Raw genomic sequence first — 68,368 nt, forward strand, 5'->3', positions numbered from 1 at the left:
TGTTTTTGTTCCTATTATTACAATCAACTATAGGGAAATACCACAAACAGAATGAATCCAATGCAGAAATGTGTTGACACCTTTAATTCAAAGCTTCAATCAGTTTGAATCTCATGAAGAACATTTCAAAAATCCACATTTGGATCAGGCGTCTTCATCAGAGCACAACTCATGTTTCCAGGACTGTGACTCACCAATAGATCCTCATTTCCTTTACACAATCTGTTTCCATCATTTGGATTTTTCCTAAAAACTTGAGTTAGAAAAGAATTGTTGCCCCAAAATGTCCAGTTTGAATAGTCTCCAGTTTGTTGTGTTTGGTTGCTAGGTAACAGGGTCTTTAATGTCTATGATGTCATGGTGGCTTTCAGAGTTGAACTCCTGAATATGACGGTAAACATTTGGATTGAACAAAAATGGGATTGAAGCTCATGCTAAATCCTGATCTCAATGCTGAAAAAACCTCCTCCTAGATTCTGGTTGTTTGGAGAAGTCCTCCTCTTCCAAGAATTCCTGAAAAAAGCCCTCATTTCTCCTGACCATCTTCAAAGCCACTTTCTGCTTTAGTTTAGTCCAAACTTGCTTTATGCTGACAACATTTCCAGCTTGAATCCATCTGAAGAATCCAAGGAAACAAACCAATCTAAGTCTGCATTCATGCCACTTCAGAACCAACAAAGCATGTTTCCAGGACGCTGACTTACCAATAGAACTTGGGATTTCCTTTGCAGAATCCTTCTCCGTGTGTTTTCCTTTGTTTTTCTCCCCAAAACCTAAAGCAGAGATTTTTGCTGAGCTGCAGAACAAACGTCTGACTGCTTTAACCGCCGTTGATGGTTTGTTGTGTTTCCCTCTATAGCTGATATGGTCTTGGTATGGTTGCTAGGTAACGCTGTCTTTGATGATGATGACGTCAGAGTGGCCTCTAGAAAGGACTTTTTTCTTGTGGAACCAGGAGCTGTAACCTTTAGGGCACTAGGACCCAGAAAGAGGTCCAGGCAGTGACGGTCTTCAGTGACGTCACTCCTCAGTGCCGGACATGCTGTACACAGCAGACTGCAGACCAGCCCACACCAGCAACACCATAGTGAAGTTTGCAGACGACACTACTGTGGTGGGGCTGATCTCTGAGGACGACGAGACGGCCCACAGAGACAAAGTCCTGAAACTGTCCAGGTGGTGTCAGGCTAACAACCTCATCCTGAACACCACCAAGACCAAGGAGATCATCCTGGACTACAGGAAGAACAGAGCAGATCCACCCCCACTCTACATCGATGGAAACTGTGTGGAGAGGGTCCACAGCTTCACCCTCCTGGGCACCACCATCTCTGCTGACCTCACAGGGTCTAACATCACCATCAGGAAGGCTCAGCAGCGCCTGCACTTCCTGAGAAGACTCAGGAAGAACAATGTGAACCAGGAGCTGCTGGTAACCTTCTACCGCTCAACCATTGAGAGCATCCTGTCCTCCTGCATCACAGTGTGGTTCTCCCACTGCACTGAAGCAGAACAGCAGAGCCTCCAGAGAGTGGTAAAGACAGAAGAGGATCATCAGCTGCCCCCTCCCCTCACTGAAGGACATCTACCAGTCATGCTGCCTCAGCAGAGTGACTGACATCATCACTGACTCCACCCATCCTGCTTTCTCTCTGTTTGAACTGCTGTCCTCTGGAAGGAGGTTCAGGTCCATCAGAACCAGGACAAACAGACTAAGGAACAGCTTTTTTCCACAGGAAATCACCATACGGAATACACACACTTCCACCAACCACACCCACTCTGACTTTTTACAAATGCTAAATCTCTGACTACACATGTGTGCAATATCTTGACTTCTGTGCAATAACACAATATCTACTATGCTGCGCTGACAGCAACTCGACTCATTCCATTCTATTTTGTCCATACATATTTAATATTTAACAGTTTCTGTACATATTGTTCATTTTTTGTTAGAGATGTAAATACAGTTATTCTATTTTATTTTATTTAACTTCATCACTTCAAGGCTGCTGCAATTTCATTGTATCACCATCTACAATGACAATAAAGACTCTGATTCTGATTTATTTCTGGAAGACGCCATTTTTGTCCCTAAATGTTGGATTCAGTCTGAATTCCAGTCCCACTCCCAGCATTCCTGCTCCTCTTTAGCTCCTCCTCTTCCTCCTGATCAAAGTTTGAAGCCCAGAGCCAAAAGTGCGTCTGCAGCTGCTTCTGCTCCAGCAGCCGCTCCCTCTGCTCCTCCTGCCTCTCCTCCTCTGGGAGCTCCTGCATCCTCCTGCGCTCCTCCCTGTCCTCCAGCATCATCAGGAGGCTTTCAAAAGGCTTTCTGGAATGTTCCAAAGCAGAAACCTTCATCATTTGAAGATGGAGGAAGACTCCAACACTGACAGACAGCTGGACAGGAAGTCTCCTGGTTTTTCTGCTTCAGAAGGTTTTTGGGAAACTGCAGAGTTTTCTTTGTGGAGCTAAAGAGCTGCTGTCAGTCTGCTTTGGTCCATCAGGAATGAAGGTCAGGACTGAGAGGAACCTGAAGAAAGTGACTCTTCATCATCTGCTGCTGAAGAAGACAGAGGAAGATCCACTGTGAGAGCAGCTGCAGAAAGCTTTCTGCTGTTTTTCTCCTCTGAGAGAGTTTGGAGTTCCCAGCAGTTTGAGTGGAGCTGAAGCAGCAGAGCTGAAACAGACGTTCTTCTGCTCCCATTCAGCATGAACGGACAGATCCACTGAAGGCCGGCCTGAAGCTCTGGCTTCCAACACGTCTGCATGGATCCAAGCGTGTGCAGTGTGTGCTGACATGCTGTTCTCTGAGGAACATGTTGGTGTCTGACTGAATCTGAGGACACAAACAACTGCTGACATCTGAGAGGGTCAAGCTGCAGAGTGGCTCCTCAAAGCTCACGTCTCTGTGACAAACATGATGCTGCTTCTGTCTGTGCTCCACCACTAAAAGGACTGTCCAGAGTTGGTCCTGATCCGGTTCTAGTCTTTCTGGCTCCAACTTCTCTTTCCTGTCAGGAACCCTTCATGTTCTCTGCCTTCCTCACATTTCTGTCTTCTCTCTGGGCTTGAAGCCCAAAAGGAGCTGAAAGCTGCTGACTTCAGTCTGATCCCATGTTCTGGATCATCCGTGTTCCTGAAACACGCTGCTGGACCCGTGATCAGAGGAACCCAGGAACCCAGGAACTTCCCAGAACATGCAGACACATGTGGAACTGTTCTGATCATCTGTGTGTGTTGACAGTGAAGGAGAGCTTTGTCCTTCAAGAACTTCATCTTTGAAAAAACTTTATTGACTCTGACAGAGTTTCAGTTTGAATCCATGTGGTTTTCATTCTTCCATTGAAGTCGTCTCCAGAAACTAAAGATCTGCTGAATCAATGCTCCTCTGAGAACTTTGGAGCTTTTCTCTGCATCTGTTCCACACTTGAATGTGCAGAAGATCAAAGCGCCGGACGCTCTGAGCTTCAGCGTTCCAGTCAGCAGCTGCTGAACCAAAGCCAGCAGCAGGTGAGGATCTGGGCCTCAAAGCAAACGGACAGAAAGATGAATGGAAGAAGGGATGGAGTCCCAGTGTTGAAGACATCAGCTGGAGAAGCTCTGAGGCTCTTTCAGGTGGGCGTGGCAGCGCTGCTGCTTTCCAGCAAACCAAGCAAACTGCAGCATCTGTGATCTGAGAGGCTGTTGGTGAAGAAGAGCATCATCAGCATAGAACTGTGGGCCGTTTGGGTTCAGAAGAACAGCTTCATGATGTGGAAAGAATCTGTGTCCTTCAACAGGTCCAGAAGATCCCAAACATGGAAACTGGAAGCAGTTTGGATTCCGGTTTCTTCCTGAACTTTGAGGATCCAAATGCTGAAAATGGAAGCTGACAGATAATGCAGCAGACTTTACCAATGTGCTCAGAACACTAGAACATCCACAGAAGAAGAAAACACTGTTCTAGTGGAACATCTACAACTTCTGTCCATGATTCAGAGGAACTGCAGAAAGATGACTCCTCCCACTTTGGGTTTGGTCAAATGTAAAAAAAAAAGTATTCAGCACAGCTCAGGGATCTGGAGCTCCATTCATGCATGGAGTTGGGGATAACTCATCTTTGAGCAACAAGCTGGTCTAGTTTCTCCAGCAATCCTCAATCTGAAAAAAAGACAATGATAAACTTTAAAAGGAAATCTCTTTTTCTTTCATTCTAGGATGGAAAGTCCAGAAAGAATATTGTGGACCTGAAGATGCTTTGATCTAAACGCTTTAGACTCGTAAGAGGATTGTCCCACTTGAGTGATGGTCGCCCACAAAAAGCAGTTTTTAATCTCATCTCAGACTTACTTTAATTTCAGGTTACTTTCCTGGAGAAAAAACACTTTTCTTCCTGGTTTCATTGACAGCAAATGTTCCTAAAGATCTGACCCCCTAAAAGCTCCAATAGCAGCTCAGCAGAAACTCTGATCTTTCTTGATGTGGAGGGGCGGAGCCTGAAGAGGAAGCATCTTTCTGCAGGTGGTGCTGCAGCTTTGGGCATGTTTTCCAACTCTTTAGCTTCTGCTGTTCATGGAGTCGTGTCCCTCTGTTCTTGGAAAGGAGAAACGTGCAGAGAACTTTTCCCATTTCCACTCCCTCCTTTCAGCTGCTGCCCACTGTTCCCCTCTGAATCAGGAGGGAGGAGCTCTCATCTGTTCTGCCCACCCCCATCTAGAAAGACATCAGCACCACCTGAACATTCCAAAGCTCTTTTCCAACCCATTTCTACTGAGAAGGAACCAAACACATGAAGATTATAACAGCTGGAACAGGATGAGGGGGAAGGCTAAAGATTCAAGTCTGTCTGTGAGTCAAAGATAGAATGAAGACAGACATCAATAGAAAACACAGAGTTGATTCAAAAGAGCATTTATTAGATCCAAACAGGCTGCAGGAATTTATTACCTTATTTATAAACTTTATTAACCAAATATCAAATCCACTTTTCTGTCTGGTTAGTCTTTCCAAGAAAACTAGAAAGTTTCTGACTTCAGGATCAAATAGTCAGTAGCGTGAAGGGTTTTGTTTAGGAACCCACACTGGATGAAGCTCATTGCGCCTTAATGTGGCGTGTGTGTTTACTATGAACATTACTGTGTTGGCCTCCCGTCCGGCCTTCACAGATTCAGATGGTTCAGGACGTCCAACAATGAAATGTGCAGAAATGAAAAGACACACAAGAGTCTGCATGAATCTTCAAACCTTTTCCAAAAGGGGAAAGGTGGAGAAACACGACCTGTTAGGCTCTGTGGCTGTCCTCTCTCTCTGTCCTCAAGGCTAAAAGGCTTTTTTATTATTCAGTAAGGGAAGATGTAAACATACTAGATACGGCATCAAACAAATGTCTGCAGTACAATACACACACATTCATAAATAGAATCCATCAAATGCATAATAAAAAGAACACAGGAAATATAAGGTAACCCCTGTACACCCCCACAACTGCAAATACTTCTATTTATGATTATGTGTAATAATACTGTTTAGTAGATGGATTCTTCTTATTTCATCATTTATTTTTCTTCATTTTCTAAACAATGTTTGAGTTAACATCTGAAATTAGTTTGATATATTTGTAATTGTTAGAATTGTATTATTCCATTATTTTAATGCTTTAAATAAACCAATCAAAACAATTACTACAGCATCACTAACTGTGTTTGTGTTGATGTTTCCTGTCTAAACACTCTGCTGTTGTGTCTTCTGAGGATCAGCATAAATAAGAAAACCTGTCTGACTGGATCTGAGGACAAAGTGTCCTTTTTGTGATGCAGAGTTGAAGTTTCTGTTCAACACATGGGTTCATGTCAGAGTGACACCAGAAAGAAAAGTTAAAGTGGATAGAAGATTTTCTAATGTGTATAGTTCATGTGTTTGTTTTGTATTAGTTTCTTCCCACAGGGGACAAGATATCTATTAGATAACTAATATATGTCTGTAGATCTACTGGGTGTGTCAGAAAACTCTACTTTCTTATTCTACTAAAGGTCTACCATTATTGTAGTGTTCTGAAGGAGCTCAGCATTAAAGTCTCCTACACATCTACCTGTTGTCCACCAATCTTTGGATAGTTTTAGATTTTTATCTGCTATTTGAATTGTTATTTTAGGGGAAGGAATCTGCATCCATAAACTATAAAATAGATGTTTGAGTTAGTTTCTGACCAACTAAAAATCTAGTGAGAGCCATGCTTTAATGAAATTATGTAAAAATATTTACTGATTAGAAGTAATAAGATAGCAATTTACTTTATTGATCAGCAATGTGGAGCAATGATTACTGTATTAATGTGATAATGTGTTCTGAAGATTATCATTGAGAACTATATATTTGTTACATGAAGTGTAGCAAAAAAAATATTTCCTAAAATGATGTGTGAATGTTTCTTATGATAATCAAAAAACCCTATTTTCTTAGTTGATAAAGAATCTGAATTTGATCTGATATGGACTGGATTATAAAAACTATGCAAAAGTATTTTATATATATGCATATACATATAAAACACAACAGTGGCGGGATTATAGACATTTCCTTCTTCACATTCCCGTTCCGTATCAATTTAGACTATTTGACTTTGTTTGATAATCATTATATGAAATGAATGTAATGTGTCATAAGTGTTTACATCACTGGAAGTACCCCTATTTCTGATTGTGATTAATAACACTGTTCAGAAGACCGATTCATCTTATTTAATTTTTTTGATTTATTACTATTTTTTCATTTTTTTAAAATTAAGATATGAATATTGTTCATGCTTGAAATAAACCATTAAAAATTTTGAAATTCTCTGTTCACACAATTCATGTTAAAGCAGCAAACAGAGGAAGTCTCTGGTTCTGCTGGTGATGGTTGTTCCCATGTTGTGTTGTTGTGGGTCTTTAACAATCAGTGACCTTACAGAACATTTGGAGGCACACACACTTGTTTATTCACACAACATGGAAGGAGATTTGATTCACCAGATAGCACATACGTGACATGGAGACAATTCATTTGCAGTTTGATGAAGAACTTTACTGTTTACTTTACCTGGAATTTACTCAAATTCTTCTGCTATTTATCAAGTCTCTGTTTTTCACCTTCAAAGTTCTGAAGTTTCCCGACTTGGTCAATAAACAAGAACACACAGTGATGTCATTTCCTGTAATGCAGAGACTTTTCCGCAGAGACAGCAGGTGAACTAAAACAAACACACACATACAGACACAGTTCACTGCTTGTTGCAGCTAAACAGCATTGAGAGCCACCGTGGGCTAAGCTCCGGCTTGTCTGTCTGACAGGCGTTCCAATAAAACTCCAAACTTCTGCCTCACTGCAAAGTATTTCTGTCTTTCATCTGCAGGTTTCCAAGCCATACAGTCCAAAACAAAGGATAAATCAAATACTCTTGCAGTGACAAACTTCCAATTCCACACAAAAAACGTTGTCAACAAATTATATGACCACCGCTAGCTCACCCCATTTCCTCATCCATACATTTTTTGTCACCAGTGAGTCAATGAGCACCTTTCAAACTTTCAAACATTTAGTGTGATCAAGGTTCACTCTAAGAGGCACACATTCATTCAACCCACCTGCTTGTTCAGTTCTGCACAAATATGGGCACGGGTATTTTTTACCCCCCCTCTTCAAGAATATTGGTAATGTGAATCTTGTGTGTATCTGTCTGTGTGTAGAAGTCAGTGAGATAAATCTTAAAATAAAGATTTCATCATGAATCTATGAATATACTTCTAACCTGTAAATAGTTGTGTACATGTGTGAATTACGTTGTGAAATTTACTCATGACACTCTCATGTTTTGACTTTGTATTATACAATGACCCCCCCCCCCCCCCCCCATCTCCCCCCTCTGACCCCTCATCCCCCATCTCTAACATTCCACTCCATCTTTCTCTCTCTCCTTTTCTTTCGTCCGGTCCGACAAGGAATGCATACAAACATAATTATCATAAATAAAGTTTAGCCTCAAATACAAAAGGTGTTTATATACTTTGTCTGAAGATCCATAAAAACCCCATTGTAACAATAAAATCTGTTCAACACAAGACGCCTTCAGCTCTGATCTGAGTCCTTGGCTGTTGGACGGGACAAGTTAAAAGAAAAAGGACCTGGTGCCAGTCCAAGCCTGATTTCTCTCTCCACCTGGGTTCTAGTTAGTCCTCCCCTCACAGGTCCAGGGGGCGGAGCTTTGTTCAGGTGTTCCTGAATCAGGAAATGAGAAACTTGGGAGTTTTTCTCCATGCCAGACCAGGACGAGACGTGGACCAACTTTCTTCTTCACGGTGAGTCTTTGTCTTCTAAGTTTTTTTTTTTTTTGTCCACTTACGAGGAAAGCAGTGACGTGTCTGTGTTCTCCTGCGAGGAAGAGGAGCAGGAGAGGAAGAGCCAAGACTGAAGTTTATCTTTAACTTGTTCTTCAGTTCAAAAACCGGCAGCTAAAGGTCACTGCAGGTCACCTGAGAGGCAAATGAGGAAACCAGTGGGATGTTTGTGTGTATAAGGGGGTGTTATTTAATTATTGAAATTAAAAAATAATTTTTGAAAGAAAAAAAGTTTTCAATTATAAGGAATATTTCATTGCAATGTCTTTGGTGAGAACATTTTTTTCTTTCATAACAGCATCTTCACATTTTGAAACTTTTCTTCTGACTTGATATTAGGACAAAGTATTTTAGAAAAATAAACACTTAAACACCAACAGCTCAGTGAAACACTGTCTTTGCATGACGTAAACAACAACAAACGTACAAACGTAGTGACACACGATCGGAACGAACCGATAACATGCACAACCATCAGATAAACAATCGGTATAACCACCTATCTCCATCAGAAAGAAATTTTGATCCGAACGAGTCTGATCGGGGCAGATTATTCTAAACGGCGTGTTTACATGACGCATTTTCCTTCCGATCAGGCGTTCTTTCTGATTACTTTTGCCCATGTAAACGCAGCTAGTGAGAGTAACAGTCTGTCGATCAGCTTGAAGCTCCGCCCCTCCTCTCAGCTGCTGTCAGGTGGTGTCAGGTTTCTTCTTGATCCTGTTCTCTGTCTTTAGTTCAGGAAATCTCAGATTTCTGATTCTCTCTGTCTGGAGGTTCTTCTCAGGTCTGATCTCAGCATCTTCATCAGTGATCCAGAGGTCTTCATCAAATCACTGAATCCAGAGCTGCTCAGTCTGGAACTCTCTGCTCGTTTCTGCATCTCAGAGGAAGAATTCCTGTCTTTCTTTCTTTTCTCCTCATTCTTTGATTTCTGTCTGTTTTTCTTGATGCTTCATTTTTCCTGAAGTGTAGAAACAGGAAATTTGTTGTTTCTTTGTCAAAGTGACTGAATGGAAATGTTGCTGCTGCAGCTCCATGTCTCCACCTGGTGGAGGGAGAGCAGAAGTGCAGCAGCTGATGGCAGCTTCCTCTGCCTCCCACTGCTGTCTGACTGCATTCACCTGAACCTGAGAGGAAACACAAGAGAAGAGCCAATCAGTGGAGGAGCAGCTGATCTGTTGGTGAAGGAGGATCAGAGCTGATGATGAGGAGGGTTTCCTCTGCAGGTGAAGGAGGAAGGTGTGTGTGAGCTGAAGTGGATCCAGTGAATCCAGCAGCATGGATCAGTGGGAGGAGCCACAGGAGGGAGCTCCTCCCACTGAAAGCAGAGATGGTAACCATGACAACCAGAGCAAAGCTCAGAGGTGAGATGAACATCTCCAACTGTCCATGATCTTCTCCATGTCAGAGCTCAGGACTCACACCAGCAACCTTCATTCTTCACAGGAACCAACCTGGACCTGGATCCAGCTGGGGGTCCAGCAGGAGTGACAAGTCAAAGAATAATAATCCAGACTTCAAGGACATCCATTCAGGAGTGGAACAGTGAGTGTTTGTCAGAGTTTTTGGAGGCTGGATTCTAGTCCAGATGATCAACAGTTTTCAGATGAAGGACTTGAGGTCTGGTTCAGTTCTGGATCTCTCTGATCAGACTCACTTGGAGCATCATGTGTGCGATGAGATCTTTTCAGTTGAGTCTTCTGAGAGTCTCTGAGAGACATCAGAGATGTTGGAGAAGAAAACATGTTGACTGCTGACTCTGACTGACAGCAGCTCCAGTCTAATGAGAAGAATCACTGCAGACTCCTAGGATTCAGATTTTCATGCTTTCCAAACATCACATTGTTCTAGTTTGACTTTCTGCTCTCAGAATTTCTCCATTTCTACATGGAGAATTGGAATCAGCTTTTCTAGAAAAAAGTCTGGATTGACTGACAGAAAATGCTGAAAGCTGGAAACTGTTGATCCAAACATGTCATGTTATTCCAGACTAAACAGCTCAGTCTGTGTTCATGTCAAAGTCCATCAGCTGTTCATGAAGAAGCAGATCCTCCAACACTCTGATGGTTTGGTGTTTGCAGAGGTCAACAGGTCACACAGAGAGTCCAGTCTGCAGCCTCCAGCTGTGGCTCCATGAAGAGTGACCGGTCCAGATGGGAACCTCCAGACTTCAGAACTGAACCAGGACCTTCAGACTCACAGTAAGAAGCAGTTTCTTTTTTTTATTTTAAGTTGTCTTGTCAAACAGCTGAGCAAAAAGAACTCTTGAGTTTGACATATTTTACTTTTATGACTTGGGGTTGTGAATCTTCTGACACACAAGGTGTATACTTGACTGAACCTATTTTTCAGAATCAAAAGGAGAATAACTTTATTGATCCCACACGTGGGAAATTGGTTCGTTGCCGTAGCAAATGACAGCCTAATCCACCAAATTAGGGAATTTTGAAATTTTGAACTAACCGATTCAAACTATTTTCTAGATTGCATAAGAGTTTGAATGCATGTGCATGCCCATGTGCGCTTCTGTGCATACGTGCCCATTCTGTGCATAAATAAATACTTACTGGGCTGCTGCAAGCAAAAGTATCATTTCTGCTTTCCTGGAGACAAGTCTTTTGCAAGCAACGTTTGTATAGACACACATTGCACCAAATATGATCACACAAAGTTCAAAAGGTCATTCGTCTAATGATCTAGGTTAGAGTGAAAAGCAAAGCAAAGATATTATAACGATAAATATAATAAAACAGTTTCAATAGAGAGGAGGGGGGAATATGGTTTTCCCGAGATGGAGGTGTGGATTATTGATGATCTGACATTTCATTCATTTAAATAAGTTTAGCAGGTGTCACCTGGACAGCGCAGATGTTCTTAGCACTCATCTGGAAGTCTTCAGCACATCCAGGGGGTGATCTGTGGGTCCCTGAATAGCCGGCCGTCTGTTACAGCTTGTCTACGGCGACCTCAGCTCAGGATCCGGCAGTGAGGTGCTTCCTTCTCAGCGTGAAGAGGATTTTCCTATGGCAGAGGATCTCAACCGGGAATTGATTGTTAACGCTGAAGTGGGTTCCATTTAGCTCCCGGCTGTGGTTTTTCACCAGCTCCTTTTGCTTAAAATGCTCATTTTTAGCAACAATCAGTCACTGACGCTGGTTGTCTGGCTTCTTCCCTCTGAGCCGATGAACCCTACGGAAAATGATCTTCTGCACTTCCTCTTTTGGAAGCTTCAGCTGGGCCTCCATGAAGGTTTCACTGAGGCCTCCAGGTCTTCTCCTTACTCCTCTGGAATACCAGATGAGGAACATTCACCAGATTGATTGAGGCACCACAGCTGAAGATCCATCCTTGATGGAGCGTTTCTCCTCAGAGAGACGAGCAGTGTTGCTGCTCAGGGTCTTAACATTGTGAAAAAATACATACAAAATTAAAGAAAGATTGAATTCCCACATGGATTGCATGGTGGCGCAGTGGTTAGCACTCTTGCCTCACAGCAAGAAGGCCCCCGGTTCAAGTCCTGGCTGGGGGACATGAAAAACACAACATCAATGGGGGACATTTCTGTGTTGAGTTTGCATGTTCTCCCCATGCATGCGTGGGTTTTCTCTGGGATCTCCAGCTTCCTCCCACCGTCCAAAAACATGCTTCACAGGTTGATTGGCAACTCTAAATTGTCCCTAGGTTTGAGTGTGAGAGTGAATGGATGTGTGATTGAGGATATTCTACCCTGCGACAGACTGGCGACAAGTCCAGGGCATCCCTTGCCTACGCCCACAAGTGGCTGGGATAGGCTCCAGCAACCCAGTGACCCCGAAAGGGGAAAACGGTTAAGAAAATGGATGAAAGGATGAATGAATTCCCACAAAATATTTATTCTAGCTTGAAATGCTGACAAGTTTTCATTACCAGCTCATATAAATGTTGACATTTATTCATTTTTGAGAGATTATTGATTTTTACAGAAGCTTGCAGTTTGTTGATGGTCCCTTGGCAGCTGTGTTGCTAATGTGTCTGCATGTATAGCTCTAAGAGAACAATTCTCATTAAAAGGAAGAAAAAAACAATCTTTTTTCTTTTGAATTGCATTTGTAGTTCGCTCTGTGTTCATACAAAAGGTTTGAGATACTTACTATCCCATTTGAACATTTATCAGGGGAGTTACTGAGGTCGGAGGTCCAAATCTGTAAAGATCTTTCTAACTTCTAACCCCCCCCCCCCCCCCCCCGTTCCAATATCGAAAACAGATCAGTTTTGACACAAATGGCTCGCAAGGAATGTGTCAAAAGTCCGAGCGCAGTTGTAGTGCCCTCACGATTCGCGGCAGCAGATTTAAGCAGCTGTAATCACATATTTGATGTTGTAACTCTAAATTAACACATGCGAATGGCTTGTGATTTTGTTTGTCAAACTTACAACAGATGACTTTCACACAGATAACGATTTTGGGTGTTCAAGTTCTCACATTCTATTTTACAAGTTCTTACATCAAATCTACAAGCTCGTCCATTCGGACACATTTTTGTGACCTGGCTCTAGTTAGTTCGGTTTAAACCTATGAAAATGGATCTGATTGTTGCTGATTGTCCACAGACTGGACCAGCAGAGCTCAGAGACTCCCAGTGGTCCGTCTGTCCAGCAGCATCAAACACAGCTGGACTCCATCTTTCTGGTCTGTACATGAACAACAACTGCTTTCCCATCATTCTGTCCACAGTCGTCTCCATGCTGCACTTTGGACACCAGTGGACTGTCAGTGTGTCCAACATGGAGCTGATGTTTGGCTCCATGACTTCACTCTGATTGGCTCATTCATCTGGAATTCTGTTGCAGCTGCTGGAGGACAACATTGTCACTTTTGTCAAGAAGGAGCTGAAGAAGATCCAGAAGCTTCTGAGTCACAGGGAGGATGAGGAGGAGCTGGAGGATGAAGATGAAGAGCAGAGGAGCAGCAGAGAGTCACTGATGAAGATCACAGTGAACTTCCTGAGGAGAATGAAGCAGGAGGAGCTGGCTGATGGACTGCAGAGCAGTAAGAGGATTTCTCTGAAGGTTTCAGCTGCTGAGAAATGAAGATTTACTGATGTCTGAACACATGGAACCACAGGGATTCAAACCCTCGTCATTCAGGGCTGCAGAGAGTTGATTTACTGTTTGTTGTCTTCATTCAGGATCTGCTGCTGCAGTTTGTCGACATAAAGTCCAATCTGGTCTGAAGAAGAAATTCCAGTGTTTGTTTGAGGGGATGGCTAAAGCAGGAAACCCAACCCTTCTGAATGAGATCTACACAGAGCTCTTCATCACAGAGGGAGGAAGAGGAGAGCTGAATGAAGAACATGAGGTCAGACAGATTGAAGCAGCATCCAGGAAAGCAGACAGAGCAGAAACAAGCATCAGACAGGAAGAGCTCTTCCAACTCCCAGCTGGAAGACCAGAACCAATCAGAACCGTGATGACTAAGGGAGTGGCTGGCATCGGGAAAACAGTCTTAACACAGAAGTTCACTCTGGACTGGGCTGAAGGCAAAGCCCACCAGAACCTCCACTTCACATTTCCATTCACTTTCAGAGAGCTGAATGTGCTGAAAGAGGAGAAGTTCAGCTTGGTGGAACTTGTTCATCACTTCTTCCCTGAAACCAAACAAGCAGGAATCTGCAGCTTTGAAGACTTCCAGGTCCTCTTCATCTTTGATGGTCTGGATGAGTGTCGACTTCCTCTGGACTTCCACAAGACTCAGATCCTGTATGACCCTAGAAAGTCCACCTCAGTGGCTGATCTGCTGACAAACCTCATCAGGGGGAACCTGCTTCCCTCTGCTCTCCTCTGGATAACCACACGACCTGCAGCAGCCAATCAGATCCCTGCTGAGTGTGTTGACATGGTGACAGAGGTCAGAGGGTTCAATGATCCACAGAAGGAGGAGTACTTCAGGAAGAGGTTCAGAGATGAAGAGCAGGCCAGTAGGATCATCTCCCACATCCAGAGATCCAGAAGCCTCCACATCATGTGCCACATCCCAGTCTTCTGCTGGATCACTGCTACAGTTCTGGAGGATCTGCTGAAGAGCAGAGGAAGAGGAGAGCTGCCCAAGAGCCTGACTGAGATGTACATCCACTTCCTGGTGGTTCAGGCCAAAGTCAAGAAGGTCAAGTATGATGGAGGAGCTGAGACAGATCCTCACTGGAGTCCAGAGAGCAGGAAGATGATGAAGTCTCTAGGAAAACTGGCTTTTGAGCAGCTGCAGAAAGGAAACCTGATCTTCTATGAATCCGACCTGACAGAGTGTGGCATCGATATCAGAGCAGCCTCAGTGTACTCAGGAGTGTTCACACAGATCTTTAGAGAGGAGAGAGGCCTGTACCAGGACAAGGTCTTCTGCTTCATCCATCTGAGTGTTCAGGAGTTTCTGGCTGCTCTTCATGTCCACCTGACCTTCATCGCCTCTGGACTCAACCTCATGGAGGAAGAACAATCACAAATCTCTCAGCCTGAACAGAGCAGTCCACTCCAGTTCTACCAGAGTGCTGTGGAGAAGGCCTTACAGAGTCCAAACGGACACCTGGACTTGTTCCTCCGCTTCCTCCTGGGTTTTTCACTGCAGACCAATCAGAATCACCTACGAGCTCTGCTGACTCAGACAGGAAGTAGCTCACAGACCAATCAGGAAACAGTCCAGTTCATCAAGGAGAAGATCAGTGAGGATCTGTCAGCAGAGAAAAGCATCAACCTGTTCCACTGTCTGAATGAACTAAATGATTTTTCTCTAGTGGAGGAGATCCAATGGTTCCTGGGGTCAGAACGTGTCTCCACAGAGAAACTGTCTCCTGCTCAGTGGTCTGCTCTGGTCTTCTTCTTACTGTCATCAGAAGAAGATCTGGAAGTTTTTGACCTGCAGAAATACTCTGGTTCAGAGGAAGCTCTTCTGAGGCTGCTGCCAGTGATCAAAGCCTCCAACAAAGCTCTGTAAGAACTCTCAGGAAAATCACCTTCAGTCAACAAATGAATCTGATGGAAACATGAAAGATTTAATAACTGCTGTCTGTCTTTGTTTTCTTCAGGTTGTATAGCTGTAATCTGTCAGAGAGAAGCTGTGCAGCTCTGTCCTCAGTTCTCAGCTCTCAGTCCTCCAGACTCAGAGGTCTGGACCTGAGTTCCAACTTCCTGAAGGATTCAGAAGTGAAGCTGCTGTCTGCTGGACTGGAGAGTCCAGACTGTAAACTGGAGACTCTCAGGTCAGGTTTCATCCCAATGTTAATTCTCTACAACAAGTTCTGTCTGTTTTTCTCTGCTTCATCATGTATCATCATGCAGAGGAAACAGCAGAGGACTGTTGCATGGAAGTAAAAAGAAAACAACATTCTGCTTGAGTTAAAAATCCTGAAATCTCCCTATCTGATTGTGACAAATGTTATCCTGTATTTTTTTTAACTAGACTAAACAGGAGAACCTAGATCCACCCAGGTGTTGATATCTGGGAAAAGTTCAAGTTCTGTGTTCTTTCAAAGAAAACATGAATCAATCCCAGAACTGCAGATTTCAATGGACAAGTAGTTACAGCAGATTTCTGACCCACAGAGCAGCAGCTCTTTATAAAGAGATATGAGGAGATCAAACTGCACCAGACTGACAGGTCTTTCCCACAGACCTGGTTCTAGTGATTATTCAGAACAGAGCTTATTAATTTACGTAATGACACATAAACAATGAAATTAGTAATAACTGACTTGGACCTGGATATGTGTAAAAGCACACTGGTTCTTTGGAAGTTCCAGAACGGAACCAGTAGAAACCTTTAGACTACCAGCATAACCAGCTGAGACCCTTAGACCAACAGCAGAGCCAGAACCAGCTCCTCAAAGCCACATTCAGACATTTTGGGACCAGAGGATCCGCATGTTTTTCAAGGCTACTCTATAGTTTAGATATGTTAGGAAATGCTTTCAGAAGAGAACTAAAGACCCTTTCAGCCGTTTTTCTGTATGACCTGAATTTTCCAGTTAGGATGAAGAGAGAAAGGAAAGTTTAGCTCTGCTTCATTCTTTTATTGTGGTGAACATCTTTGAGTTTCTGCAGAGAAATTTCATGCCAACCTGAATTTCTCTGCACTTCTACATTAAAAATTATTCAATGTCTCTTTTCCAAGTTTTCATGAATCAGCAACTTTTGTTTTCATGGATTTTCATCCTCTTTAAAATATCTGCAGACTTTCTTTGTTCTCATGATTTTGTATCAGATCCATTATAATGTGATAAAGATTTTCCAATGGAAATTTGTTTTTACCCATAATTCAAAGTGATCTTCAATTCTCAATGAATAATTCACTTTGGAGTGTGATGATGTCATTTGAAAATGCATTTTACTATTTAGGATTCAAGATGAAGAAATACTATTTCATCTGAAATTTCTGAAATAAAAGGTTTAAATAGAAGAAAAATCTATTGGATTTTAAATTGTCATGATTTTTGGTTCCATAGTTCAAACGATAATTAAATTTCTAACTGTCAGTTCGATCTGCATTTCTGCCATGCTTTTTAAAAATGTATATAGTATTTAATAATCCATGATGATGAATGAAATTTCAATTCCTCATCTGTTTTGACTTCATTTTAAAGTAATTTGTAATCTTTGGAATGTATTTTCATTATCAGGTCGTGACAATTTTTCAGTCCATAATTTCAAAATGTCGTCTGTCATCAGGGCGGGTCCCGCCTGACTGAATGGACCAAGTTCCTGGACCTCCAGCTGCATCACTGCTCCTGACACACTTTTCTGTCTGACTTCAGGTTGATGAACTGCAGTTTGTCAAAGATCAGCTGTGAAGCTCTGGTCTCAGCTCTGAAGAATAACCCGTCTAATCTGACAGAACTGGACCTGAGCTGGAACAACCTGCAGGATTCAGGAGTTCGTCATCTGTGTGGTTTTCTGGAGAGTCCAGACTGCAGACTGCAGACTCTGAGGTCAGACTCCATGTTTCAGTTGTATTCCGATCAATTTGATGAGTACAGATGATTGACTGATGACATCACTACAGAACGACAATGTTACATTAATGTGATTTGCTTGTTCTTGTTGTTTTGAATTTACTTTGGTGAAAATTGTTTTATAATCTTGCTCATTTGCCAAAGTGTTTAGTTCCTATGCTGGTGATAAAGAGGGTGGAATACACTTTGTTATCTTTAAATTGATTGGATGATGCATAAGGAAGAGTGAGAGAGAGGAGAAATTATAACGACACAAGGAGAAGACTGTACACTCAGTGTAGCAGAGATTAAACGTTAAGTATAAGGAAATCCTCAGTGTGTTAAGAAGAGGAAAATGAGTTTAGAATTATATGGTTTTGAAAGTTGTTGAGGACTTTAAGGATGTGAGCATGCTCTAGCTAGATTGGCATAGCCTTCATGGGACTGTGGAGTTGGAGTCACTGATGCAGTGACTGAAAACACCGGGACAGCATGAAGAAGACGGGAGTCTAGTGAGTGCAACACACATGTCAAAGCCTTTCAGTTGGACTCTGACAGGACCGTCAGTTTATTGTCTGGCTGCTACCAGCTTGCATCTGGACCTCATGACATTCATATTAGGAAAAAACCTAATATGAACATCCAAACCTTATCCTTTGATTAACAGCAGAACCATCACCAGCTCCTCTGCATGGCCACATTCCGACATTTCGAGTCCCATATATCCTCATGTTCTTCAAGGCCCCTCTACAGTTTAGAGATGTCAGGAAATGCTTTCAAAGGAGAACTAAATACTTTTTCAGCTGTTTTTCTGCACAACCTGTTTTTTCCAGTCAGGATGAAGAGAGAAAGGAAAGTTTAGCTCTGCTTCATTCTTTTCTTGTGGTGAACATTCAGTTCACTTTGAGTTTCTGCAGAGAAACTTCATGCTGACCTGAATTTTTCTACACTTCCAATAGCTTGTTTCCAAAACTCTAACATTAAAATTAACATTTAAACAAGTTTACAAATGTGTTTTTTGTTACTCTGATTTGAAAAGAACCCGAAAGTTTAGTGTCTTCAGACCTTTGTTGTGTCTGTGACCTTCAGACACACTCAAATATTGCATTGCTCTGTCATTTCTCTCCTATCAACTGTGCCATTAACTATCTGAACTAGTTTAGTAGCAGTCCTGGTCATGAGTTCTTCTGGACAAAACTGGTAATGCAGTTCTTTTTAAATGTGGACTAATGGTGTATTTCTCTTTAACACAAAGTAGAATTTTTTGTCCTAAATGTTCTTAACAGGACAGGGTGGGTCCCACCTGACTGAATTTAGCAAATTCCTGGACCTCCAGCTCCATCACTGCTCCTGAACACACTTTTGTGTCTGATTGCAGATTGTGGAGATGCAGTTTGTCAGAGATCAGCTGTGAAGCTCTGGTCTTAGCACTGAAGAAAAACCCGTCCAACCTGACAGAACTGGACCTGAGCGTAAACTGGAAACTGCAGGATTCAGGAGTTTTTCATCTGTGTGGTTTTCTGGAGAGTCCAGACTGTAGACTGCAGACTCTGAGGTCAGACTCTATGTTTCAGTTGTGTTCAGATAAATATGATGACAAAGTTGTGTTGACCCACAGTTAGAAGAAATGTCCAGATTCTGATCTGCAGCAGCATCTTCCTGCAGCTGCTTGTTCTCTTCAAAGATTTGCAGAAGAACTTCTTCTTTTCTTCCTGCAGCTGCTTGTTTAAAAGCTGTCTGCTGACATTTGTGCTCCACACAGTTATGCTTGCAGCAATCAGTTCTTCTTTGTGTCTTTGCTCCAACAGACTCCTTTAGAGAGCATGTAGAAGAAGCAGCTGTGCACGCTCACATGCACTCTAGTCCTACTGTGTTTTAGCAGATGCAGCTGAGAGTCCAGCGGCTGATGTTTGTGAGCAGACAGTGACAGAGTCACGCTGCAGCTGGATGCTGCTCTCACAGATACATCCTCCACAAACATCCTCACCTTTTCATCCACAAACTTAATTTCATTCAGACAACTCTTGCAGAAAAATGTTTATTTCACAACATCTTTAGGTTCTCACAACATCTTTAGGTAGGCATTCACAACTTGATTCACAACTTCATTTTGGCGTAAAGCTCCGTTCAATTCCTTGAGATAATTCTTTTTTTCTTACACTTTCGGGTAACAAAAACCCGTAGCGGAGCCCACAGGTGGAAGCCGGGGAGGAGGGAGGGGCAAAGAATGAGCCCTGAAGGTAAGAGATAATGAAGGACGCTGAGCAGGTGAGTTAAATGACTGACCCGCCCTATGGGAGTAACCTGTAACTCTGCAGAGTGTGCCTGCCCAAAAATGCGACGAGTCGCTATTTCAGTCAGACAACTCTTTCAGAAGAATATTTATTTCACAACATCTTTAGGTAGGCATTCACAACTTGATTCACAACTTCGTTTTGGCATAAAGTTCCATTCAATTCCTTAAAATAATTATCTTTTCCTTACACTTTCGGGTAACAAAAACCACCAACACCAAGATCATACAGAAGAAGAAAATGTAAATGTATAATCAGTGTGTAAATAAGATGAGGTGTTTTCGGCGGCATTCCATTTTCACTTCATTTCATTTCATTTTCCAGTATGACTGCTATGTGTTTACCCGGCACCATTGACCATTGGGCCGCTCCCATTCGAGAACCGCTCCATGAAGGGAACATGCTATCTAGTGGATCTGCTATGTGTTTACCCCGGCATCATTTACCGTTGGGCCGCTCCCGTTCAAGAACCGCTCCACGAAGGGAACATGCTATCTAGTGTATCTGCTATGTGTTTACCCGGCACCATTGGGCCGCTCCCGTTCACCAGGGGAACATACTTTCTGAAAAGAGAGGGAAGAATGAAGGGGAACCAGATAAGATTACACAATCTGATTCAATTTAAACACCAATGCATTTAATACCCATCATTCGCGGCTTCCACCTGGCTTAACATATTCATCATTCAAACCAGACTTCTCTTGAGATAATTCTTTTTTCCTTAGACTTTTTGGGTAACAAAACCCCCAACCCCAAGATCATCCAGAAGAAGAAAATGTGAATGTATAATCAGTGTGTAAATAAGATGAGGTGTGTTTTCGGCTTCATTCCATTTTTTTCCAGTATGACTGCTATGATTACCCGGCATCATTAATAATAATGATAATAATAAACTTTATTTATATAGCACTTTTCAAAAACAAGATTACAAAGTGCTGTACAAAGAAATGGGAGAAAATCAATATTAAAAACAGTTTCCAATATGGAAAAAATAAAACCCAGCATACACATGAAACGGTGATAGTGGTTAGAATCAATAAAATCGATAAATCAGTAAAATCAATTGTGAAGGAAATTGTTTTATTATTATCATTGCCTAAATGTATTTGGTTCAATGTATGTTAACTCAGATTGACCTTTTTACCTCTTCTGAAAACAGTTGTGTGTTTGTTCATCTGCTTCTCATCTCCCACCCAGGATGAGGGGTTTACGACACACTGTCCGGAGCTGATAAGGGATACTGTTTGAAGTTAGAATCCAACCAAAAGGGTCATTTGACGACACCCCCTAATGAACTTTTTGTCTTTGTCTTGAATTGTTACCTCCCACTTGTGTTCTTAATAAAAGGTGCACAGGGAGAGGCAGACCTTTGAGAAGAGCAGTGTGTTGGTTGTCTTCTGTCACACTGGCTTCTTCTCCCTCGTGCATGAGAAACTTGATTCTTGTTGTGGTTTGTTGTTTATAATTGTGTTTTTCTTTAATGTCTAGATGCATTTATCTGACATTCTTTGGTCCTTCGAGCCGGATGACAACATATCTGCGTCCTTGGGGGAGGACCATGCCGATTGAAGTCTGTGCACAGCCCGTGAGACTAGCTCTCCGGAGGAAAGTCCGTCGTAGTGAATTCTACGCCGGCCAATCGACTGGTCTGATCCCTGGGTCCGGATTGACGTTATTCGTTAACCAGTCAGACCACAACGACAAGGCAAGTACAGCGCTTTTTCAGGGGTTCAAGTCCCCGAAGTGGCCCAGAATTCTGAGGGACAAGTTCAAGTCCTGTTGCCTAAAACACGTGTGGGTTTGGAGTCCCGGAAAAGTCCAGAATTCTAAATAAAGGTGTAGGTTCGAGTCCTGCAGCCTAAAACGCGTAAGAGGGTTCAAGTCCCTAAAAGGCCTAGAATAACAACAAAAATAAAATAAAAAAAGTTTTTTTTTGGTGTGAATGTGTGTGCATGTGTGAAAGGAGTGAACTTGTTCGGAGCAGTGAGCAGCTGGAAACCTTGCGGTGTTAACACAAGGCTGCTTGTTGGAGTAGAACAAGATTTCATCTCATTAGGTTTTAGGTGAAAAGAACCCAGAGTCTAAAACGGGTTTTGCTCCTGGGAGGACCCTAAACGTGTGACCGGATCAGACAATAGGTCTGACCTAGAAGCTTGTTGCACGGGGAGTGAAATTCGGTCCTGAGAGAAATTCTCTGTTGGTTCTGATCACACTCTGTGACTAACGTAAATGTAAAAAAATAGAAAAAATATAAAAAATGGGGGAATTCAAATAAAAAAGTTGAATTACCATGAGATTAAAAATATATAGAAAGAGGTTCATCCAGGTTCAACTACATTCTTGGTAAAATGGGATAAAAACTACAATTTTAAGGGGAATGTACTGAATTAGTTCAATGGTTACCAATTAAAAACAGAATAAAAACTAAAAAAGAAACAAAAAAAAATAGTGAAGAATTAATTTGTGCAAAACTGTGCTTAAATGAAGCAACGAAAAATAAAGAATGGCATTCAGAAAAGTAAAACTAGAGAAGCATGTCTGATTGCTAAAAAAAGGAGGATAAATCAGTTGTGAGACTCAGACCCCTGCAACAGCATGCTGCAGCAGGCTGCAGACCGAGCAGGAGCAGGATGAAAGGGGGGGAGAGCAGAAACCAGCTGATTTCTCACCTCCTCCCTACCAGGGGACAAATGCTCCTCTGTTGATGGGTTTTTACCCACCACTGACTGATTTAAATAAACCAGAAAAAGAAAAAATAATGTTAGGAGGAAAAGGGAAAAAACTTGAATGGAGTAAAACTATGGGGGTTGGTTTGGAAGAAGCTGGAGAGTCATCTAAAGTTGCAGCGACATTTCCAATGATTGAAGTGCCCAATCCCAGAGCTGAAGAAGATGGACAGAGGCCTACACTTCTTTTGTTTAGCACCTGGACATTAGAGGATGTTAGGAAGGCAGTGAGGGGAGTTATCTCTCATGGGCACATGATGGAAGTTCAGAAAGTTTATCATCTGAATGGCATTGAATGTCAGCAAGCATGTATGACTGCTATGAAAGCAGACTGGGCAAAAGTAAAGGGAAAAAGGAATCCTATGGATGATGACGATCCACCCAGACCTCTTCCGCATAACAGTTAAGAGTTGATTCAAAGTCTTACACTTTTAGGACAAAGAATTAGAGAAGCCTTTCCAATGAGACCTGATTTTGGAAAGATTGGTCAAACTAAGCAAAAAGATGGAGAATTAGTGTTTGATTTTAGAGTCAGATTTGAAGAAGTTTTAAAGCTAATTGTGGACTCAGAGATAATGATGATGATCCCTATAGACAGCAGCTGAAACAAGTTTTACTGCAAGCTATGAGACCAGAGATTGCAGACTAGATAAGGACACTTTACATAGATCTACCAACAGGAGCACTACAACAGTTTGTGAATTTTGCTGTTCATGCAGAAAAAGTGATGGTGAATAAAAAGAAATTTAGGAATCAAAGTGCAGTTACATTTTGGCAGGAGGAAAGTAGTGATGTGTTTTTTGGAAGGAACATGAACAGAGGAAGAAATCGTGGACGTGGCCAAGGGCGTGGTCGTGGAAAAGGAAATTTTAAAGAAAATTTTAGAAGAAGGTTTAGAGAAAGTAGCAACAGAGGGTCAGAGCAAGTTGATGATGGATGTTGGATTTGTGGACAGAGAGATCATTGGGGGAGAGAGATTGTCCTGAAAGGAAGAAATCAGATTGATTAGATGGTAAGAGAAATGACAAGATAAAAGATGAATCAGAACTAGAAATTCAACCAATTGGTGATGAATTTTTAGATCTCACTGAAAGAGAAATAGTTTTTGTTGATGGGTCAGCAAAGAAAGATGAAACAGGCAGAAACAAAGTGGGTTTTGCTGTTGTAACTCAAGACAAGGTTCTGAAGGTAGGACCCCTGTGTGGAAATTACTCAGCACAATCAGCAGAGTTGACAGCCTTAATTGAAGCATGCAAACTGTTTAAAGATAAGCCAGTTACAATCTACACTGATAGCCAATATGTGTTTGCTACAGTGCATTTTATTTTGTCAACAGTGGAAGAACAGAGGGTTTAAAACGTCAACAGGAAAACCAATAATGCATGTAGACTTACTGAAAGAATTATTGACTGATGTAATGTTACCATCTAAAGTGGCAATATGTAAATGCGAGGGAGACACAGGAAGAACAGATCCTATTTCTGAAGAAAATGCCTTTGCAGATGCAACAGAAAAGCAAGCTGCAACAAAAGATGTAGAAATATGCACAAATGAGGATGTGACTGCAGATGCAACCGCTGATTTTTTAAAAAGAAATGTCACCCAGTGCACCACAACAACAAAAAAGATATATGGTTAAAAAAAAAAAGGAGCAAAGTTAGAACAAGGTTTTTATGTCAGCACAGAAGGAAAACCTATTTTACCAAAATCTATGTACAAATGGGCAGCAATTTTGAGTCATGGGCTTTGCCATGATTCAACAGGGGGGAGGATGAATTTATTAGAGAAGTATTATACAACTTATGGATTTATGCTCTATAAACTCTATAAAAAAAATTTTTTGTAAACAATGTGTTACATGTATGCGTCATAATCACCAAGGCAATGTTAGACCTAAGAGAGGAAAATTTCCTGAACCAACTTTTCCTTTCCATACAATCCATATGGATTTTATTGAATTGAATAAAAGCAAAGGATTGAAATATTGTTTAGTGATTATTAATGCATTTTCCAAATGGGTTGAAATTTTTCCATGTGCAACACAAGATGCTATTACAGTAGCTAAAGCTATTTGTAAAGGAATGATCCCAACTTTTGGCTTTTGTGATAATGGTACACATTTTGTAAATCAAGTGATAGATCTAAAGAGACATTGTAGTTATCACCCACAGAGTGCAGGATTAGTTAAGAAAACTAATGGCACTATCAAATCAAAGTTAAAGAAATGCATGGAAGAGACAAACAGACAGTGGCCTGACTGCATAGACTTAGTTCAGCTAAGTATGCGTATCACACGCACAGCAGGTCAACCTTTAACGCCTTTTGAAATGTTGTATGGACGTTCTTATAGGTTACCAGACCTTGATCCTACACAGCAACATTCTCCAGATGATGATGCAAATTTAGTGGATTACTTGAGAAAAATGTTTACCACTAAAGATGTGCAAAGGACAAATCAAGTGCCAGATTCCTTCTTATCTCCACAGGACACTTCCCCAGTGCAGGTTGGTGACTGGGTGTTTGTGAAGGCCATAAAAAGGAAGTGTTGGTCCAGCCCACGGTGGGAAGGGGCCATTCCAAGTCCTGCTGACTACACCAACAGCTGTAAAGATTGCTGAAAGGACGTTTTGGATCCACCTGTCACACTGCAAGAAAAAGCATCTGGGTGAGGCTAATTCCAACTGCTAGGTGGGGAAGTCTGACTACAAAGGGAGGCAGCTGTATAGAAGCTGCTTGTCTCAACGTCAGCGAAGCCGAGACATCCACCTAGTCTTAGGGAAGAAAGCACACCAGAACTCTTTTGCACTACACGGATCCTACACTGTTAGAGGACTTGAGGAGGTGATGTGCTAGTAACCTCTCCCTCCCGAAGATAGGTACATATCCACCATGGCGTGTCCAACTGGGCTAAGAGACAGTTTATTTTGTTTACTGTTCCTGCTATTCCTGACAGGAGCCACCACATGGATTTGATTCTTTTGGAATCATTATCCACCTACAAGAAGAATCACCAGCGAGGAAAGACTAAACATTTCTCGACGATGGCTGAGTATTGATGAACATGATGTTTTGAATAGTCCAAAAAAGAACATAACTCACCTGTATATGACAAATTCTTGGTATAGGTATGTTATGTTACTGGCTAAGGAAAAGAATAGATCGGATTGCTATGTTTGTTCTGTAATTGAAGCTTCATCCCTACATCCTAATTTGCAGGCAAAGCAATTTTCTGAGTGGAAAAGCGACTGTGTTATTGAATATAGTACCAGAGGGTATATTAGTACTGGAGCCGTCACCACTTCAAATGGTACTCTTGTAAGACCGAGTTGCAAGAGTTTGTATTCAGTTTAAAAAACTGAAATTGACAAAATCATTAGCTCCATATGCTAGTGTGGAACCAGGAACTGTGTTTCCACATTGCGTAACTAACAATGGCACAGAGTTTTTAGGAACTTTGCCGACGAAGATGTGTCATGAACTTCTTGTTCCCTTCACAGTCCAGATAATCAATGACAGAGTTTCCCATGGTTATGCTGTTCCCTGCCCAGGAGGACGTTGTGTTGAATCTAATCCAGATTTAATTCCAGGTAACAATGGTACTTATGTGGTTGATCAAATGTTTTGGTTATGTGGGCAGGCCCTCTACCTCAGTCTGCCTAGAGACTGGAGTGGGATTTGTGTTTCTGTAAAGGTCACAGGTCACACTTTCATAGTTTCTGCAGTCCATGAGCCTCACCTGCGCCACAGACGTAACCTTATTGATGTCAAGCCACATGATTCCATTTGGGGATCAGATGTACCTGAAGACCATAAACTCTGGAATACGGGGGAAAAGGTAACTATGGCATTGTTTCCCTGGGTAGGAATCTACTAAAACGCTCTCAGAATTGAGACCATTGATTATTGATTAGGTTTATTTTTGAACGCTACAATTAAAGCATTTAAAGGCTTTAATGAAGAAATGTCAAACATGAGATTTATGGTTCTACAGAACAGATTGGTTTTGGACTTATTGGTTGCTCAGGAGGGAGGTGTTTGTAAAATGTTAAATGATACCTGTTGTACATTTATTCCTGACAACACCGATGAAGGTCACAGCATCACCGAAGCATTACATCAACTTGAAAAGGTTCAGCAGGCAATTCAGGATGACAGGAAACCCCAATCTTGGGATTTCTTCTCCTGGTTTGCTTTTGGTTCCTGGTGGCAACTTTTGTTAAAAATAGTGACACCTATTCTTATGGTACTGATCATATGTTGTGTGTTCACTATGTGCATTTTTCCTTGTATTCAATCTATGATTTCCAGAGCAGTGAATGGTGGAGTAAAAAGTGTTCTTATGAGTCAAGAATACAACTTGTTATTAAAGGGAGAACAAGATGACTGTAATGAATTTGAAATTGAAATGACTTAAAAAAAAAAAAAAAAGAACTTCTCATCTGAGTGTAAATTGAAAGTTTTATAAAAATGAAGATGTCACAGAAAACTGAAAAGAGATGGTATATTGGATGTGAGATTTTAACATTTATCAATGATAAAAAGGAGGGACTATGTGAAGGAAATTGTTTTATTATTATCATTGTTTAAATGTATTTGTTTAAACGTGTCTTTAAATGTTAACTCAGATTGACCTTTTCTGAAAACAGTTGTGTGTTTGTTCATCTGCTTCTCATCCCCCACCCAGGATGAGGGGTTTACGACACACTATCCTGAGCTGATAAGGGATACTGTTTGAAGTTAGAATCCAACCAAATGGGTCATTATACGACACCCCCTAATGAACTTTTCCTCATTGTCTTGAAAATGTTACCTCCTTCTTGTGTTCTTAATAAAAGCATCACGAGGAGAGGCAGACCTTTGAGAAGAGAAACGTGGTGGACCTTTTCCAACACATTTGCTCCTCTCCCTCGTGCATGAGAAACTTGATTCTTGTTGTGGTTTGTTGTTTATAATTGTGTTTTTCTTTAATGTCTAGATGCATTTATCTGACAGCTTCGTAATTGAAAAAGTCTATCTATATCTATATACCCAGGCTGTGTCTCACCAAAGTGGGGTAGCCTAGACAGGGCACACATTCTTACCTCCCTCCTTCTCTTCCCCAAACCCTCCTCCTTCAGTGTGCATGTGTGCACTATTGTGTGCGTGTGTGACTGGTCTAAGGCCTGGTCTAAGCCACACCACACTGCACCAGGGTCAGCTGCACAGTCCAGTGTGGGCACCTCCACAGCAGGGCCTCAGCCAGGTTTCCCCTTGCCGCTTCATACCAAGACCAGACCTCTACCACACCCATCCATTCGGAATTGAAAAAGTAAAATATAAAAACATCCAATCAAGGGGACTGTATTGGCAAGAGTCTGGCGATACGCTATGTATATGCGCCCCGCGATACGACATGTATCCTGATATTTTAACGAAACATGTTCTTTTTATGTTTTTTTTTAAATAGGACTTATAAAAACCTCTACCTGAATTTCAATGTCTTCCATTGTAATAAAATGGTCAAATTGAGTTTATTTAATGATCACAATGTTAAGCACTGAAAATGTATCTCATATATATAAGTTGTGTTTAAGTTAAAATATAGAAAAGGAACAGTCAACATTGTCTGATTTCCACAACAAAATAATATTCAGTGTAAGAAAAAACAAAGAATGAGTGTGTCTTAACCAATAAGTTTCTATTGGGGAAATAAAATGCTGTTTAATTTCAGGATTGCTTAATGTAGCTTCTCCAGTACTTTTTTTTTTTTAAACTTGTCCTGTCCAACAGCTGGGCAGACAGATGAGAGCTGAAGGCCTCTTGTGTTGGACATATTTTACTTTTACAATAGGGGTTATTAATCTTATGACAAACCAGAGGTATGTCTGGATAAACCCCTTTGGTAATTGAGGCCAGACTTTATTCATTTTAATTATTTTTGAAATTCTTTTGTGTTGGACCGGACGGAAAAGGAAAAAAAGGGAGAAGAGAGAGGGATGTTAGAAAGAGGGGGATAGGAGGGTGATCATAGGAGGGGGGAGGGGGTAAAACCATGAAGCAGCATAAAGCAACAAGCTACTGGATGTTTATCATTACGGTAAGGTACAGATAGAATACAAATCTCAAAGGGGCGGGGCCTGTCCAAACACACTCAAATGTTATAAACACACCTGCTAGCTGCAAAAATGTCCACATGTCAACATGTACACAATACAGAAAGTGTTCACACACGCACACTTATGCCTTCAAGCCAACTAGTGTGAGATATTTCATTCATTCACGCAATTTGTTAGTGCAAAGGTGAGCAAACACCTGTGCTCAGTTGAGTGTTTATGTTCTTCTAAAATGGATGATGGAATGTGAAAAGAAGGAGGGGGAGCAACCAGCCACACCCAGACCCCCGCCGCAGCAGCCGCAGCAGCCAGAAGCCCCCAACGTCACGCGGCAGCAGGCAGAGAACAACTGCCCCCCGGGTGACCATGCCCGCCACCAAGGCCAGGGCCAGCAGGGTCGCCACGGGGCCCCCAGAGCCAGAGAGCAGGGAGGCATGGGGGGAAAGAAAGTGCCACCCCAGCCAAACCAGGAGAGCAGCCCCTCCGCAGCGCCAGGAGGGCCCAACGCCGGGCCCCACCCGAGAGGGGTGCCCACAGCCTCAGACGAGCACCCCACCACCACCCAGGGGGTCCGGGCATCCCCCCACCCCAACCCCAGGTACGATCCAGGACCCCCAAGGGAGACCCGCTCCGCCCTCCAGGCAGCCATCCACCGGGCCCAGCTTCTCCAGTACTTTAAAATGGCTTAGGAGCCTGAATGGTGCTTCAAAAATAAGAGGGGGGGGGGGGGGGGGGGGCACTGATTCTTTCCAGAAACAATAAAGTGTGATGATGAGGCAGCATTACAGAATAAAGGAAATTTGCTTTAATGTGACAAAGAAGGTGCTTTGTTTACATATCTGCTCTGCTTGCTGCACCAGTTTGCAGCCACACTTCTCACACACAGAAGTAACTGGTAACGCTCCTCGCCATGATCTGATGATTTCAGCCTTTTTTCAGAGCGTTCTACACATACATTTTATTCCATCAGGTCGCTAAACTAAAATCTGTTGCTAAGAGATTCTGGATAACTTCGGCCCGCTTTGCCGATAGCATTTTAGCATTGGCCTATTAGCCGCTGCCATGCTTCGCTCGTATTTTTCTGAGCCGCTAAAAAGCACAGCAATCCTCGTTTTTATATGTTACCGGCAGCAATACGGCACAGAGTTTCTGTTTGGTATCCATTCCAAGTAAAAATGAAGTAGTTCATGTCTAATAACAACAGAACAAGCTGCCTCTGGTTTCAGTCTTCCTGTTGTCCTGTGTGGTGCTACTCAAAGGGGCTCCATGTGCTCTGCTGCCAATTAGCGGTCGGAGGGTGAAGTGGACAACAAGAGTAAATCGCTAATGTACACTCAGAAATAGTTAAATAAATATCGTCAATAGGATAGTACTAAACTTTAACTAAACAGACTAAACTAAACTGGCATCCCCGCCCTTAGACCCTCCTTCGCGGTAAGGAAAAACTCCTAATAAAAGAAGAAACTTCAGGGGTGTCCACATAAAGGAGTGATCCTCCCCCAGGCGATTTAGGCGATTTACCAGAACTCATATAGAAAAAATTAACTTATCTAACTCTACAACTACATATTTGAAGTCCAGCAGACAAAGCTTCATATAAAGTTGGGGGACGTCTGAGGCCACAAGTCTAGCAGGAGACAGGATCCACAGCCAAGTGTAGGAGCAGGAGCAGAGACGAGGTACATGGCCAGGTACAGGAGCATGGATGAGCTAACTGGAATCTGGAAGCACTCATCCGGAGGGGAGTGGGAAAGAGGGAGAGTACATGAATCACACTGCACCAAACAGACTCAATAGTTAACTGGAGTGCAGTGAGAGGACTGTCCATTTACATTAACGAACTGATACCTATCAGATAAATAGGATTTAAACCACTGGAGGGTGGTGGGATCGAAATCCACCGGTCGATCTTCAAGGAAATGAGGGTAGATCGCGGGACGGAGAAGATTAAAAAAAAAGTGCTTCTTAAAAATCCACTAGCCAATCAAAATCCTCACGAGAAGTACGGGACTTGATTGATATTCAGAACGGCCAATCGGACATCCTCTGTTGCATATGTCACTGCAGACGTGTGTTTGAAGTCACTGAGCGCAAACTCTTTCTGCCCCGAGGCAGATCATGTCCCCGGCAGGAGACCACCACGGACAACCGGAGTGTTTATTGAAGCAGCTTCGTCCTGCTATCAGCTCTGCAGTTCTCGCCCGAAAAATATGAGCTCATTTAGGAAGCTGTTTTTTCCGAGGCACGCGCTTCGTACGGAGCCTGCAGCGCCATTGAAATGCTCCCCCCATTGCACGGTTTACAGCAGAGCATGACATACGATGATTGCTGCTTTCTGTCTTTGTAATAAAACGCCTCATCTGTTAATAAAAAAGTATCTTTGTGTAATCTAACTGTGTAGTTTTTAATCATCAGTACATAAACAATAATGTTCTACTAAACATAACTAACAAACATTTACTAATAGTATTTAATATATATATATACATACATATTTCATAGGTAGATCTTCAAGACATTGTCGATTCAAAAGTAGCTCACTCGCCAAAAAAGTGTGAGCACCCCTGCTCTAATCTATGGAGTACAATACTGTGGTCGAAAGTGTCAAAGGCTGCACTAAGGTTTAACAGGACCAGAATTGAAAGTAGTCCCTTTTCTGAGGCCAATAACAAGTCATTACAGACTAACTACTGCAGTTTCCGTACTGTGGTGGGGTCAAACCCCGACTGAAAGTCTTCAAAGTGGCTGTTGTCCTGTAGGTGGCTGTAAAACTGCTTAACTACAACTCTTTCTAGGATTTTAGAAATAAAGGGCAGGTTTGATATTGGTCTATAGTTGGCCAAGATGCTAGGATCCAAACTGGGCTTTTTCAGAAGAGGTTTAATAACTGCATATTTAAAAGACTGTGGCACGTAACCCGTTTCCAGAGAGTTATTTCTCATTGTTAATATGGAATCATTAATTAGGGGAAAAGTTTCTTTAAAAAGTCTAGTGGGAATTGGGTCTAACAGACACGTTGAGGATTTGGAGGACGTAATAATTTATGTTATTTCCGCTTGATCCACAGCAGTGAAGCAGTCCAATGTTACAGAGGTTTCTATGGATGCCTCCACTTCTACCGCTTCAGCCTGTTCTGGGCTGATAGTAGGAATAACTTGATTTAACTTATGTCTAATATTTGAGATTTTACTATCGAAAAATGTAAGAAAATCATCAGAGCTGAGAGAAACAGGAACATGTGGTTCTACTGAGCTCTGACTGCGAGTTAATTTAGCTATAGTGCTAAAAAGAAATCTTGGATTGTTTCCATTCTCTGATATTAATGTTGAATAGTACTGGCTTCTAGCTCTACTCAGAGCTTTTTTGTAATTTATGAGGCTAAGTTTCCAGGTATCCAGAGACTGCTCTGAACCGGAGCGGCGCCATTCTCTTTCCAACTTACGGGTTTCTTGTTTAAGAGAACGAGTTTCAGCGTTAAACCACGGTGCTACTCGGTTTTGTCTGACGAACTTAGGTTTCAAGGGGGCAACAACATGGAGTGTACTCCTGAGGGCTTGTAAGGCATCATTAACAAAGCGGTCATTTATACTAGGACTGATGCTATGGGAGCTGGTCTCAGAGTATTTTCTCAGAATATCACTAAGTACTGGCTGAACTGTGTGTTTAAACTCAGACACAGAACGGTCAGTTAAGGTTCTTCTAAGCTGTTTCTTATTCACTGGGGCAGAAAGGATGTTCTAATGTAAACTGGAAGGTAATCATAAAGTGATCAGAAAGGATGGGGTTAAGAGGAAGGACACTCAGCTGGCTGATCTCTATACCATGGGTTAGAACAAGGTCCAGGGTGTGCTTATGACAGTGAGTGGGTTCATTCACACTTTGGGTGAAACCAACATCATCTAATAAAGCTGCAAAAGCCTTTCCTGGACAGTCACTGGGGTCATCAACATCAATATGAATATCCCTTATTTTTATTAGGGGTGTGCCAAAATATCTATAATAAGATATATTGCAGCATTTAATCCCATGACTGATTCTTGATCCGTGTTCATCAAGTATTAATCTTTTATTTACGTTTAAAGACCCTGTAAAACGTTACATTAACCATCCTTTGGTAAGACCATTCTTCGGAGGGTAGATAGGGGGCGCTCGTTGTGAGATTGGCTGTAGCGGAAGGACAAAGAAGAATACACAGTCAAACAAAGATGGCCGAGGGGAAAACAAGGAGAATAGCGAGAGCAGCAGGTCAAAAGACGCGCCGGCAGCGTGGAAGCTGCATCACCCGGAGATGTGTGAGAAAGCCGTGGCTGTTGCTGGCCTGAAGCTGACACAGCCTGGCATGGATCCCTATTTCCAGGTGAAGCTACCACTGTCTTCTGCAAGAGCAGGGACAGCAACAAACGGGATTGCTGTTTAAATTGGCAAGGGCCACCGTCCCTGCAGCGAGGTGGAGAACGAGGGTTTTATGTTTTTATTGAACGGAGCCACGCTTTGAAATTCCCTCTCAGAAATACTGAAAAAAGGATCCCTGCACTGTATGCCCAGACCAGAGCTATGGTTGAGATGGAAACAGCAGAAAGAGTGGCATCCCTGCCCTTAGACCACCCTTCTTCTCGAGCAGCGTCTTGACGCTAAAAAGCCTGTGGTTGTCCAGAAAAACATGAACATATAAACATACATCACATGCAGCTTTACCCAAACGTGTTGTTCACAGAGATGTTTACTTTTAGATGCAATTTAAGTTCATGTATTTTATCCCTGGTCTTTTATTTTGAAAGAAGCTTATGTCATAAATAACTTAAAGGAAAGTTCATAGCTACTTGATTTTTATTTTTCTGGGAGAATTTTATTTTTGTTTACACCACATTTGCACTAAATGTTGTCATTTATTTTTAGCAAAGACAATATAATTTGTTCACAGAATTAATATCTGATTCACAGCTATTTCTTTTAAATTAAGCAATGGCTATGGTTTTGTTTTTCAAAAGTTAATACCAAAATGTCTGGCAGCTACTTGACTTATTCATTTTTGACCCTGTTTACAGTAAACCCTTGTTTTTCGCGGGGGTTACGTTCCAAAAAGAACCTGTGATAGGCAAAATCCGTGAAGTAGAAACCTCTTTTTTTTTTTACAATTATTATACAATTAAATACTCTATTATACATTGAAAAGAAAGAACAAACCATTTTACAGGCTAAAGCATTTGTTTCACAAATAAAGGTACTTTAGAAACTCTTTTTCAACAAATAACTTCTGTAGTATACTGTCAAATAATAATTTGAATCATTGATGTAAACAGAAGGCTTCAAATCGCGGAGATTAGCCCCGCCCACCGCGACCCGAGTATTGGATTAAACGGGAGAAAATTTAAAATGATTATGAAAAAAATACAAAGTACAGTCGGACAAACAGTGACACAGGTGTATTTCACTGCTTTTCAGACTGAGCCGCTGCACCCTGAATCCACTCTGCAGTGTTTTACTTCTTTTGAAGCCCGCGGTGCAGCTGTGTTTGTTCGGGAGAGGAACATAGTGATTGGCAGTTCTTGTCACTCTTTTTTCTATGGGTTTTAGAAAAAATTGAAATTGCAAGATGATTTGCACGTACGTGTTGTAAATTTGGCAAGCGGTTTCACGTACGTGTACATATTAAACTGCTACGTTATTGATGCACAGGTAGAGAAGAAGCGGAGTGACTTTTTAGCCAATCAGAATGCAGAACACAATGCATGATGCAAATCCGTGAAGTAGCGAAACCGTGAAAAGTAAACCGCGTTATAGCAAGGGATCACTGTACAGCAATTTTGTACTAAATAATGACAGTGCTGTTCATGTTCACCATTGTTTAAACCGAATTTTACAGATTCTCCGAATAAAACAAGAACAACCACCTAAAAAGGCTATTCTTTTAATAATACATCTTTTCTAAGGGTATTATAATACTTAGCATTTCTAGCCTGGTGCACACCCACTCTCTGCTCAACCCCCTTGGCCAGTTGTTGTTTTCTTTTAACCAGGTTGTAGGTTGCTTGTTGTTGGGGAGATGGCGGTTTATAAATCAGTCTCTGCAGAGGGCCATAGAGACCACGTCCCAGAGCCAGCTCGGCTGGGGTCCTTCCTGTGGTTGGATGCAATCATGGTCTTCAACGTTCTGTTTACACGTTCTGTTTCGGTGAGGTTGGTTTGTGGATGATAACTAGTTATTAACTTCTGCACAACCCCACATGTCTTACAAAGGTCAATTAAGAGACTACTAGTAAACTAAGGACCTCGGTCAGACACCAGATATTGCGAAACACCCCATCTAGTGAATATTTCCTCTATCAGAATCTTGATCATTCATGTTTTACTGTCACTTAAGGGGAACAAGTCAACCCACTTTGAATAGTAGTCAACCACCACAAGAAGAAATATGTTTGACTTCTTGCTTCTGGGGAAGGGCCCCATGAGATTTCGGTAACGCTTTCTTTAACAGTACAGTACCTACAGTGTACTTAAGTGGTATTTACATGGTACTTATAGTGTAACTACTGGGTACTTTCAGGGTACTTACATGGTACTTTTTATGGAATTTACTGGGTACTTACAGTGTGTTTACATGGTACTTTCTATGGGACTTTACTGGGTACTTACATGGTACTTTTTGTGTCCACTCTGTACTTACATGGTACTTACTGTATATTTATATGGTCCTATTTGGTACCTATGTGGTACACACTGGGTATTTATAATATTCTTACTGGGTATTTACATGTTGTGCAAAGGTGTCTTTTATGGTACTTACCACATGTAAGAACAAGGTAAGTACAAATAAAGTACCTTGACCTTTAGGTCTGCACTCGCTGCACGTTTCATGGTATTTACCATTAATTTACCACAGAAACTACCCCTTAAGTACACTGAAACTGTAACTGTAAAAGAAAGTCAGCCCTATTTCCACTCAACTACATGGTACTTTCATTACTAAATACCGGGTATGTTCACTTGAATAGTACTTGGTACTTACCCCTTAAGTACACTGAAACTGTAACTGTAAAAGAAAGTCAGCCCTATTTCCACTCTATTACATGGTACTTTCAGTAGTAAATGCTGGTTATGTACACGTATTACCTTCCCGTACAGTGTACATACACACTTGGTCTTCTGACCTCACCACATGAGACAATGCTAACCTGTTGGTAAGGGTAAAGTAACTACATTGTAAACAAAATATACTGGCCTGATTACTTCTTGTAACATGAGGCAAGTTTAAAGAGAAACAAGACAGCAGTGAAAACAACAATCTTTAATATGATACATGTCTGCAGCATACAAAGTGTCATCACCATGAAATAGGTTTTAAGTACAAAACAGTACAAAGGAGAATTCTAAAAAACACATTATTGGCCTGAGGGTCGTGCTTTTTGTCCATCAAAATTCCTTCAGCAGAGTTTGGTAACGGTGCAGGACTTCTTCAGGGTTTGTAACTGCAAGAAAATTCACAATATGAGCTCAAGTGAACATAAAAAGCATAACGACTTTGATGAAGTACAAAATATATTTTACTTATTTAATCATTTCTGTAATGAGTTTGATAAATTTCTGTGAATTCTTTATCGCTTTGACTGTAATGCTTGAAATTAATCAATTATCATCATTTATGAACATGACAATAAATTATTCACAACTTTATATTTTAGTTACATAAACAAGAACAAAGAAAAAAAATCAAAATTGCCATAAAAAAATCTAATTTGTTTAGACAAAGAATGGCAAAAGCAATGTTTTAATTGGCAATTGCTGTGTGTATTTCTTCTTTATAAATATTATTCGCACCTACAATTTGCATTAGCATGAAAAACATTGCAGTGTAAAAGAAAAGGAAAAAAGAAATAAATAGGCAATTTCAAATTCAACACAGTTATTCACAAAAATATGTTTTAATTTTCAAACAGTTACATTCACTGTTGGGTGGTATTGTTATCTCTATCATATTTGAAAATAAATAAATAAATAAAAATAAAATAAAAACGGCGAAAGAAAAGAAAATGGGGAAAAGGCAGTTAAACTCTTCATTGATGTAAATAATATGTCCACTTGGAGGATTTAACTTACTTTAGCTTACTCTCCTGTGACTTCACGGATTCGTCTGGAATGTCTTCTTCACCATTACTGATCTAAAGCGGTAAAAAGACGGAAGTACGTCATCATTATTTTAAATAAACGCCTTTCTTTGATTTTCCCAGAAAGACGTGCGCTCAGTCAAACGAGCACAGAACAACAGACTTTATCATTTAGGCTACGTGCTTGTTTTACAAGTGCCACTCTCTTGGTAAGTAACAACAATGATTGTAGATTTTCATTACAAACTTTGAAAATTGAAACATTTTGAAATAACTGAAATTATTGCAGTAAGGTAGACATGCTCTTACGTCACGTTTCAAACACAGAGATAGTAGCTTGAAATCACGAGGTTAGCTTCTTTATAAAGTTTGATCAGTTTAAATATTTACATGTAATTTATCCAATATTTAAAAAAAAAAAAACACTGGCTTACCTGACAGATGAAGAGAAATTCAAACTGTTGCGCGCGCCTCGAGGCTCTCCGGATTAATCTGCACGTTCACTTTGGGGGTAGTTGTGCTGCATTCAAGTGCGCTGGGAATTTGCAACTTTACTTGCCCCGACCTACTTAACAAAAACACACACTCGGGGTGTTTTTAGTATTAAAAGTAAATATTTAGCTTTGTTGTTTTACATATTTTCCTGACATTATATAATATATATTAAAACAAGTTCATTTTTAGAACAATATTTTTAAAAAGTTAAGTTTTGAATAATTTATTATCATGTTTTTAAATGAGGATAGTACTTGATTAATTTCAAGCATTACAGTCAAAGCGATAAAGAATTCACAGAGATTTATCAAACTCATTACAGAAATGATTAAATAAGTAAAATTTATTTTGTATTTCATCAAAGTCGTTATGCTTTTTATGTTCACTTGAGCTCATATTGTGAATTTTCTTGCAGTTACAAACCCTGAAGAAGTCCTGCACCGTTACCAAACTCTGCTGAAAGAATTTTGATGGACAAAAAGCACAACCCTCAGGCCAATAATGTGTTGTTTGGAATGCCCTTTTGTACTGTTTTGTACTTAAAACCTATTTCATGGTGATGACACTTTGTATGCTGCAGACATGTATCATATTAAAGATTGTTGTTTTCACTGCTGTCTTGTTTCTCTTTAAACTTGCCTCATGTTACAAGAAGTAATCAGGCCAGTATATTTTGTTTACAATGTAGTTACTTTACCCTTACCAACAGGTTAGCATTGTCTCATGTGGTGAGGTCAGAAGACCAAGTGTGTATGTACACTGTACGGGAAGGTAATACGTGTACATAACCAGCATTTACTACTGAAAGTACCATGTAATAGAGTGGAAATAGGGCTGACTTTCTTTTACAGTTACAGTTTCAGTGTACTTAAGGGGTAGTTTCTGTGGTAAATTAATGGTAAATACCATGAAACATGCAGCGAGTGCAGACCTAAAGGTCAAGGTACTTTATTTGTACTTACCTTGTTCTTACATGTGGTAAGTACCATAAAAGACACCTTTGCACAACATGTAAATACCCAGTAAGAATATTATAAATACCCAGTATGTACCACATAGGTACCAAATAGGACCATATAAATATACAGTAAGTACCATGTAAGTACAGAGTAGACACAAAAAGTACCATGTAAGTACAGAGTAGACACAAAAAGTACCATGTAAGTACCCAGTAAAGTCCCGTAGAAAGTACCATGTAAACACACTGTAAGTACCTGGTAAATTCTATAAAAAGTACCATGTAAGTACCCTGAAAGTACCCAGTAGTTACACTATAAATACCATGTAAATACCACTTAAGTACACTGTAAGTACTGTACTGTAAAAGAAAGCGTTACCGAGATTTCTTCCGAGCATCTCTCCAGGTTTGTTGACTGTGATGTTTTGTAATAAACCTGAAGGTTTGCAATTGCCAAGTTTGTACTTTAGGCAAGTTTCACATTTCTTTGTGTGTTCCCAGACATCTTTGTGTATGCTTGGCCACCAAGCTACATCTAGGATCTTCAGGAGGGTTTTCAGACATCCAAGATGGCCTCCCAAAGGATTATCATGAAAGTAACGGAGAAACTCTGGGACTAAAACCTGAGGCACTACCAGTTGGAACCTTTCTCCTTGGTTCTGCAGGGGAACTCTGCCATACAAAACACCCTGATGTACTGCAAAACTGATCCTTTGGGGAGAAATGTTGATGTCACTTTGAGACCGTTTAATCTCATTGAGTTTTGGGTCATTATCTTGTGCTTGAGCGATTTCTGCTAAGATGGTTGGAAGATCTTAAGGACTTTTCAGGTTGACAGCAAAGCATGAAGATGGCTTTATGATCAAGAGTGTATATCCCCGAGACAATACAACTGATGCAACATTGAGGCAACCTTTTTTATAGAGGACCTTGAAGTGGAACTGCTGCAACCACAAAATCCAACCCGTCAATCAAGATGTTGTTTTAGGACAATTGAACGCCAAGACAGAAAATCCTTTCCTTCAAGATAGTGTAGCTATTTCTTAACCACCCAGACAACAGCCAAACATTCCTTTTCCAAGGTAGAATAATTTCTCTCAGGTCCTCGAAGCTCTCTGGAAGCATAAGCAATGACATTTTCTCCATCTTTTGTCTCCTGAGAGAGAATAGACCCAAGGCCCACCTCACTGGCGTCTGTATGAACCTGAAAGGGAAGTGACATATCTGGTTGTGCTAGGATGGGTGGTGAGGTTAGAGCTTTTTTTAAAGCATCCATACTAGCTTGACATTCGGTAGTCCAGTGCCACTCTACCCCCTTCATCTCAAGTGACAAAGAGGAGGTGCAATATCAGAAAAATTAGCAATACGTTTATGATACCAGCTTGCAAGCCCCAGAAAACGTTGAAGAGATTTTATATCAGTTGGTACTGGAAACCCTGGTCATGTTGTCTCAGGAAAAGGAGTAGAAGCCGATCCAGTTAAGACACAAGCAATTGCAAAAAATGTCAACAGTTTTTTCAAAGAAACAACATTTCTCCTGGTTGAGACAGGTTGGCACTATGGAGTTTTTAAAAACACTTCTGTCAAGTCTTTCAGCCATAAGCCATTGGAAAGTGGCTGCGGCATTACGCAATCTAAACAGCATGCACTTGAACTGGAAACGTTTAATAGAAGTTATGAAAGCCGTTAGTGGTTTGCTCTGTTCTTCCATGGCCACCTGCCAAAATCCCGCTGGCAAATCCAAAGAGCTGAACCAGGATGTGCAAGCATGGTTGAAAAGGACAAGGTTTACAACCAGATTACAGTTATCACACAGAGATTTCACAAGGTGTTGTTCAAAAATTTTTAATGTTTCTTTTTAACTGGACAACCAGCATTTTTTTTAATTTGTTAAGGTGGGACGTGAAAACTTAAGAATGTTTCCATGTTAGCTGCTGAGATCAAATAACAAAAGGTAAATGTATTACAAACCAATTTCATTGATGACATTTACCAGAACTCTGACAGCTGTTGATTGAACTCATCTCTAAATATTGACAACAAGAAACAGAATATTGATTTTCTCAGGTCAATTTTTACATATTCTTGTTTCAATTTTTCAAAAACATACAAAGTTATTTTACATGTGTTTTACTGAACAAGAAATAAAAGCTTTTATGTTATTTTACAAACTTTTAGAGTCAAAGTAAACTTGAAACAGTAGTTTTTCATCTTTAAGATCGTGTGTGCCCCATGGTGAACAACAGTGTTGGTCCGGCATCACCAACGTTTCAGCTCTTGTGTCCAGTTCATAAAGTGAAACCGTATCAGTGCAAGTATTGCTTCAAGAAAAGTCACGTGACCAGTACAGCCACTTTGTGGGTGTTTCACAGCCAAAGCCAAGCCAAACAAGGAAGTGGATCTACCAGGAGTGTATTTTGCAGTTTTCCACCCAATTGGTGGATTTGATTGTGATTTTGTGGAGAATTTTTGATTAAGGCCGGTTTGGTGTCAATGTGGCGGGTTTTAGTTAGTTTTATGATTAGTCTAAGGTGTCGTTTATTTTGAAAAATATTTTATTTTGAAAAATTACCAAATTTTCTCAGTTACATTACTGGAACTTGCGTGCTAAATCAGTCCAGCGGTAAGATTAACAGAGTAGGAAAAAAAAACATTTTTGATGGCCTGGGTTGCGTTTGCCCCCGTTTTCCCCACCCATCTGTGTTAGACGTTTTTCTCTTAGTGAGTCTTTCCTAAAGTTGTTGAAGGTGGTGTTTTAATGAGGTTTGTGGAATTATTTAAAAGTTTTCCTATTTTTTGGGGCTTTTTGTCTCCCGTTCCTCTTAGTCTCAGCTTGATGTAGCAGAATATAATTCTATTTAAAACAGACTCTAATTTGACATGAATCATTTTGTTTTGGTGGTTAAATGTTATGGAAGCATTTTTGTAGCATATTTAAAAATAAAAGTCAAAACCACAAATGCTTTTTAATTTTCAAAATGATGCTGCATTTTGACTCAAAATTAAAATGAAAAAGCAATAATTCAAAATGCTTTTTCTTTTTCTACGTAAAAACCGCTTATTCTGTGTCATAATTAAAATGAAAATGCAAAGAGGGGTTTGCATTTGCGTTTTCACATCCACCCTGCAAAAAGCGTTGCATAATTCAATTCCAGTTATTATTTCCAGGTGAGGGGGGGGGCAATGATGTCAGTGTGTGTTGGTCCAACCAGCAAACGTTTACCATGCTGAAATCTGCTAGAGCTGTTGATGGGGCTCCAGCTGTCAATAGCTGTTGCCTGGAAGGACCTGGAAGAAGGGTTAGCATTAGGCTAATACGTGCTAACAACATTAGCTGTGGGGGAACTCCAACTCCAAAATGCTGTAATGAGCATCTTGGATGTAAATATGTGGGAATTACATCAGCTTTATTTTGTCTGGACACCACTGGAAACACAAATTCATATGATGGTTTACAGTTTTTCAGGTATGCGTAGCAGCACTTCACTTTCTGCAGACTGGCTTTCTCCAAACTAACTATGTGTTTGGATGGAGTGAACACTCCCCAGACCTGCTAGGTTGCGGCCCCAGTCGGTCCGAAGACAAAGCTAGTCTGGGGGAAGCTTCGAACCGCGGGCCGAGCCTGCGGACTGCTCTACGCTAACACAAAGCTACAAGCCTGGCCGCACTGCTCCTAGCATGAGTCTGTCAGTAGCCGGACACACAGAGAAAGCGCAGACGTCATCGCCTCCCCTCTGTAAATGCTAGGTGGAGTTGAATTATGCAACACTATTCGCAGGGTGGATGTGAAAATAAAAATGTAATCCTCTCTTTACAATAAGCAGTTTTTAAGTAGAAAAAGAAAAAGCATTTTGAAGTTTTGATTTTTCTTTTTAATTTTGAGTCAAAAATGCAGCTTTATATTAAAAATGAAAAAGAATTTCTGGTTTTGACTTTTATTTTGAATTATGTTGCAAAAATGCTTCCATAAAAATGGCATTTGTACTGCAGAACTGTCAAAATTAAAGCCCTTCATCAACGTTGGGGCATTATGGAGACAGACAAGGAAAAGAGGAACTACAAGAACAAATATTGGGTTTAGTTTACTTAATCGGTTTATCGGTTGAGTTTCTTAGCTTGTTAACCTGAAATAAGGTTTTCGGTGCAGCAGTAGTCGGTACTGATGGACCCAGAATCAATCCAGTTTGGGGAAAGTCCCGTTAGCTTCACGAGGCCTCATCCACCATCACTAGTGAACGACATCTACCGACTAGCGGATTCATGTTACATGAGAGTTCTAGTTTAAAACAGACTTTTATTTTGGTAAACACAGATTCTGATTCTGAGAGGATAAATCAAACTTACCTGAGTGAACGTCGGCAGTGAACCATGCTAGAAACAAAAGACCCGAGAAGAAGAAGAAGAAGAAGGGCGTTGACGCCATTTTCCTCTGAAGACAAAAAAAAGTAGATTAAAACATTCTATGAACAAAAATTCACAGAAATAACAGAAGAAACGGTTAAAAAACAATCAAAACTCTGAATGGGATTAAAGTGTGTAATAATATAAAGGAAAGATCTTCTAAAACATGTAAAAATTGCTGAATCACTTTAATAATAACCTTTAAATTGATGGAAGATGTGGTTTGGAAAAAGACCAGAAAAATGTTTTCACGTTATCATCAACTTTTCCATTGTTTTCTTGCCACAAAACAAAGGTCACCAGCCAGATGTAAAACATGAAGAACGGGTTTAAATGGACATCTGTTGGTCTATTTCAGGGGTGTCGATCTCATTTTCACCGAGGGCCACATCAGCATAAAGCTGTCCTCAAAGGGCCAGATATAACTTATACATGTAACTACAGGTAAATATAATGAAAAATAATAGTAATTACTCCTTAATGTTAGATAAGTCATTATTTATTTATTATAATTTTTTAAAGTCACAATTCCAGTTGCATAGAAAACATATGTTTGCTTGTTATTCTAGCTTAAATCCTTTTATATTTGATTCTGTCAGGTTAGGTTATATGGACAGTGTTTAAGTCCTTATGTATAGATGCCTAATCCGATATTTGAAGTCAGATTTCCCCTAGATATGAATAAATACACACCAACTTTTATTTTTTATTTTAAGAAATTAAACACTTTTACGCTCTCAAGGGCCACATAAAATTACATGGAGGGCCACATTTGGCCCCCGGGCCTTGAGTTTGACACATGTGGTCTATTTGATGTATTTCTGGGTTTGGAATCTCTATCATTTGTGGTCACCAACTTTGGTCTCTGAACCATAGAAAACAGTGGCTTGTGGTCCTACAAAGAGTTCCTGAACATGGAATGAGGAAATATTACTCAGCACACAGTTACCTGGAACTGTATTCTATTACTTCAGTAATGAGTTCACACACAGACGTGGATGGAGGAGAACAGGAAGGAAAAAACCCAACAATAATCAGCTGATTGTTGTTGACGTGATGAAGAAGAGTCCTCCATGTTGTTGATCAGTAATAATCAATGATGAAGCTTTGGAAACAGCAGAGTGATGAGAGTTTGCAGAGAAAGAAGAAGATCTTCTCCAAACATTCAGAAACAAACAGTCAAGTTAGTGAAGACAAAGTTCCAGAAACAAACTCACTTCAGTTTCTGCAAAGAGATGAAGAGGAAAAAGAGTCTCCACTCACCGTGTCAGCGCAGCTGCAGCACTGATCACTGACTCACAACCAGGAAGAGTCCACCCGGATGGAGGCGGGGCAGCACAGGTGGGCGGGGCAATACAGGTGGGCGGGGAAGCAGGTGGAGCAGCCCTCCTGGAATCAAACCCTCAACCTGCCTGTTGAGATCCTAAAAGTGAAGCAGAAGCTGAGAAAAGAGCCGATTGAAGTCAGAGTGGGAACAAGTCAGAACAGCAGTTGGAGGAAGATTTGATCCCAAAGCTGATGGAAAACTGAAAGAATGTGGATCTTCCAGATGATCTGTGGGACTTTTTCTCTGCTTCAGTCTGGAAGAATGTTCTGCAGCAGAACCACATTCCTGAAGGACGTCTTTGTTCTCAGTAACAGGGCGTGTCTGAACAGCTGCAGATTCTGGTCTAGATGACCCAACTCCAAACGTTAATGTGCATGGAGTCCATTTTCATTAAGAAAACAAATCTGATCTTTTTTCTGTTGTTGACAATTGAATAGAAACACTTGCTGTCATTTCAATGTTTATTAATTTGTTATCTTTTTGTTCTTAAGTCTGAAAGTAGGAGTCTGTGAAAATCTTACTAACGACTTATTGTTGTGCACCTCTGGTCAGAACTGGTTCTGTATTTTCCTATCAATATATTATTCTGATCACCACATGAGATACAGACTTCTAGTAGGACTTTTGTGTCCAATAATATGATTGAAATACACAGCACTGAGTAATAAGAGAAACTAGAAAAAATGTACAAAATGTTACCAGAGAACTTGTCTGATATTAAAAGTTATGTGAACTTCAGAGTTAGAGAAACTTTCCGTTCATTCAATGTTTAGTCATGTCTGTTCTTTTGAGCCGTGACAATCCATGTAGATGCAGAAATTCTACAGACACTGCAGAACTACACTTGTCTGCTGGTTTCCTGTAAGTCAGGAGGTTTGGGGGAAACAGGTTTTCCTGTTCAAAGATGCCGTTGGCTGTTGTGCACCTAGCTCTGTGAAATCTCTGCCTTTTACCCCTCCCCTGGGGAGTGGTGAGCTGCAGATACAGCCACGCCCATTTGGTGGTTTACCGACCCAATCCAGCCCCTTCATGCTGAGTGCCAAGAGGGGGAATTGGGTATGGAGGCCTGGATTTGAACTCATGAAACAGAAAGAGTCACCAGCCCAATGAAAGCTTGTGTTTCCTTCACAGTGGTTGCTGTTGCAGCCTCTTGGATGGTAGAGAGTAGATTTAAGACATTGGCTTTTATTAATCCTACTTTTTTATCCTACTGTAGCACTTGTGTCAAACTTAACCAGCAAAAGCTACACAAAGTTACTAGGTTCTATTTACGAAGAGAAGAAAAAACAACAATGTGTTTAAATAACAGAGGGCAGGTTTATTACATTACCTTTCACAACACAAAATAGAAAAACAACATAAACAATAATTTGTTCCTAAAACTGAATTCTTTTACAAAATAAATCAGCTTTATAAAAAATAGTATAAAATAAATTGTCCTTTGTCTCGTTTGTGCACTCAATTTGTTCTCTACCCGGGTAGGATAAATTAATGTGTATGGGAATGTTCCTTATCTCTTGTCCTGTCAGATTGGGTTCAATCCTGTTGATGGGAATCAGTAACAGCTGGTCACACTGTACGTCAATCTTCAACAGGATACTCTCGTTCTACGCCTGGCTCGCCATCCACTTCCAACGAAGAATTGTAGTCCGAGCTACAATTGAGGGTCATCAAAAACAATTCTGCACATAGTACAGAATAAATCAGACACATTATAATCTATATTTCAAGTGAGATCTCATCTTTCAATAGACTCAATATCTTTTCCCTGTAATTTGGAAATTGTTTTTATGGTTTTCTTTTTTTTAGTAGTTCACCAAAACCAATTTACGAACAAAAAATTAAGTAATCCTTTTAACAAGTATTTACTATTAGTAAAAGGAATTTCCCTTTCCACAAATCTGAAAAAATAACTGTATGAATAAAGTTTTAACAAATAAAATTATTATAACCATGGTATAATACAATTCTTTTTAAACAATGAATACTTCAACCACCTTTTCAATTAACTTTTCAAAAGTACATATTCACGCATATGTATACCAGAAAGAGATCAAATAAAGTAAACATTTATAACACAGTTAATACACAACTTAACATTTTCTACATACTCCGAATTGTTTTGTTCCCCTTTTTAGGGGAGCAAGATGGCGGGCAAGATGGCTGACGCGCCGGGAGCTCTCGTATGTGAAGACTGCAAGTCAGATCACTGCCACCTTCTAGCCACTATTCAAAGGCTAAGATCTGAGCTTAAGGAAAAATACAACCTGATTGATAAAATACTCTCAGTTTCCGCCTCACAGTCAAACTATATTTCATACCTCCAGCGATCAGTCATCGTGGACCAAGCCAGTCGCTCCATGTCACAGACTCTTCCATGGTCTGGAGGAAAGCCTGCTGAGGCGGACGCTCACTCCACCTGCTCCGACAGCAATATTGTTCAGCTCCGTGGCGTGACAGACGGATTGGAGCCGACCGATGAGATCCGAGGCCCAGGCAACCCCAACTCTGGAGAGTCAGGTCGGTTTCCAGCTGACCTCGAGCAGGAGAAGGCCGATGCGGGTCTCAGGGACCCGGCTCTCAGCTCTACACCCAAGCTGTCATGGGCAGAGGTGACACGCCGCAGCCGGAGGAGCCACGGGCCGAAAACCGATCCTTCCTGCTCGGCTAAATTGGCGCTCTCCAACCGCTATGCCCCGCTGGCTGAAGATCCGGGACCCACTGTTTCACCAACAAACCAACAGGATCCACCGGGTTTGGGGTTGTGTCAGCGTCGTCCTCCTGCACTCCCATCTCCCACGGCTGGTGCCGGATGTGTTCGGAGGGAGCCTCCTGTCTCTCATCCCTCGGCTACGACCAGGGTTCGGAATCGGGGAGCGAAGTCCACTGCGGCCTCCGGGCCCGCTTCGAATGAGTCTGACCGGTCCACTGCCTCCGGGCACGCCTCGCGGGAGCCACGCCAGAGCACATTCTCTCCAGGAGCTGCAGCGCCGGTCCCGTCGCCTGACGCCGCCGCTATCCCTTCCTTCTCCGCCGCAGGAGTGAAGCGCCGCCGGCTGCTACGTGACGCGGTAACCCGGCGCTCGGGCGAGCCCTTCCGGGGTTTGGAGAACATCCTGCCCGATCAGCCTCTGCCAGATCTTCCTCCTAAGCTTCACCCGGGATCGCTGTCTGTCGGGCATTCTGCGGCCTCGCAAAACCCGGCTGTCAGTGATGGGAGCCCCGCACCGGATCCGGGATCAGCGCCCCGTCCAGTTCTCATCCTGGGAGACTCAATGATCCGGCAAGTCAGCATCAAGAGGTGCCACACACACTCCATCTCAGGGGCATCAGTAAAGGACATCCACAATCATCTCACCAGTAAACCCCCCTCGGCCTCAACCATCATAATCCACGCAGGTACCAATGACATTAAATTCCAGCAATCTGAGACTTTGAAAGCGGACTTCATCCACCTTATTCATCACATCCAGCAGTTAAATTTACAATGCATTATATCTGGACCACTACCGTCCTTCACCCCGTTACAGAGACACAAAATTCTCTCGAATCCGTCAGCTCCATATCTGGTTAAAAAGTTACTGTCACTCCCTAAATAATCCTTTACGTTGACAATTTCACCACATTTTACAATAGACCAGGGGTCGGGAACCTTTTTTGCCGAGAGAGCCATAAACGCCACATATTTTTAAATGTAATTTCGAAAGAGCCATACAATAATGTAGTGTCCCTTTCCCACAGTGAGGCACGGAGACTTAACCTCTTTTAGGGTTGTCTATTCTGGTTACTGCAGACCACAACAAACGCCGTACAATTAATTCAGCAACTCCTGAATCTCTCCCGCTGAGGCGAGAGAGCTTCTCCCAACTTTATATTCCCCCGTCCTGCTCCAGCCCTCCCATTTCCCTTATTTGGCCCATAGCTGAACCCCATTGGTCCAAATTACCTAACAACAGGCTGAGCGACAGAACTGAGGGCCAATCAGATCTCTGCTTGACGCGTTCAATGAACTCCAGAACTTTTAACGCGGCCCAACAGCCACCCAACTCAGTCCGCGACAATATGTGTATCACTAAATATAAAAATGAATGTGTGCATTTGATGTAATTTCAACATTTTTAAAGTACAATAAGTCTGTGGATTCTTTTTAATAACATTGTTATTCTGTTGCTAATAAATGATGAGTATTTCTCGTGGTAGTTCTGCTGATGGTCTAGTCTGGTTGATACGTGGTGAGTTTCTGCTTCATGCAGGCGTTGAGACTTTAAACGTGATCGTAGGTCTGAATGTTCTTTAGATGTGAGACAGACATGGAGCCAAACACACACTCACACGCTGCAGTGAGTGACGGGAAGCGGGTTTTACGTTTTTACAATCCCTGCGCGATTCACCTGCTGTCCCCACAACCCCTCACCCCCACCCTCTGCTTTCTCCCTCACACATCCCGTCCCCGCATCTGCGCGCTCTTTCTCAGAGACGGGAGCGCGCAGTTTTAGGCACGGCAATTCACAGGTTTCCAGCTGGCACAAACTCTGTGAAATAATAGATAATAGCAAACTGATAATGCTGGCGCAGATTTCTCTCTCCAAGCATCAATACTACTGCGCGCCTCTGGCATCGCATCGCGCCCAAGAAGGACTGGTCTAATGAAAAAAAAAGTATAATTAAAGATTTGTCTGCGAGCCACACGTGACCATCAAAAGAGCCATATATGGCTCGCGAGCCATAGGTTCCCGACCCCTGCAATAGACCAAACCTTTTCAAACCAGACGGCTTACACCCAAACCATAAAGGCTCCCATCTTCTGGGGATGAACATAGAAATCACCCTCCTCTCCTGCACTGCTCCTTCCAGCTGACGGTTCGATCAAACCACACACATTCCCTCCATATCCTTTATTCCAGTACACATCACGAGCAGAGATCACAAACGTTCACATTTAAAGTCAACCATTCCTTCTGTCAGATGTCTCCGTCCTATTCACATAGCACCAAATACAGAATCAAAATTAACTGCAAAATCACTGGTTTCACCTGCCACACTGAACATGGCTGTTTTTAACATCAGATCTCTTTCTAACAAGTCTTTTATAATTAATGATCTGATTGTTGACCATGATTTAAAATGCTTGCTTTTAACTGAAACCTGGCTTGGTACTGATGCTCCAGCTACTCTCACTGAGGCCTCTCCACCTAATTTTAATTTTTTATTTTCTGTAAGGGAAGGTAAAAGAGGTGGTGGAACAGCATCAATTGCTCAACAAGGTTTAAAAATGGAAACCATTATTTTAACTGATTATCCTTCATTTGAGCATCATTCCTTCCTGTTCAGCAATCCACCTATTTTAGCAGTGACTGTTTACAGACCACCAAGTCCTCCCTCTGGTTTTTTACAAGATTTTTCTGAACTTTTAACTGTCATTCTTCTGAGGCACAATAGGATTTTAATAACTGGAGATTTTAACATTCATATTGACAACACGAATGATCCTTTTGCCTCTGAGTTTTTAAATCTTTTAAATAGTATGGATTTTACCCAGCATGTGGCACAGCCGACTCACAATAGAGGACACACCCTGGACTTGGTCATCACCTACGGCCTGTCTGCTGGTGTGTCCTCTGTTGTTGACTTGGCTGTGTCAGATCATTATTGTGTGTTTTTTAAGGTGACTGGTTTTATCCAGCAAGAGGCCTCAGTAAGAACTGTGACGTCGCGATATATAACTCCTGAAGTGGCAGAACATTTTATTGACATTTTAAAACAAACTCCTGCTCAGATTTTACCTTTGTCCTGCGATTCTCTGACTGATGATTTTAACGACAGACTTAAGTCTGCCATTGATTCAGCCGCTCCAATGAAAACAAAAATCTTGACACATAAACCGAAGATGCCTTGGAGAAACGGTGATATTTTAAATCTGAAGAGAATTTGTAGGAGAGCAGAGAGAAAATTTAGAAAAACTAATTTAACAGTCGATTATGACTTTTTTAAGGATCAACTAAAAACGTACAACCACGCCGTTAAACAGGCAAGGACACTTTATTTTTCAAATCTCATCACAAACAATAAACACAACCCCCGGTTTCTTTTTAAGACTATTGATTTTTTACTAAACAAAGATTTTAATAAATCCATCATGCCTCACTCACAAACTGCATGTAAGGACTTTGCTGACCACTTCAGGAGTAAAGTCAATGCTATTAGATCAAACCTTCAACCGGTACATGACAGTAATCCTAGCAGGTCTGTGGCATTGTCTTTACCTGAGGAAACACTGGAGAGTTTTGTCCTGGTTGATGCAGAGATGCTTGGTCGAGTTTTTTCCCAGGCAAACACTACAACCTGCCTCTTAGACCCTATTCCTACTTCTCTTTTTAAAGCATTTTATAAATTCTTTGAGTCAGAGATTTTAAACATAGCTAACTGCTCTCTTCAGACGGGGGTCTTCCCCTCTGCCTGTAAGACGGCGGTGGTGAGGCCCCTTCTGAAGAAAAGTAACTTGGACCCAAAGATCATGGACAATTACAGACCTGTATCCAACTTACCATTTTTAGGAAAACTTATTGAAAAACTTGTTTTTATTCAATTACATGATTTTTTAAGTGAACATAATGTTCTTGAAAAGTGTCAATCTGGTTTTAGGACAAATCACATTACTGAGACGGCCCTTTTAAAAATTTTAAATGATCTCAGACATAATTATGACTCGCAAAAACTTTCTGTTCTGGTGCTGCTGGATCTGAGTGCCGCCTTTGATACAGTGGATCACCAGATTTTAATTGACAGACTTAGGAGTCGGGTCGGCCTCTCAGGAACTGCTCTTAACTGGTTTCGCTCCTATCTCACAGATAGACACTTTTTTGTAAGTATGGATACTCGTTCCTCAGGAGTCCATGAAATAAGTTGTGGGGTTCCCCAGGGTTCAATCTTGGGTCCAATACTTTTTAACTTGTATATGTTGCCTCTTGGGGATGTCATCAGGAGACACGGCGTTGACTTTCACAGCTATGCTGATGATACACAGCTTTACATCGCCGTGTCTCCTGATGACCTTGAACCTGTCAACACTCTTTTAAACTGCATTTTAGATATAAAGCTGTGGATGGCAGAAAACTTCTTGCAGCTCAACCAGGACAAAACTGAAGTTTTAATCATTGGTCCTGAAGACAAGAGAGAGATGATTTTACCCAAACTTAGGAATTTTAAATCTTCTCAGTGTGTGAGAAACCTGGGCGTTCTTTTTGACTCTGAGCTGAATTTTACTCCTCACATCAGAAACATTGTGAAAATAGGATTTTACCATCTCAAAAACATTGCCAGAGTCCGCCCGTTCCTCTCTCTTGCCAGCACAGAGGTGCTAATGCATGCTTTTATTTTCAGTCATTTAGATTACTGTAATGCCCTGCTCTCTGGTTTACCCCAAAAGTCGATCTCAAATCTACAACTTCTACAGAACTCAGCGGCACGAGTTCTGACGAGAACCAGAGGGCGGGAACACATTACACCGGTTTTAAAATCGCTGCATTGGCTCCCTGTGCGTTTCAGGATTGATTTTAAAGTTCTTTTAATGTTTTTATGGTCTTGGGCCCTCTTATTTAAATGATATTATTTTAAAATACGAACCCTCGCGGACCCTGAGGTCCTCTGGCACTGGCCTCTTAGTTGTCCCTAAGGTAAGGACCAAGACACACGGTGAGGCTTCGTTCTGCCATTATGGTCCTCGCCTGTGGAACAGCCTGCCGGAGAGCCTCAGGGCCGCAGAGACTGTAGAGGTTTTTAAGAAGAGGCTCAAGACCCACCTTTTTAGTCTGGCTTTTATATGACTTTGATCATTCCTTATGTCTTTTATTATTCATCTATTTATTAATTGAGGTATTTATTTACATATTTAATTATTTATTTTCTTGTAAGGACTATTATTATCTTTGTTTCTAATATGCAATTCTTTTTATTGTTATTTTACCAATGATTCTTAGGTTATGTTTTAATCACTGACGTTTTTATTTTTTTATTTTTTAATTACTAACATTCTTATATCTTATTTTATTTTTTATCTTTTTCTATTTTTATTGTTGTTATTTTATGATCATTTTTATTTTTTATTCTGATGTTTCTGACTCCAGTGTTTCCTTTGGGGGATCCATCGTTCTTGGGCACCACCAGCTTGACCTGTAGGGCGTGCCGTTGCTGTGGTGCCTGTTCTGGTTGGGCGAGCTGGGGTCCCACTCTGTGGTCTAATAGCCATGGATGGGGCCCTGGGCTACCCTGTGTTGGGCGGGCGCTGCGGTAATGGCCCCTGTGGTCCGGCTGGGCCTTGGAATGAATGGATCCCCATGATATCGTTTCCTCGCAGCAGTACCAAGCCAGACCTTCTTCAACTGCAGTTCTTTTTCTGTTCACGGTTCTACTGGGGTAACTGGGTGAGTGGGGGTGGGGGCGGGGGGTGGTGAGGGAGGGGTACCTTCTTTGTGTGATTGTCCTTTGTTTTCTGTTTTTAATAACTTTCACTTTTTATGACTGTTTTATCTGTTTTTATGTTAAGCGCTTTGTGTTTTTAACCAAAATGAAAGGCGCTATATAAATAAATAAAGTTTGAGTTTGAGTATTCAGAAAATGTCCAAGTTAAAGACGTGATTGAGGAAAAGATTAGAGGAAAGTAAAGAACTAAAGATGTGTGTGTGCAGACTGTAGATTTCTGCTCTGTATTTAATAAACCAGACGATTTTATCAATGATTCTGTTTGTGATTCTAATTGTAATTTTCTGCATCTTGTAGTTGTTTCTCCTGTAGGTTCCCATGTTATAAAGCGGATGTTCTATAAAAGAGTTGGAGAGGACGTCACTTTACCGTGTTTTACTTTTGGATCCTCTGACCGTGATAGTCACTGGTTTATCGACAGACTTGAAAAAGCTGGTTCAAAAATAATTAAAGCTACAAGTAGCATTTAGCGGGCCCGAGCACGTGCGACCGCTTGGCACGAGCGACCGCCCCGTGAGCAACGCCCTGCTCGAGCCATTCTCGTCGTTTTTTCTTGTCCATTCTGGAGCTCCAAGCTATTGTTAATACGACAGCAGCCTGGGGGGGGGGGGGGGTGGGGGCTGTAATCTGTTGCCTTAAGGGACAAAGACTTTTGCATATAGCATGAAAAAAATTCAAGCAATGATGATAATTGCTATCACTGTCCCTAAGGATGAGAACAATAGAACTCATTCAATTTCCACTACAATGTCTAGATGAGTGTCAGCTATGTCTGATAACTTGGCCAATTAGCTGGACCGGGATCTTGCAAAGTGCAGGTGGTTAACGTCCAGTGTAATGAGTCTGTGGACGGCAACAGTACAGCATAGCTTTTGGTTTCCACAAGAGAAGAACTCCTGACACATCTGCCCTAACAGACAACTACAAGAGGAGTTGAAATGTATAACACGGTGAAGGAGTTTTTGTGCAGAAAAAGGTACAATTAGAAAAGCTGGTAGCAGTGACTGCAGATGGGACTCCTGCTATGATCAATAGACAAACAGGTTTCATCACTCACTGTAAAGCTGACCCAGACTTTCCAAAATGTCTGCATTACTGCTGCGTCATTCACCAGCAGGCCTTATGTGCAGAAGTGATTGGCTCTGGACATATAATGACTCTTATTCTGAAAATCGTAAACAACCTCAGCTGCAAAGCAAAACAGCACAGGATTTTTAAGGTGCTATTGGAGGAGATGTCTGTTGAATATGGTGAATATGAACATTGTGAATCTGAACTTGCATTCTTGACTGACATTACTGGAAAACTAAACCACTTGATCTGCGAGCTGCAAGACAATGGCAAAACTATTTTTTTTGGACCAGCCTGCCTGAGCCAGTGTTTTTCTTGTGGGGATCTTTTCTGCCAGGGCTTGTCAGCTTGGTCAGTGGATGTTGCTGCAGTTGTCTACCTTGCTGGGACAGCTGGAGTTAAACACAGCAGCTCACGGCTCTGAAGTGGACCCCGTTGCTGTCCCAGTCTGGATGGGCACTGTGGCGATGTTCCAATGGCCAGGCTGGCTCCTGGTATAAAAAGATTCCCAAATACCATTTCCTAACCGCAGAGCCAAGGATGTGTTTACATGTTTAGGTCAAAAATGTGATGGACAGCTTCATGTTGTCTAAACATGCCACCCTGTTATTAATCCAGTTGATATGGTTCTCCATCTGTGTCTAGGTGATAGAAAAGCATTTTTTTTTATATTTACAGCTCTAAGCAAACAAACAGTTGTCTATATAAAAGAGCTTTTACAATTGTGCACTTTTAGCAGGTCTCTGAGTTCATGTGACCAATGTATGGTGGATTTTCACAGACCTTGTTTAAAACTGAAGGTGAGAGAGACTTAGAGAAATGGCTTCATTGTTCTGGAGTTCTTTGTTTCATCCACAGAAGAGTAGAATTGGTGATTGATTTTGAAAAGCTGCTGAAAAAAGTATCTTTTCAAATTGCAATTTCTAACTTGGGTTTTACATTTTGTTTTACATTTTTTGTGCTTTATTTGGGAAGCATTTGTTATTTGTTTGGTGTTTTTAAGGTTCTGCAAATATACACATCATTTTTTAGAGACATTTGTTATCAGTTGTGTTTGTTGATTTGTAGTTTAATTTCATTGGATGTATAGATGTCGTGTGGGGGGGAGGCTCGACAGCAGGTAGGACCCAGGCGCAGAGACGGGAGGCAAACGGGTTCAGGGCAAGTGGGTTTATTTAACTAACAAAAAGCGCTGCAGAGCAGGATGACAAAACTAAAAACAAAAACTTACTGTGGCATGGCAAGGGACATGGACGCCAGACAAGAAGACGTGATCAACATGAGCAGAAGTTAATGGACCAGCACAGGAGGAAGGCAGAGACAAGACTTATATACAGACAGGGCAGACAAGACACAGGTGAACACGATTAGGGCAGATGGGGACCAAAGGAAGTAAAACTCAAAAACATGACAAGACAGGAAACCTTTCAAAATAAAACAGGAAACAGAACCAAACAAGACAGAACAAGAACTAAAGCGGAAAAAAAGACAACAAACTGAAACCATGACAATAGAAAGGAAAAGAAGTTCAAACATTGATTATAAAAAAGGATATAAGAGATAAAAAAAAAGAAAAAGGAAAAGAAAAAAGATAAAATATTGATTTAATTGCATTTTGAATGAATAAAAAACAATGATTAATAGAATCAGAAATCAGAAAAAGTTTTATTGCCAGGTTCAGTAGAGCGCACTTTACAAAACGAGGAATTTGACTTGGTGTATAGTGCAATTAAGAATAAGTTAAAAATTAAGTTAACAACAACAACACACTATATACAGTAGAGTAAGGTGAATTAAAGTGGGAGCACAGATGGGCTGGGATGGTGGGGCCTGTAAGTGGCACCGACAGTCCTTTGGTGGGCGGGGGGGGGGAGGGGGGGTCACCTGGGGGAGTTGGGGTACTGTTCAGCAGGCTGACTGCAGTGGGGAAGAAGCTGTTCTTGTGGCGCGAGGTCCTGGTCCTGATGGACCGGAGCCTCTTGCCAGAAGGGAAGGGCCGAAAGAGATTATGTCCTGGATGAGAGGGGTTGGCTACAATCCTGGCTGCCCGCCTCCAGGTCCTGGAGATGTGCAGCTCCTGGAGAGACGGGAGGTGGCAGCCGATCACCTTCTCTGCTGAGTGGATGACGCGTTGCAGCTTGGCCTTGTCTCTGGCCGTGGCCGCAGCGAACCAGACTGTGATGGAGGACGTGAGGGTGGATTCGATGATGGCGGTGTAAAAGTCTACCAGCATCTTTTCAGGGAGGTGAAACTTCTTCAGCTGCCTCAGGAAGTACATCCTCTGCTGGACCTTCTTAGTGATGGAGCTGATGTTCTGCTCCCACTTGAGGTCCTGGCTGATGATGGTTCCCAGGAAGCAGAAGGACTCCACAGAGGTCACCGGGGAGTCACAGAGGATGACAGGGGGGAGGGGGGCTGGGGCCTTCCTGAAGTCCACTGTCATCTCCACTGTCTTCAGAGCATTAAGCTCCAGGTTGTTAGCGCTGCACTATGACACCAGCCTGGCTATTTCACTCCTGTAGGCCGACTCATCTCCGTCAGAGATGAGGCCGATGAGTGTGGTGTCGTCAGCAAACTTCAGGAGTTTGACAGACAGGTGACCAGCTGTGCAGCTGTTTGTGTACAGGGAGAGTAACAGGGGTGAAAGGACACAGCCCTGGGGGGATCCGGTGCTTGTGGTCCGAGTATCTGAGACGAGCTTCCCCAGCCTCACATACTGCTGTCTGTCCGTCAGGAAGTCTGTGATCCACCTGCAGGTGGAGTCAGGCACATTCATCTTGGAGAGTTTTTAATACTAAGTCTAGACAGATTTAACACAGGTTTTTGGATGAAAAAGGATTTTTTATAAATCATCTGTTACACTTTTAAGTCTGAAAAAAATATGGAAGGCAGCAAACACAGATCCCTACCGTTTTTAATTTTTTTGTGCTGATATTTGAAAGATAAGTTATGCAAAAAAATAGGTGTTTGCAGTTTTGCCTAAAAAGACGTTTTCGGACCTTTTTGGATGAAATGTTGTCTAAAAGTTCACCTGTAACTTCAATCATTCTGAATTTTTTTAGGAAAACTAAACCACTTCAACTGTGATCTGCAAGGCAATGGTAAAACTATATTTTTTATGGAACAGCCTGCAGTGTTTCTTGTGGGGATCTTTTCTGCCAGGGCTTGCCGGCTTGGTCGGTGGTTGTTGCTGTTACCAATCCAGTTGATATGGTTCTCCATCTGTGTCTAAGTGATATAATCAGAATCAGAATCGTTTATTGTCATTGTACATGGGGATACAATGAAATTGCAGCAGCCTTGGAGTGAAGGAGTTACATAAAATAAAAATAAAAATAGAATAGAAAAAGAAATACTGTATTTACAACTCTTAACAAAAAATGAACAATATGGACAGAAACTGTTAAATATTAAATATTTGTGAATAAAATAGAATGGAATTACATGAGTTGCTGTGAGCACAGCTTAATAAATATCAAGTTATTGCACAGTGACCCGGTTGGACAGTCAGGATATTGCACGCATTGTAGTAAAATTAGAGTGAGGTGTGGTTGGTGGACGTATGTGCATTCCGTATGATAATTGCCTGTGGAAAAAAGCTGTTTCTTAGTCTGTTTGTCCTGGTTCTGATGGACCTGTACCTCCTTCCAGAGGGCAGCAGTTCAAACAGAGGGAAAGCAGAATGGGTGGAGTTAGTGGTGATGCTAGTCACTCTGCTGAGGCAGCGAGACTGGTAAATGTCCTTCAGTGAGGGGAGGGGGCAGCCGATGATCCTCTGCGCTGTCTTTACCACTCTCTGGAGACTCTGCCGTTCTGCTTCAGTGCAGTGGGAAAACCACACTGTGATGCCATAGGACAGAATGCTCTCAATGGTTGAGCGGTAGAACGTTACCAGCAGCTCCTGGCTGACGTCGTTCCTCCTAAGTTTTCTCAGGAAGTGCAGGCGTTGCTGGGCCTTCCTGATGACAGTCATGGTGTTGTTAGACCATGTGAGGTCAGCAGAGATGGTGGTGCCCAGGAGGGTGAAGCTGTGGACCCTCTCCACACAGTTTCCATCGATGTAGAGTGGGGGTGGATCTGTTCTGTTTTTTCTGAAGTCCAGGATGATCTCCTTGGTCTTGGTGGTGTTCAGGATGAGGTTATTAGCCTGACACCACCTTGAGAGTTTCAGGACTTCGTCTCTGTAGGCCGTCTCGTCGTCCCCAGAGATCAGCCCCACCACAGTAGTGTCGTCTGCAAACTTCACCACGGTGTTGCTGGTGTGGGCTGGTCTGCAGTCTGCTGTGTACAGTGTGTACAGCAGAGGACTCAGCACACATCCCTGTGTGGAGCCTGTGCTCAGCGTCCGGGTGGAGGAGAGGTGGGGGTCAAGTTTGACTGTCTGTGGTCTGTTTGTCAGGAAGTCCTTGATCCACGAGCAGGTGAGTGGGTGGAGTCCTAGTTCAGACAGTTTGTTGACCAGAATGTCAGGAATGATTGTGTTAAAGGCTGAGCTATAGTCCACAAAGAGCATCCTGGCGTAGGTGTCTCTGTGTTCCAGGTGGCTCAGCGCAGTGTGGAGGGTGATGGAAATGGCATCATCCGTTGATCTGTTTGCTTTGTAAGCAAACTGGTGGGGGACGAAGATTGGAGGGAGGGAGTCTTTGATGTGTCCCAGGAGCAGCCGCTCCAGACACTTTGTGATGACAGCAGTGAGTGCAACTGGGCGGAAGTCCGTGAGGAAGGCTGTGGATGAGGACTTTTTGGGTATCGGGATGATAGTGGATGACTTCAGGCAAGCAGGGATGAAAGCCTGAGCTAGCGACAGGTTGAAGATTTTTGTGAAGACCTGGGAGAGTTGATCGGCGCAGGCCCGCAGAACCTTTCCGGGAACTCCATCAGGTCCCGCCGCTTTCCTGGGGTTTACCCTGCTGAACATCCGTGCCATCCGTGCCACGTCCATAAAGGCATTGTTTTTATATTTAGAGCTCTAAGCAACCAAACAGTTGTCTATATAAAAGAGCTTTTACAATTGTGCACTTTTAGCAGGCTGAAAAAATTATCTTTTTAAAATTGCCATTTCAAATTTGGGTTTTAAATTTTGTGTTCCATTTTTCTGTGCTTGTATTGGAAGGATTTGTTATTATTTTGTTTAAAAGTGCTACATATTGTATATACACATAATTTATTTAGAGAAATTTGCTATACGTTGTGTTTTTTGGTTTTGTAGTTTAATTTCATTGGATTTATATTAAGGAAAAGAAGTTGCAGCATTGATTAAAAAAGGATAAAAGAGACATTTACTGTCTAAGTCTTATGTTACATCTGTAGAACTGTACTGAGAGTTGGGTTTTGTTTTGGAGCACATTCATATGTTTTGTTTGTAAAAAAAAAAAGATAAAATATTAAGTTAATTGCATTTTACATGACTAGAAAAGCAATGATTATTCATAAAAATCTATGAAAGACATACAAAACAAATGAAAAAGCAGTCTGCCCTCCCTCTTGTGTCTAAACTATTGTCACCTCACTTCTGGGTTAGTTAGCATATAAACAGGCAGCTGGTGTGTGTGTGTGTGTGTGGGGGGGGGGGGGGGGGTGAAATTTGACTCCAGCAACAGGAAAGATTGAGGAGCAGGCTGCAGCATGAGGAAAAGACTGAACCATGTAAGAGGAAATGACATCCTACAGTTGACCAGTTCATTTTATATCTGTAAAGAATATTCAAGAAGCATTTAGACATGTTCAGCTATATGCGTGTTAAACTTGGTGTGGATATTTGAAGCATAAGTAATTTTAAAACACACTTGTTTGGAGTCCAGACGGAAAAAGCACAGGTTTTGGGATGAATCAGGATTTTTTTAAAATCATCTGTTTCACCTGGACTTCTGAAAAAAATATGGAAGGCAGCAAACACAGATCCCTACATTTAAAAAAATAAATGGTGTTGATATATGATGATTAAGTTATGAAAAAAAATAGGTGTTTGTAGTTTTGCCTAAAAAGACGTTTTCGGACCTTTTTGGATGAAATGTTCTCTAAAAGTTCACCTGTAACTTCAATCATTCTGAATTTTTTTAGGAAGCAGTAGCACATAAATGCCTATGAAAGTTGAATTCTTGGTGCTGATAACCTAAACAGAATTTATGCTAAAAATCTTTGTTCAGTCCAAAATTTCATTAAAAAAATCAAGTGATGAAGTTTCTCGTAGACCCTATAGTGTTACATATCAAAGCTGGAGGTTATTAAAGGCATCTAATTCTGAAATCTCAGCTTCCTGAGACAAACGGCTGATTTATAATAAATTTCTATTATTTGGGTGCACATAATCGACCACTTCCTGTTTCGCAGGCACCGTCAGGTGTACACCCATGAAACTTTACATGATGAGAGAAGACCCTTCTGAGTATCTCCAGTTTTAATTTCATGCACATCGGACAAAGCAAAGAGAAAATACAGGGCAGAATGTGCCCAATGCAATAACTAGGTGGCGCTATAGAGCTCGTCCAAGATTGTCATATCCATGGGTTCAGAATAGAAGCTTCATCATATCCATTGAATTTCAGTGAGATTGGACAAGGAATGTGCACGTGAGAGCAACTTTTGTGTGCATAGCGAGATGCCCAACTTTGCCGCTCTGTCACGACCACACCCCCGCATTGAAAGTTATGGTTTTTTGTCAGAGTAAACTTCAATGGCTTTTCAACAGGTGGACGTCATTTTCAGGTGTGTCGGCTCATCCTACTCGGAGTAGTGATGCTCCAAGTAAAACATGTCATTTCCTCTTGCCAGCAGGTGGCGCTACACTTTTTCCAGGTTTTTTCACTGCAGATGTGTTCAGAGTCAGACTACAATCATGCACATCAATTTTGGATCAGATTGGATTATGCATGGCTGAGTAATGGCCATTTTTCTTTTCATGGCGTGTTTTCGAAACGACCTCCAATTTTGACGCGCCGCCATGGTCACAAACATCCATAAAAACTTAAAAGCTTTGCAATTTAACATCGGACATGTGTATAGTTTACAAAACCAAAGTTTGGAGTCATTACTCTCAAATCTCTAGGAGGAGTTCGTTCTAGAGCGAGGCCTGCGAATGACCAAAATACAGCAAAAATGACATATTGTCATCAAAATATCAGACTTCCTGTGCGACTGACAGCTTGGTCCCAAGAGACTTTTTTGTAGGTTTCTATCCGATGAACATGCCCTGTTAAAATCAGGTTTGTACTATAAAGCATATGGAGGTGCTCGCGAAAACAAATTTTGCAGGTGGCGCTATCGAGCCATTTTTGTTTACCTATGCCGTTCTCCTATAAAATATGAAATTTTTCGCGACTCCTGATGTGTATACAAAATTTGGTGAGTTTTGGGGTATGTTAAAGGCCTCAAAAAGGCGACGGAAAAGTCGGAAGAATAATAATAATAATAATAATTAAAGCTACAAGTAGCATTTAGCGGGCCCGAGCACGTGCGACCGCCTGGCACGAGCGACCGCCCCGTGAGCAACGCCCTGCTCGAGCCATTCTCGTCGTTTTTTCTTGTCCATTCTGGAGCTCCAAGCTATTGTTAATACGACAGCAGCCTGGGGGGGGGGGGGGGGGGGGGGGCTGTAATCTGTTGCCTTAAGGGACAAAGACTTTTGCATATAGCATGAAAAAAATTCAAGCAATGATGATAATTGCTATCACTGTCCCTAAGGATGAGAACAATAGAACTCATTCAATTTCCACTACAATGTCTAGATGAGTGTCAGCTATGTCTGATAACTTGGCCAATTAGCTGGACCGGGATCTTGCAAAGTGCAGGTGGTTAACGTCCAGTGTGATGAGTCTGTGGACGGCAACAGTACAGCATAGCTTTTGGTTTCCACAAGAGAAGAACTCCTGACACATCTGCCCTAACAGACAACTACAAGAGGAGTTGAAATGTATAACACGGTGAAGGAGTTTTTGTGCAGAAAAAGGTACAATTAGAAAAGCTGGTAGCAGTGACTGCAGATGGGACTCCTGCTATGATCAATAGACAAACAGGTTTCATCACTCACTGTAAAGCTGACCCAGACTTTCCAAAATGTCTGCATTACTGCTGCGTCATTCACCAGCAGGCCTTATGTGCAGAAGTGATTGGCTCTGGACATATAATGACTCTTATTCTGAAAATCGTAAACAACCTCAGCTGCAAAGCAAAACAGCACAGGATTTTTAAGGTGCTATTGGAGGAGATGTCTGTTGAATATGGTGAATATGAACATTGTGAATCTGAACTTGCATTCTTGACTGACATTACTGGAAAACTAAACCACTTGATCTGCGAGCTGCAAGACAATGGCAAAACTATTTTTTTTTGACCAGCCTGCCTGAGCCAGTGTTTTTCTTGTGGGGATCTTTTCTGCCAGGGCTTGTCAGCTTGGTCAGTGGATGTTGCTGCAGTTGTCTCCCTTGCTGGGACAGCTGGAGTTAAACACAGCAGCTCACGGCTCTGAAGTGGACCCCGTTGCTGTCCCAGTCTGGATGGGCACTGTGGCGATGTTCCAATGGCCAGGCTGGCTCCTGGTATAAAGAGATTCCCAAATACCATTTCCTAACCGCAGAGCCAAGGATGTGTTTACATGTTTAGGTCAAAAATGTGATGGACAGCTTCATGTTGTCTAAACATGCCACCCTGTTATTAATCCAGTTGATATGGTTCTCCATCTGTGTCTAGGTGATAGAAAAGCATTTTTTTTTATATTTAGTGCTCTAAGCAAACAAACAGTTGTCTATATAAAAGAGCTTTTACAATTGTGCACTTTTAGCAGGTCTCTGAGTTCATGTGACCAATGTATGGTGGATTTTCACAGACCTTGTTTAAAACTGAAGGTGAGAGAGACTTAGAGAAATGGCTTCATTGTTCTGGAGTTCTTTGTTTCATCCACAGAAGTGTAGAATTGGTGATTGATTTTGAAAAGCTGCTGAAAAAAGTATCTTTTTCAAATTGCAATTTCTAACTTGGGTTTTACATTTTGTGTTCCATTTTTTGTGCTTTAATTGGGAAGCATTTGTTATTTGTTTGGTGTTTTTAAGGTTCTGCAAATATACACATCATTTTTTAGAGACATTTGTTATCAGTTGTGTTTGTTGATTTGTAGTTTAATTTCATTGGATGTATAGATGTCGTGTGGGGGGGAGGCTCGAGAGCAGGTAGGACCCAGGCGCAGAGACGGGAGGCAAACGGGTTCAGGGCAAGTGGGTTTATTTAACTAACAAAAAGCGCTGCAGAGCAGGATGACAAAACTAAAAACAAAAACTTACTGTGGCATGGCAAGGGACATGGACGCCAGACAAGAAGACGTGATCAACATGAGCAGAAGTTAATGGACCAGCACAGGAGGAAGGCAGAGACAAGACTTATATACAGACAGGGCAGACAAGACACAGGTGAACACGATTAGGGCAGATGGGGACCAAAGGAAGTAAAACTCAAGAAACATGACAAGACAGGAAACCTTTCAAAATAAAACAGGAAACAGAACCAAACAAGACAGAACAAGAACTAAAGCGAAAAAAAAGACAACAAACTGAAACCATGACAATAGAAAGGAAAAGAAGTTCAAACATTGATTATAAAAAAGGATATAAGAGATAAAAAAAAAAGAAAAAGGAAAAGAAAAAAGATAAAATATTGATTTAATTGCATTTTGAATGAATAAAAAACAATGATTAATAGAATCAGAATCAGAATCAGGAATCAGAAAAAGTTTTATTGCCAGGTTCAGTAGAGCGCACTTTACAAAACGAGGAATTTGACTTGGTGTATAGTGCAATTAAGAATAAGTTAAAAATTAAGTTAACAACAACAACACACTATATACAGTAGAGTAAGGTGAATTAAAGTGGGAGCACAGATGGGCTGGGATGGTGGGGCCTGTAAGTGGCACCGACAGTCCTTTGGTGGGCGGGGGGGGAGGGGGAGGGGGGTCATCTGGGGGAGTTGGGGTACTGTTCAGCAGGCTGACTGCAGTGGGGAAGAAGCTGTTCTTGTGGCGCGAGGTCCTGGTCCTGATGGACCGGAGCCTCTTGCCAGAAGGGAGGGGCCGAAAGAGATTATGTCCTGGATGAGAGGGGTTGGCTACAATCCTGGCTGCCCGCCTCCAGGTCCTGGAGATGTGCAGCTCCTGGAGAGACGGGAGGTGGCAGCCGATCACCTTCTCTGCTGAGTGGATGACGCGTTGCAGCTTGGCCTTGTCTCTGGCCGTGGCCGCAGCGAACCAGACTGTGATGGAGGACGTGAGGGTGGATTCGATGATGGCGGTGTAAAAGTCTACCAGCATCTTTTCAGGGAGGTGAAACTTCTTCAGCTGCCTCAGGAAGTACATCCTCTGCTGGACCTTCTTAGTGATGGAGCTGATGTTCTGCTCCCACTTGAGGTCCTGGCTGATGATGGTTCCCAGGAAGCAGAAGGACTCGACAGAGGTCACCGGGGAGTCACAGAGGATGACAGGGGGGAGGGGGGCTGGGGCCTTCCTGAAGTCCACTGTCATCTCCACTGTCTTCAGAGCATTAAGCTCCAGGTTGTTAGCGCTGCACTATGACACCAGCCTGGCTATTTCACTCCTGTAGGCCGACTCATCTCCGTCAGAGATGAGGCCGATGAGTGTGGTGTCGTCAGCAAACTTCAGGAGTTTGACAGACAGGTGACCAGCTGTGCAGCTGTTTGTGTACAGGGAGAGTAACAGGGGTGAAAGGACACAGCCCTGGGGGGATCCGGTGCTTGTGGTCCGAGTATCTGAGACGAGCTTCCCCAGCCTCACATACTGCTGTCTGTCCGTCAGGAAGTCTGTGATCCACCTGCAGGTGGAGTCAGGCACATTCATCTTGGAGAGTTTTTAATACTAAAGATGTATGAAAGACATACCGAAAAAATATGTCTTTCAGTGTTTAACTGGCTGTCTTTGGATTATGCATGCCTGAGTAATGGCCATTCTTACTTCTCATCTCTCTGTTCACTGCTTGCTAATTTACATAGCAGGGGTCCCAGCAGGAGGGGGCGGGGTTGTAACACGACTCCTTCAGCAGAGCCAGGCTGAGAGAGGCTTTGACATGTAAGATGTTAGATGTTAGAATGCCAGATGTTAGAATGACCAGTTCATTTTATATCTATGAAAATATTCAGGTAGCTATGGGACATGTTTAGCTATAGGTCTGTGAAAATTGGTGTCGATTGTTGAAACATAAGTTACCATAAAAAAATGTTTGTTTGGAGTCTAGACAGATTTAACACAGGTTTTTGGATGAAAAAGGATTTTTTATAAATCATCTGTTACACTTTTAAGTCTGAAAAAAATATGGAAGGCAGCAAACACAGATCCCTACCGTTTTTAATTTTTTTGTGCTGATATTTGAAAGATAAGTTATGCAAAGAAATAGGTGTTTGCAGTTTTGCCTAAAAAGACGTTTTCGGACCTTTTTGGATGAAATGTTGAATAAAAGTTCACCTGTAACTTCAATAATTCTGAATTTTTTTAGGAAGCAGTAGCACATAAATGCCTATGAAAGTTGAATTCTTGGTGCTGATAACCTAAACAGAATTTATGCTAAAAATCTTTGTTCAGTCCAAAATTTCATTAAAAAAATCAAGTGATGAAGTTTCTCGTAGACCCTATAGTGTTACATATCAAAGCTGGAGGTTATTAAAGGCATCTAATTCTGAAATCTCAGCTTCCTGAGACAAACGGCTGATTTATAATAAATTTATATTATTTGGGTGCACATAATCGACCACTTCCTGTTTCGCAGGCACCGTCAGGTGTACACCCATGAAACTTTACATGATGAGAGAAGACCCTTCTGAGTATCTCCAGTTTTAATTTCATGCACATCGGACAAAGCAAAGAGAAAATACAGGGCAGAATGTGCCCCATGCAATAACTAGGTGGCGCTATAGAGCTCGTCCAAGATTGTCATATCCATGGGTTCAGAATAGAAGCTTCATCATATCCATTGAATTTCAGTGAGATTGGACAAGGAATGTGCACGTGAGAGCAACTTTTGTGTGCATAGCGAGATGCCCAACTTTGCCGCTCTGTCACGACCACACCCCCGCATTGAAAGTTATGGTTTTTTGTCAGAGTAAACTTCAATGGCTTTTCAACAGGTGGACGTCATTTTCAGGTGTGTCGGCTCATCCTACTCGGAGTAGTGATGCTCCAAGTAAAACATGTCATTTCCTCTTGCCAGCAGGTGGCGCTACACTTTTTCCAGATTTTTTCACTGCAGATGTGTTCAGAGTCAGACTACAATCATGCATATCAATTTTGGATCAGATTGGATTTTGCATGGCTGAGTAATGGCCATTTTTCTTTTCATGGCGTGTTTTCGAAACGACCTCCAATTTTGACGCGCCGCCATGGTCACAAACATCCATAAAAACTTAAAAGCTTCGCAATTTAACATCGGACATGTGTCTAGTTTACACAACCAAAGTTTGAAGTCATTACTCCAAAATCTCTAGGAGGAGTTCGTTCTAGAGCGAGGCCTGCAAATGTCCAAAATGAAGCAAAAATGACATATTGACCTCAATATATCAGACTTCCTGTGCGAGTGACGGGTGGGTCCTTTCAGACTTTTTTGTAGGTCTCCATCTGAAGAACATGCCCTGTAAAAATCAAGCTTGTACGTTAAAGCGTATGCGGGGCGTCGGGACAAAAGTCACTGTAGGTGGCGCTATCGAGCCGTTTTTGTGCGCCCATGCCAATCTCCTATAAAATACGAAATTTTTCGCGACTCCTGATGTGTGTGCCAAATTTGGTGAGTTTTGGGGTATGTTAAAGGCCTCAAAAAGGCGACTCTTCCGGTAGAATAATAATAATAATAATAATTAAAGCTACAAGTAGCATTTAGCGGGCCCGAGCACGTGCGACCGCACGGCACGAGCGACCGCCCCGTGAGCAACGCCCTGCTCGAGCCATTCTCGTCGTTTTTTCTTGTCCATTCTGGAGCTCCAAGCTATTGTTAATACGACAGCAGCCTGGGGGGGGGGGGGGGGGGCTGTAAGCTGTTGCCTTAAGGGACAAAGACTTTTGCATATAGCATGAAAAAAATTCAAGCAATGATGATAATTGCTATCACTGTCCCTAAGGATGAGAACAATAGAACTCATTCAATTTCCACTACAATGTCTAGATGAGTGTCAGCTATGTCTGATAACTTGGCCAATTAGCTGGACCGGGATCTTGCAAAGTGCAGGTGGTTAACGTCCAGTGTGATGAGTCTGTGGACGGCAACAGTACAGCATAGCTTTTGGTTTCCACAAGAGAAGAACTCCTGACACATCTGCCCTAACAGACAACTACAAGAGGAGTTGAAATGTATAACACGGTGAAGGAGTTTTTGTGCAGAAAAAGGTACAATTAGAAAAGCTGGTAGCAGTGACTGCAGATGGGACTCCTGCTATGATCAATAGACAAACAGGTTTCATCACTCACTGTAAAGCTGACCCAGACTTTACAAAATGTCTGCATTACTGCTGCGTCATTCACCAGCAGGCCTTATGTGCAGAAGTGATTGGCTCTGGACATATAATGACTCTTATTCTGAAAATCGTAAACAACCTCAGCTGCAAAGCAAAACAGCACAGGATTTTTAAGGTGCTATTGGAGGAGATGTCTGTTGAATATGGTGAATATGAACATTGTGAATCTGAACTTGCATTCTTGACTGACATTACTGGAAAACTAAACCACTTGATCTGCGAGCTGCAAGACAATGGCAAAACTATTTTTTTTTTGACCAGCCTGCCTTAGCCAGTGTTTTTCTTGTGGGGATCTTTTCTGCCAGGGCTTGTCAGCTTGGTCAGTGGATGTTGCTGCAGTTGTCTCCCTTGCTGGGACAGCTGGAGTTAAACACAGCAGCTCACGGCTCTGAAGTGGACCCCGTTGCTGTCCCAGTCTGGATGGGCACTGTGGCAATGTTCCAATGGCCAGGCTGGCTCCTGGTATAAAGAGATTCCCAAATACCATTTCCTAACCGCAGAGCCAAGGATGTGTTTACATGTTTAGGTCAAAAATGTGATGGACAGCTTCATGTTGTCTAAACATGCCACCCTGTTATTAATCCAGTTGATATGGTTCTCCATCTGTGTCTAGGTGATAGAAAAGCATTTTTTTTATATTTAGAGCTCTAAGCAAACAAACAGTTGTCTATATAAAAGAGCTTTTACAATTGTGCACTTTTAGCAGGTCTCTGAGTTCATGTGACCAATGTATGGTGGATTTTCACAGACCTTGTTTAAAACTGAAGGTGAGAGAGACTTAGAGAAATGGCTTCATTGTTCTGGAGTTCTTTGTTTCATCCACAGAAGAGTAGAATTGGTGATTGATTTTGAAAAGCTGCTGAAAAAAGTATCTTTTTCAAATTGCAATTTCTAACTTGGGTTTTACATTTTGTGTTCCATTTTTTGTGCTTTAATTGGGAAGCATTTGTTATTTGTTTGGTGTTTTTAAGGTTCTGCAAATATACACATCATTTTTTAGAGACATTTGTTATCAGTTGTGTTTGTTGATTTGTAGTTTAATTTCATTGGATGTATAGATGTCGTGTGGGGGGGAGGCTCGAGAGCAGGTAGGACCCAGGCGCAGAGACGGGAGGCAAACGGGTTCAGGGCAAGTGGGTTTATTTAACTAACAAAAAGTGCTGCAGAGCAGGATGACAAAACTAAAAACAAAAACTTACTGTGGCATGGCAAGGGACATGGACGCCAGACAAGAAGACGTGATCAACATGAGCAGAAGTTAATGGACCAGCACAGGAGGAAGGCAGAGACAAGACTTATATACAGACAGGGCAGACAAGACACAGGTGAACACGATTAGGGCAGATGGGGACCAAAGGAAGTAAAACTCAAGAAACATGACAAGACAGGAAACCTTTCAAAATAAAACAGGAAACAGAACCAAACAAGACAGAACAAGAACTAAAGCGAAAAAAAAATACAACAAACTGAAACCATGACAATAGAAAGGAAAAGAAGTTCAAACATTGATTATAAAAAAGGATATGAGATAAAAAAAAAAAGAAAAAGGAAAAGAAAAAAGATAAAATATTGATTTAATTGCATTTTGAATGAATAAAAAACAATGATTAATAGAA

At 41.7% G+C, this 68,368-nt stretch overlaps 1 protein-coding gene across 2 annotated transcripts; it reads left to right on the top strand.

The window, feature by feature from the left end:
- Window positions 1-9,016: 9,016 nt before the first annotated feature.
- LOC144986771 (NLR family CARD domain-containing protein 3-like) lies at window positions 9,017-27,263 on the top strand. Of its 2 annotated transcripts, XM_078934822.1 has the most exons (9): window positions 9,017-9,724; window positions 9,807-9,905; window positions 10,442-10,561; window positions 12,951-13,029; window positions 13,191-13,389; window positions 13,529-15,320; window positions 15,416-15,589; window positions 17,141-17,314; window positions 18,696-27,263. In XM_078934822.1, the coding sequence occupies exons 1-9, from the start codon at window positions 9,639-9,641 to the stop codon at window positions 18,937-18,939; spliced, it is 2,967 nt and encodes a 988-aa protein (XP_078790948.1). In that variant the 5' UTR covers window positions 9,017-9,638; the 3' UTR covers window positions 18,940-27,263. The 2 variants fall into 2 exon arrangements, with proteins under 2 accessions (XP_078790948.1, XP_078790952.1); XM_078934826.1 differs by lacking the exon at window positions 10,442-10,561.
- Window positions 27,264-68,368: the final 41,105 nt, after the last annotated feature.

Source organism: Oryzias latipes, chromosome 2 (genome assembly GCF_053564925.1).
Source record: "Oryzias latipes strain Hd-rR chromosome 2, Olatipes_Hd-rR_3.1".
Taxonomy (NCBI): Eukaryota; Metazoa; Chordata; class Actinopteri; order Beloniformes; family Adrianichthyidae; genus Oryzias; species Oryzias latipes.

Bases quoted from the DNA above. Each gene is read 5' to 3' on its own strand.
- LOC144986771 (XM_078934822.1), top strand. From the start codon at position 9,639: ATGGATCAGTGGGAGGAGCCACAGGAGGGAGCTCCTCCCACTGAAAGC. The intron at 13,390-13,528 runs GTAAGAGGATTT...GTCTTCATTCAG, and splicing joins GGCTGATGGACTGCAGAGCA to GATCTGCTGCTGCAGTTTGT. The intron at 17,315-18,695 runs GTCAGACTCCAT...GTCTGATTGCAG, and splicing joins TGCAGACTGCAGACTCTGAG to ATTGTGGAGATGCAGTTTGT.